Below are 68,616 nucleotides of genomic sequence, written 5' to 3'. Positions count from 1 at the left end.
CTTCATGGCTGAGTGGGGATTCGAACCCTGGTCACATGAGTCATAGTCCAACCCTCTAGCCACTACGCCACACATCCAAGGCTGATACCCTGTCATTGAGCAATGACCCTCCCCCAGTGTCTCTCACTCCAGCCAAGTCTCTCTATTTTACCTACATACAAAATAGGGTGTGCAATAGGTTGTCCTTCTCTTTCCCATTGTTATCGCAGAGTGGCGCTTAGTCCTCCTCTGCCCCACACCCAGTTGACAATCTGTAACATCAACATGCATTACAGATTGCACTCAGATGCAGAACACGAAGATACTCCAATCACTAGGACAAATAATTTTTTAAAAAATAATGAAAAAGAGGGTGTGGGGAGAAAAATCAAGTAGGCAGACACACTCACTTGATAGGAGGAGGAGGCAGTGGGTGGGTGGGGGCTGGGGGCAGAAGGGAGAGAGTCTGTATTGGTGAAATGCAGAGAAAATTGTGGCTTGGCTCCTCATTGCGTCTCCCATGATTCACAGGCTGACTCACTTAAGAACATCGCCAGTTACATAACGGATAGATTTCTTAGAGATGGAGCACCCTAATAGGTTCGTAATGAATAGAGCACAGATTGAGGGGTTTTATTATTACACCGCCGATTCTCATCGGAGACAGCACGTTCTGGAACAAAAGAAGCAGCTGAGAGAAGCACAGAAGAATCAGATGGGGTGAGCACAAGCCCTGCCAGCAAAAGATGTGAGGTTCCTTCAGAACTGGTGCTAAATGCCCACATTGGGAAGATCAGGGCCCTGGTTTATTGAAACTTGCACTGAACTTTCCTTGGCATAAATGCATCAGACTTCGGAACACAATATATCTCTCTCGGATAAATGTGTGCATCAGCTACCAACCAGCTATAGGAGCAGAGGAAGCTGCCATACTGAGTCAGACCACACTGACTGACAACAGCTTTCCAATATTTCATTTTAAAAATATATATATAATTGTCATTTATATAGGTGAAGGTAAAGGGATTCCTGACCATTAGGTCCAGTCGTGGACAACTCTGGGGTTGTGACGCTCATCTCGCTTTATTGGTCGAGGGAGCCGGCATACAGCTTCCGGGTCATGTGGCCAGCATGACAAAGCCGCTTCTGGCGAACCAGAGCAGTGCACAGAAACACGGTTTACCTTCCTGCTGGAGCGGTACCTATTTATCTACAGGTACTTGCACTTTGGGACGCGGGTGGCGCTGTGGGTAAAACCTCAGCGCCTAGGGCTTGCCGATCGCATGGTCGGTGGTTCGAATCCCCGCGGCGGGGTGAGCTCCCGCCGTTCGGTCCTAGCTCCTGCCCACCTAGCAGTTCGAAAGCACCCCTAGGTGCAAGTAGATAAATAGGTACCGCTTTCTAGCGGGAAGGTAAACAGCGTTTCCGTGTGCTGCGCTGGTGCCGGCTTGCCAGAGCAGCTTTGTCATGCTGGCCACGTGACCTGGAATTGTCTCCGGACAGTGCTGGCCCCCAGCCTCTTAAGTGAGATGGGTGCACAACCCTAGAGTCGGACACGACTACTGGCCCGTACGGGCAGGGGTACCTTTACCTTTTTTACTTGCACTTTGGCTTGCTTTTGAACTGCTAGGTGGGCAGGAGCAGGGACCAAGCAATGGGAGCTCACCCCGTCATAGGGATTCGAACCGCCGACCTTCTGATTGACAATCCCTAGGTTCTGTGGTTTAACCCACAGCGCTCCCCACGTCCCCTTTTCATTTATATACATTACAACAATTATTTAACCATAGTTTTAACATTTTCAATTTCAATTCCTTTCCCGCGCTTTCTGCAGTTCCTTACATTTATAATTGTCCATTCTTGAACGTAATCCATTCGACTTCTGAAAACATTCGAAAACCAAGACACAGCTTCCAATTGGCTGCAGGAACTTCCTGCACTCAACTGGAAGCCGTGTTGGATGTTCGGCTTCCAAAAAATGTTCAAAAACAGTTACTTCTGGCTTTCCGGTGTTTGTGAGCCAAAACATACAAGTATCAAGGCGTTTGAGAACCAAGAAACGACTGTATTTAAATTTCTAGATTTGTCTGGCAGGGCAAGAAGCCCAGAATAAAATTTAAGATACTTACTGATGCAAAGGAAAGAGGTGGATTTGCCCTGCCAGACTTTAAACCTTATTATGAGTCAGCAGCTTTCTGCTGGTTGAAAGAATGGCTACTTCTTGAAAACACAGACATTTTGGATTTAGAAGGTTTTAACAAAGTATTTGGATGGCATGCATATTTATATATATAAGGTCAAAGCACATAAAGCATTTAAAAATCATATTGTCAGGAAAGCACTGTTTAATGTCTGGATAAGATATAAGGATATATTGGAAAATAAAACCCCAAGGTGGCTGTCACCGATGGAAGCGAAAGCCTTGAAAAGGCTCAATATGGAGGCCAAATGGCCGAAATATTGGGAAATTCTGGAACAAGAAGGAGATAAATTGAAATTACAGAGTTTCGAGAAATTAAAAAACCAAGTGAGAGATTGGCTTCATTATTATCAGATAATGGAGACATATAATTTGGATAAGAAAATTGGCTTCCAGGTGGAAAAGTCAAAATTAGAAACAGAACTATTAGAACCCAAAACTAAGAATTTGTCAAGAATGTATAACTTGCTGTTGAAATGGAATACTCAGGATGAAACGGTAAAATCTACTATGATTAAATGGGCACAAGATGTTGGACATAATATTATGTTCGCTGACTGGGAACAGTTGTGGACCACCGTTATGAAATTTACTGCATGCAATTCCCTAAGGGAGAATATTATGAAAATGATATATAGGTGGTACATGACCCCAGTCAAGCTTGCAAAAATTTATCATTTGCCCGATAACAAATGTTGGAAATGTAAAGAAACTGAGGTACATTTTTTCATCTTTGGTGGACGTGCCCAAAGATTAAGGCTTTCTGGGAAATGATATATAATGAACTGAAAAAGGTATTTAAATATACCTTCCTGAAGAAACCAGAGGCCTTTCTCCTGGGCATGGTCGGCCAATTGGTGCCAAAGAAAGACAGAACATTTTTTATGTATGCAACAACGGCAGCAAGAATACTTATTGCAAAGTACTGGAAGACACAAGATCTACCCACCTTGGAAGAATGGCAGATGAAGGTGATAGACTACATGGGACTGGCAGAAATGACTGGCAGAATCCAAAACCAGGGAAGAGAGACGGTGGAAGAAGATTGGAAGAAATTTAAGGACTATCTTGGGAAATATTATAAAATTAGTGAATGTTAGATTGATGTTGGACTGAATAAGTGGTTACTAGCTGTAATGATTAAGATAATTGGGGGGAAAAGAAGAAAAAAAGGTGTAAAATTAAGTGAAAATTAAAGGTGAGGATTTGCTGAATGAATAATTGGAACTGGAATACAAAAAGGGGAGGTATGAGGAGGTCCGAGAAATAAGTTAAAAGAAAATAAGTGAATGAAATTATACGTGTTGTTAATTTTTGAATTTTTGTATTTTGTCTTTTTTGTATAATTTTTGAAAAGTTAATAAATATATATATATATTTTTAAAAAAGAAACGACTGTATTTAAAACGGCAGGTTTTTACAATAATCCTGCCAGTGTCTTGATCTGTTTACAGCTTGTTTGTAAATACTCAATAAACCACTTCCATTCCTTTCTGAAAAGTTTGTTGCCTTGATTTCTTATTATTCCGGTAAGTTTCACCAATTCTGCACACTCCATTAGTTTCTGCATCCAATCTTCTTTACAGAACTGGCATGTGCTGGTTTAAGATCCAAGCTCCCTGAAAGGCCTTGGCATACTCCCCCACCCCTAAGCATGTCCTTCTGTATAGCAGTTCTTACCTGTGCTGACATCACGCTGCAGGTCAGAGCAACTGTGGAACGTGATGAGTAACATGTCTGGAGGGGTGCTCTGTCAGTTGTGAAGCCTGAAGTGCACCTGTGGCGCAAAGTTGCAGCGTGTGCGCTTCTGCATTTCTCTCGCCCTTGGCAATCTGAAAGCTCCCAGGAAAGAGACACAATTAAGAGGCAGGTGCTATGAGCAGCTGCAAAAGGAGATTTCTGAGGTTGCCACAACCTATTTCTTGAGCGTTCATCCTGATCTGTCTGCACAAAGTTTTCAGGGCGGTTAGAGGACGGCTATTTATTGATTGGTTTGTGGGAAGGTCAGATGTTGTTGTGTCAAGCAAATGTTATACCATACTTTCCAGTGCATTTTCTCATTGCTTTCCTTCTACAAAAAAAAAAGAGTCTGGTTTTGCAGGGGAAACAAGTCTGATGTGCAATAGTTCCAAATCTACTTTAATTGTGGAAACTGAATTTGCCAGTACAGTGGTACCTTGGGTTACATACGCATCAGGTTGCATATGCTTCAGGTTACAGACTCCACTAACCCAGAAATAGTGCTTCAGGTTAAGAACTCTGCTTCAGGTTGAGAACAGAAATCGTGCTCCGGCGGCGTGACGGCAGCGGGAGGCCCCATTAGCTAAAGTGGTGCTTCAGGTTAAGAACAGTTTCAGGTTAGGAGCTGATTCAAGAATTTGGACAGGTTGCAGGTTTTAAGTTGAATAAGATGAAAACAAAGGTTCTAGAGAAAAATTTAACTATGAATGAGAGAGAGAAGTTTCAGGAGGAGACAGGACTAACATTGGTTAAAAAAGAGAAATACTTAGGGGTTAACATGACTGCTAAAAATGTGAACCTATTCAAGGATAATTATGAAAAATGTTGGACTGAAGTGAAAAAGGACTTAGAAGTATGGACAAATTTGAAGTTATCATTGTTAGGCCGAATTGCTGTGATAAAAATGAATGTGCTGCCAAGGATGTTATTTTTGTTCCAAACATTGCAAATATTGGATAAGATGGATTGTTTCAAGAAGTGGAAAGGATATTTCTAGATTTGTTTGGCAGGGCAAGAAGCCTCGAATAAAATTTAAGATATTAACGGATGCTAAAGAAAGAGGTGGATTTGCCCTGCCAGACCTTAAACTTTATTATGAATCAGCTGCTTTTTGTTGGCTGAGAGAATGGCTGCTTCTTGAAAATACTGAAGTGCTGGATTTAGAAGGTTTCAATAATATATTTGGATGACATGCATATTTGTGGTATGATAAGGTAAAAGCACATAAAGCATTTAAAAATCATATTGTTAGAAAAGCATTGTTTAATGTTTTTTTTTAAAAATTTTTTTAAAAAAACCTTTATTATATTCCGACAGTTAAAAAACATATATACATCATCAATAAAAACAAAGACAAAAAAATATAGAGAAAAAAAAAGAATATACAAAACCAAATTTAAATTCCTTGTTGCTTAGACACTCAAACCTTATACAGATCCATTACATTATTTGACTTCCCACCACCACGTCGTGAGCCATAACTCAATAATATATTCAGCAGTGTCTTCATCTAATCGTTGTTCCTACCTCGCGGTTTTTATATTATACCAACTGTGATTTTAACATTTCCTAAAATCGACTCCATGTATGAGAGAAATTTATTCCAATCCTTAATAAATTTATTATTTCTCTGTTGCCTGATCTTCTGAGTCATCATTGCTATATCCATGTATTCAATTAATTTGTTCTGCCAATCGCTGATCGTTGGGATATTAGATGTTCTCCAACTCTGTGCTAACAGTATCCTTGCGGATACTGTTGCATACTGAAAAAAGGTTTGGTCGTCTTTTTTAATTTCTTCTCCCACCATTCCTAAAAGGAATGCCTCGGGCTTTTTGGGGAATGTATACTTTAGGACCTTTTTTAGCTCATCATAGACCAACCCCCAGAACCTTTTTACTTCTTCGCAGGACCACCACATATGGAAGAAGTCTCCCTCTTTCTTCTTACACTTCCAACACGTCTTTTCCCCGGTTTTATACATTTTGGCTAATTTTGTTGGGGTGATGTACCACCTGTACATCATCTTTCCCATGTTTTCTCGAAGTCTGACGCAGGCTGAAAATTTCATGTCCTTAATCCATAGTTTTGTCCATCTTTCATATTCTAGGGGGTGTCCTAGATCTATGGCCCACTTAATCATAACTTCTTTGATTTCCTCATCCATTGTATCCCAATCTAATAGTTGGTTGTACATTTTAGTTAAGAGTTTAGACTTTCCTTCTATTATTTCTAGTTGGAACTTGGACTTATTCTTGCTCATTCCGGCATTTTTATGTTCCCTCCAGACAGCATTAATTTGGTGGTATTGTATCCACCCCGTTAATTTATCTTTTAATTCTTCGTAGGGTCTAATTTCCCATCCTTTGTCTGATCTTCTCAGGAGGTCAGCATATGTCCACCTTTTACCTTCCATGTTTAGTTTCTTAGTTACTAGGATGTCAACGGGTGACAGCCACCAAGGGGTATCTTTTTCTACTAATCTTTTACATCTATTCCACACCTCCAACAGCGCTCCTCTTATAATGTGGTTAGAAAACCCTTTGTGTACTCTCCCCTTATCCTGCCACAGGTACGCATGCCACCCAAATCTAGCATCAAAACCCTCCAAATCCAGTAGGTCAGTATTGTCCAAAACTATCCATTCCTTGGTCCAACAGAGGCACGAGGCCTCGTAGTATAGTTGCAGGTTTGGAACTGCAAACCCTCCTCTATCCCTCCTGTCAGTAAGCAGCTTATACTTAATTCTGGCCCTTTTGCCCTGCCAGATAAATCTGGATAGGGTCCTCTGCCAGTCTTTAAACATTGTTGTGCCCCTGACTACTGGGATATTTTGGAATAGGAATATCATTTTTGGAAGGATACTCATTTTGATGGCAGCCATTCTCCCCTCCCAAGAGAGTTGTAATCTACTCCAGCTGTCCAGGTCTCTTTTACACTCTCTCCAAGTTCTATTATAATTGTCTTCCACCAGGTTTATATTTTTTGGGGTGATCCAAATACCCAGGTATTTTACCTTTTTCGATACCGTTATCCCGGATTCCAACTCGATTCTATTTTTTAATTGTTCGTCTACATTTTTTATCAGCATCTTCGTTTTAGTTTTATTCAATTTAAAACCGGATAGTCTACCAAACGCTTCCATTAACTCAATCACTGTGTTTATCCCTTTTGCGGGGTCTTCTATTGAGACTACTAGGTCGTCGGCGTAAGCCTTAACTTTATACTCTTTTGTGCCTATTCTGATCCCTCTTATTTCCGATGTTTCTCATATCTTGTTTAGTATAACTTCCAAAACCAAGATGAATAACAGGGGTGATAAAGGGCACCCCTGTCTTGTACCTTTGGTAATCCTAAATGAGTTTGTCAAGTTACTATTAATAATTAATTTCGCTCTTTGATCTGAGTAAATCGACCTTATACCTTCTAGAAATGGCCCTCTTATTCCTACCTTCTCCATGCACTTTATGAGGAAGTGCCAAGATACATTATCGAAAGCCTTCTCGGCGTCTATAAAGATTAAGGCAGCGGGGATATCGATTCTGAGGTCCAAGTATTCAATTATATTAATTATATGCCTCACATTATCTTTTATCTGCCTGCCGGGCAGGAATCCGGCTTGGTCTTTATGGATCGCTCTGTTCAGGTATTTCTTTAATCTGCTCGCCATTATTCCTGCAAAGATCTTATAGTCATTATTGAGCAGTGATATTGGTCTATAGCTTTTTATATCGAGCGCATCTGAGTCTGCTTTCGGTATTACCGTGATATATGCCTCTCTCCATGAATCAGGTATTTCCCCCCCTTGTAGAATGTTATTAATTACGTTGCACAAAACCGGGGCCAGGTGTTCCTCTAAGGTTTTGTAGTATTTTTGAGACAGGCCATCCGGGCCTGGAGCCCTCCCCGGTTTCATTTTCTTAATTGTATTCCTGACCTCTTCCACCGTTATTGGTTCGTTTAAGAGTGCCTTTTCTTCTTCTGATAGTTGTTCCCCTCCACTCCTTTCCAAATACCTTCCTATCTCATTTATATCCTCATCTTCCTTCTTTTTATACAGGGTTTCATAATACTGGAGGAACTTTTCCTTTATCTCATTAGGGTCTTCTATTGTTTGGTCTTCCAATTTAATTTTATTGATCACTCTTTGTTTTTTCCTTTTCCTCAGTTGCCACGCTAGTAGCTTACCTGGTTTAATTGCCGACTCGAAATATTTCTGTTTCATCATTTTTATCCCCCATTCTATTTCTTGATTTATCAATGTTGAGTATTGAGTTTGTAATAATTTACCGAGTTGTTTGGTCTTCTCGTCTCCAGGATTTCTTATTAATTTTCTCTCTATTTCTTTTAATTGTTTAACTATTTCATCCTTCTTTGCCTCTCTCAAGTTCTTTCTATATTTATTCTGTTGGATCAGGAAGCCTCTGAGTACTGCTTTACTTGCATCCCAGACCACATCAATTTTTGTTCCTTTATTCAAGTTTTGGTCAAAGTAATCTTTCAAGGTGTTCTTTGCCTTACCGATAGTCTCATCCTGTTCTAGTAAGTAATCGTTCATTCTCCATCTATAAGGTCCTGATAACTTACACTTTATTTCCAGAAATATAGGATTGTGGTCCGAGAGTGTTCTGGGATCTATTTCACATTTCACCGATCTTGTCGAGAGCTCTCTGGAGACCCAAATCTGGTCTATTCTACTCCAGCTTTGATGAACTCCTGAAAAATGTGTAAACTGCTTTCCTGTAGGGTTTTTGAACCTCCAGATGTCAATTAAATCTAGATTTTCTTGGAGGTCATCAAAGGTTTTGGGGAGTTTCCCCTGGTTCCTTTTCCTTTTTTTTCACTTCTGTCTATCTCAGGTTCCGGGACTCCATTCAAATCACCTAATACAATTAATTTATGATTTTCCAATTCTAATAGTACTTGTTCCAATTTTCTAAAGAATTCAGTTTGGTTTGTGTTAGGAGCATAAACTGATACCACATTGATTCTTTCCCCTTGGTAAGTAATTTGGACTATTGTTATTGTTAGAAAAGCATTGTTTAATGTTTGAATAAGATATAAGAACTTGTTAGGGGGAAAAAACCAAGATGGTTGTCACCAATGGAAGCAAAGGCACAGAAAAAACTCAATATGGAGGCCAAATGGCCGAAATATTGGGAAATTCTGGAACAAGATGGAGAGAGAATAAGATTGCAGAGCTTTGAAAAATTGAAAAACAAAGTGCGAGATTGGCTCCATTACTATCAAATAATGGAGGCATATAAATTGGATAAAAAAGTTGGATTCCAGGTGGAAAAATCAAAATTGGAAACAGAATTGTTAGATCCAAAAGCTAAGAATTTGTCAAGAATGTATAACTTGCTGTTGAAATGGAACACTCAGGATGAAACGGTGAAATCAGCTATGATTAAATGAGCACAAGATGTTGGACATAATATAATGATGGCTGACTGGGAACGGTTATGGACCACAGGTATGAAATTTACGGCATGTAATGCCTTAAGAGAAAATTTAATGAAAATGATTTATAGGTGGTACATGACACCGGTTAAGCTTCAAAAAATCTACCATTTGCCCAATAATAAATGTTGGAAATGTAATGAGACTGAAGGTACATTCTTTCACCTTTGGTGGACATGCCCAAGGATTAAGACATTCTGGGAGATGATTTATAATGAAATGAAAAAGGTATTTAAATATACCTTCCTGAAGAAACCAGAGGCCTTTCTCCTGGGCATGATCGGCCAATTGATGCTAAAGAAGGATAGAACTTTTTTTATGTATGCAACAACAGCAGCAAGAATACTCATCGTGAAATATTGGAAGACACAAGATTTACCCACCAGGGAAGAATGGCAGATGAAGTTGATGGACTACATGGAATTTGCGGAAATGACTGGCAGAATCCGAGACCAGGGAGAAGAGTTGGTGGAAGAAGACTGGAAAAAGTTTAAAGACTATTTACAGAAATACTGTAAAATTAATGAATGTTAGAAAAATGTTGGAATGAAGTTATATGGCTTTAGTAGAAATGTTATAAGGAATTAAGTATAAATAGATTATTAGAGCATTAAAGGCAAAAATAAGGTTAGAGTGTGTTAAGACAATTATAGGATAGAAAATAGAGGAAGATGGAAGGGAATTGCTGAACCAATCAATAGAAGTGGAATACAAAAAGGAAGGTGTGAGGAGGTCGTGGAAATTAGTGAAAGAAGGATAAAATATTGAATCATAGCATAGCACATAGCACTGTAGAGTTGGAAGGGACCCTGAGGATCATCTAGTCCAACCCCCTGCAATGCAGGAATATGCAGCTGGTCCATACAGGGATTGAACCTGCAACCTTGGTGTTATCAGCACCATGCTCTAACCCACTGAGCTATCCAGGCTCATCAAATTGGACTGTGGACTGAATTGGACTGAAATTGGACTGTGTTTTAAATGGTTTTTGTTTTGTTTTGTTAGTTGTATGTTAATGTTTTGCAGGTTTTTTCTATTATTATTGTATTGTATTATTGTATGTTTTTTCTTTTTTGGTTTTTTTGTAGCGTCGTGTTCAATTTGTTGGAAAATTTATATATATATATATATATAGAGAGAGAACAGTTTCTGGTTAAGTACGGACCTCCGGAATGAATTAAGTACTTAACCCGAGGTACTACTGTATGTGATTCAATTCCTCCCCAATATAAGGACTTTCTGGAAGTAACCTGAGTTATATTTTACTGTCCTGGTCAAATTATTTGTTTATACCCAGCTCCAACAGTGGGGCAGCCATTGTGGTGATACTTGTTGTTGTTGTCACTGATTTTCTTCTTACTGGCCCAAACGTTCTTGAGAAGTGAGAAGTTTCAGGAGCAGGAGAGATCTTTGGATTGGGGTTATAATACTGGGGTTTATTTACAAAAATATGATTTTAGCAAAGGTGGAAGTGAACAGATTAAGACAGGGGTTCTTTTTGAACCCGGGGACATATTTGGGGAAGCATCCAGTAAATTTCTTCTGTTAGCACAAGGACTTTTGGCTGGACAACAGAATTTCTCCACCGTCTCCTCTCAGGGTCAAATTCCAGTCCAATCACATTTATATTAAGTGGCCTCAGGCATACTGATAAAGCTGACCCTCAGCTGTTTATCTCTGAAATGGGGACAATGACAATATTTGCAGGAGGAAGATACTGACTACACATTAAAATCTTGTGCATGTAACTGTGCTTGTAACCTGAATGGATATGATGCTGAATTAATAAACAAATAGCACATTTTCTCTTAAAAGGGCAAGTGCATGAGGGCATTTTTATCTTCATCTTTGAGACTTGATTTAAATCAATATGCCAAACAGCTACTTTGCCATTTGAACAACTATTTAAGTGTTAATTTCATAAATACATCACACTGATTTAGACTGACTATCAGAAAATAAAGTCTAATAACTATTCATAACTGCGGAGGATTGCAGAAGGAAGGGAACAATTAAGGCAAGAGATTGCAAAGGACGAAGGAAAGGCAGGGCGTGCATGGGAGATGTGAGGGTATGAATAATAAGCAAGACATTATTTATTAACATAAGAGAGGAATGATCTTTGGATCCAATCTAATTGTCCTTTGTTGCCACAAATGCATGGTATGCAGTATTGTCTCCCGCCAAGCTGTTTCTGTTAGCAGTGGGATCCGTTCCCTTGCGCCGGGTGCTCAATCTGATCTCCACAGCGCCTTAACTGCCTGCCAGCAGAGCCAAGATATTGGAATGTTTCTTTTGGAATCATCTGCTTTATGCAGAATTTATTCTTTCTCTGTGGGTTTCAGTTCCTGCAGGAGACCCAGATGCTTTTGGCACCAGAGGGAGTCCCGAAGGCAGCGAGGGCATATGGCTAGATTGAGGGCTTGAGCTGCCCTCCCATGTTACCTGGAGGCAAACATGTCCGCTCAAGGTAAACCTGCGGCAGAGAGCTAGAGCCACGCGACTGTGCTTCCTCGGGACTTGTGTCTCTCTCTGAGAGGTTGGATGGAAGAGAGGGAGCTGTGCGAGAGTCAGGCCAGAGTGGGTTTTCCTCAGGGTGTGAGGCTGAGGAAGGGAGCTGCTTTCCTGGGTGAGAGCTGGGAAAACCCACTTCTTTGTATGCAGACAGAAGATTCAGGCATAGTTATGATAGAGGCATATACAATTTTATGTTTGATCATGGTTACTATCATTATTGGCATTATCTTTAATGGAGTGGGCTGGGGAAAGCCAGCCAGATGGGTGGGGTATAAATAATATTTTTTTATTATAATATAATGTTCTGTTCTTTTTTCTCTTCTTTTCTTTTTCTCCTCGTTTCCTCCCCCCTCCTCTCTTTCTTGTCTTTTTGATTCTATTTCTTCTAGATGCTATTTTATTGAACAGCGGTACCTCGGGTTAAGAACCTAATTCATTCTGGAGGTCCATTCTTAACTTGAAACTGTTCTTAACCTGAGGCACCACTTTAGCTAATGGGGCCTGCCGCTACGCGATTTCTGTTCTCATCCTGAAGCAAAGTTCTTAACCCGAGGTACTATTTCTGGGTTAGCGGAGTCTGTAACCTGAAGCATCTTTAACCCAAGGTAGCACTGCATTGTGAAAACTGTAATAAAAAACGGGGGGAGGGGGGCTTCTCTCTCTCTCTCTCTCTCTCTCTCTCTCTCTCTCTCTCTCCTCAAACCTACATTTCAATGCTCAGCACTGAAACTTGAATGACAAGGGTGTGTGTCCTCAAGTGCAGGAATAGCCAATGTGGTACACTTTGTAGGCTTTTGGACTCCCAGCATTCCTGAATATTGGCCATTCCAGCTGGAACTGACATCTGGGGAGGGCCTACAATATTGGCTACCCATGCTCTAGGGCTAGGGAACTTCTTTCCTCTACAGCCGTAGCTTTATTGCGTCAGAGGGCTTCTTCTTGTTGTTCTTTGGCAATCACCCCTAGCCGAGTAAGATTGTCTTCCATAAACACGGTTTTAACAATGAGTCCGTAAGTGACTGTGGAGGCCAATTCCAGATCCACATGTCCTTCCACAGTGGGCACATTGGTTCCTGGGCGGGAGTTGATCATGGTGTGGATTTGCCAGGCGTGCCTTCCTCTTAGCACGTTTCTCCCTTGCATCCTGAGTTTGAGTGTCTTCAAAGCCCATGATACCTTTAGTAAAAGCTGTTCTCCAGCTGGAGCACTTGCAGGCCAGTGTTTCCCAGTTGTCAGTGTTTATACTACATTTTAAAAGATTTGCCTTGAGACAGTCTTTAAACCTCTTTTGTTTACCACCAGCATTATGCTTTCCATTTTTAAGTTCAGAATATAGTAGTTGCTTTGGAAGACGATCATCAGGCATCCACACAACATGACCAGTCCAACGAAGTTGATGTTGAAGAATCATTGCTTCAACACTGGTGACCTTTGCTTCTTCCAGTACACTGATATTAGTTCGCCTGTCTTCCCAAGTGATGTGTACATTTTTTCAGAGACACCGTTGATGGAATCTTTCGAGGAGTTGGAGATGGGGTTTATAAGTGGTCCATGTTTCACAAGCATACAGTAAGGTTGGTAGTACAATAGCTTTCTAAACAAGCCCCCCTGCACAATAGCACATTTTACAAAAGGTAGAGGAGCTCAACTTGAATGGCGTTCGGGATTTTGGTGTAGGGAGCAGTGCCCCCTTGTATGGTACCCTAGAGGGTGTACTGGAGGCCAGTGCCGGAGCTTTTCCAGAAGAAAGAGTTTTTACGAACAAAGGAAAATAAAAGGAAGATTGGAAGGCAAATTACTAAAGGCTTCTCCCACAAGGGAAGGGTGGAGAGAGATATTGAAAGAGAAGAGGCAAGGAGCCAAAGGCAGCTACACGGTGATGTTTCAGCATTCTTGGGAAAGGTGGGGGAATTGAGGGAAGCTGGCAAGAGACCCAGAGAAAAGGAGAATGTGATGAGATATCTCCATTTCATCTAATGATCTTTCAGCAGCATGTTGGGAGTGGAGATCCTCAGCATCAAGGTAAATCCAAATAAAACAAGGGCCCCAAGCCACAGCAAGCCTTCACCAGGGCGGTCACAAGGTGCAATTATGCAAAAGCCAAGGCTTCCAAGAACTGCTCGCTGGACCGCTCTCAAGAAGAGAGCAAAATTCAAGAGCAGAGTGGGTGCCTAGCTAAGATCTTTGAGAAGGACAAAAGGGCTATGGGCAGTGCCAGGAGTCAGCAGTACCTTTCTGTCACATGTTAGAAAAGGCACATGACAAAGATCACATGGAGAGCACTGAGCTCAGGGGTCTAATAACTGCTATTAACAAAATCAGCTCTGTATTACCCTGTTTGTGGGTAGATTTTTTCAAAGGAAAATTTGTACTTTTAAAATACACCTAAGTGGTTTTTTCGTTGTTGTAATATATTTATTGAAAGTTTAAAAATACATAACTATATGTGCACCAAACATGGTGAGACGCTAACAAAAAAGAGAAAAATAAAGAGAGAAACAGAACCCGTGAAGAAAGAAAAACAAAGGGGTGAGGGGGGGGAACCCAAAACGGTCTATTTTATAAGGTTGTTATTGTACTTCACTAGATCTTAACCTATTACAGCATTTGTAAGAATGGATTCCAAATATCATTGAATTTGTCCATGACAAGTCTGCATTTATATGCAAGTTGTTCATATGTTGCGAGTTTGTATAAGTCTTCAGTCCATTCATAGAAGGGAGCCACATTTTATTTTTCCAATTCATCAGAATCAGTCTTTTTGCTGTGGTAAGGGCACAGAGAGTCCACTCATGTTGTCCTTTCATAAGGTTCCATGGGTATATAATTCAAGAGGATATTTTGCTCTGTAAATGCAAGGTTGTTCCGTACTGTTCTGTTGATGGTTTTGGTTCCCTTATTTATGCCAAAAATCTTTCCAAATAGGACAATGGGGGGAAAAATACATTTTAGAGAAGCATTATACACCTAGCTTTACCCCAAAACCAACTAAGCAGAAAGTTTTAAAACGAGCCCAGGAAGTGATGTATCACGCGGTTACTTCCTGCGGAATTGTCCTGGCGAAAAGATGGTTCTCCCTGCCCCATTCAAGATCTGGTAAGGATGGGCAGGAGTCCTGCCCGCTCCTGAGAACAGCATGCAGTGGGAGGAAGGAGAAGGTCATTGCTTCTGGCAAGCACAAATGCTAGTGCTGACATAATGAGTGCCCTAGAGCAATGTTAAATCCTACCTCCAAAGTATGGTACGCACAGAAATGTTAATTCAGGGGTCGGCAAACTAAGGCCCACGAGCCGGATCAGGCCCAATTGCCTTCAGGATCTGGCTCACGGACTGTTTGTGGATTCTGAGGGGATTCTGTTCATTCGGGCTGCGCCATTTTTTCTGCGCCATTCCATTTCCCTCCCTCTCCCTCACACATACACTGTGGTGGCGCCTCCTCCCTCCCTCCTCCTGGCTTCTCCCTGCCCTGCCTAGAGGAGGAAGGGGGCTGGGCTGAGCTGGCTGAGCACCATTTTAAGCAGCCCCTCTCTGGAGCCAGCCCTTTCACGTCGCTCATCTCCCCCTCCCCCCCCCCGCCGCTCTGGTGCTCCTGTGAGCCAGAGAGTGGAGCAGATGAGCTCGCTCTGCCTACCCACAAGAAGAAGCAGCGGCAGCGGGGGCAGCCACAGGGAAGGTAAGCATAGCGGCTGGGGAGGAGGACTACTTGCCCCCCTCTTCTTCCAGTTCCCCTCGCCCTGGTGCTGCTTCTCTGGCCCGCCACAAGGTCTGAGGGACAGTGGACCGCAAGGCCGTCTTTAGCAGATGTGGCGCTGGGGTGCCAATACCCACACAGTGCCTCAGAATTACCATGGATAGTGTTGGAATGGCCGTAGCTGTGCACTGCCAGCCATCCGGGGGGGGGGGGCGCGCAACTCTCCCCCATGCTGCTGTGGGAGAGCGATCCCCGCAGAGGCTTGGGAGTGAAGTTGCGCCCCTGCCAAGCCTCCTTGGGAGGAGGGCAATCCCCGCAGAGGATTGGGAGGGAAGCTGCATGCCCACCAGCCTTACGGTTGATGGGGCACAGCTGCCGGGCTTGCAGGGAAAAGGGAGGCCGCCGGCAAAGCCCCCACTTGCTGGGGCGTGCCTGAGAGACCAGTGGCCTGGCACAACGCACCAATAAGCCCTATGGGAAAGACAGCTCTGGTGGACCGGCCCATGGCTAAAAAAATTTGCCGACCCCTGTGTTAATTAAGCAATTAATTAATTAACCCTGTCATATGACTTAGCACTACTCTCTGTTTTGCCAGCTAGGATATTCCTTTACTGATGCCACTGCTACCCACCAGAGGACACTTCAGTGCCCTGACAGGTACAACTTTTTCTCTGTGCAGAGGAGGGCAACCAAGATCATCAAGGGTCTGGAAACTAATAAATAATAATAATAATAATAATAATAATAATAATAATAATAATAATTTATACCCTGCCTGTCTGGCTGGGTTTCCCCAGCCACTCTGGGCGGCTCTCAACAGAATATTAAAAACACAATAAAACATCAAACATTCAAAACTTCCCTAAACAGGGCTGCCTTCAGATGTCAGGTAGTTGTTTATCTCTTTGACATCTGATGGGAGGGCGTTCCACAGGGCAGGCGCCACTACCGAGAAGGCCCTCTGCCTGGTTCCCTGCAACCTCACTTCTTACAGCGAGGGAATCACCAGAAGGCTCTCGGAGATGGACCTCAGTGTCCGGGGCTGAACAATGCGGGTGGAGATGCTTGTTCAGGTATATTGGGCCGAGACTCAACATTCAGGGAAAACTTTCTGACAGTAAGAGCTGTTTGGCAGAGGAACAGACTGCCACAAGAGGTGGTGGACTCTCCTTCCTTGGACGGTTTTAAGCAGAGGTTGGACGGCCATCTGCCATGGATGCTTTAGCTGAGATGCCTGCATTGCAGGGGGTTGGACTAGATGGCCCCTGGGTCCCTTCCAAATCTAAGATTCTATGATTCTATATTGCATCACTTCCTGGGGGCATTTAAAAACAATTTTATTTATTATTTGCAAAATCTTGTTGACTTTTTAAAAATTATTACAATATTAGAATTTTCCCAGTTAAATAGACAAATCTACATGCCCACCAACAGAACAACATGGAGCTGATTTTGTCAATACATCAAACCAGTATGGGAAGGAATCAGGCTGATCATCCATCCATTCTTCCTTGCCGTCAGTGAGCCATGGAGTGGCTCCAGTGATAGTGCTCAATAAACTCTTTAGACACCCTTTTGATGCTCCAAAACAATGTTAGGTCAAGAAGGCACCATAATAGTGAGGCGAGGCGAGGCTCTTGGAGCTGTTCAGAATGCCAGGGCAGACTGTTTTCTCCACCCACCCCCTTTGAAGGGAGGCCCCAAGGCTGACATCAGCAGTGGGCCTTGCCAGGTGTCAGTGCTGACCTTGATGTTTTTCCAAGCCAACAATGGACATACTTACTTCCCCCCTTTCCCCCTCCTTCAGTATTTTGTTCTTACAGCCCTTTCCAATTGGTTGATCATGCCAAACATTCTGCAGTGGCCGGGTTGGCCACACTCTCAGACTTGTAGCAAGCCGAGGTCAAGGTCACTACTGACGCACACAAGTGTACAGTGGAGAAGGGGGAACATAAAACGTTAGATTGTACATTGCATACTTGGGCAGCTGAATCAGGTTAGAAACGGGCCCTGAATGCAGCAAGGAGGCTATCTCTTATGGAAGCAAAGTTAAAAACAGCTCTGTAAATACCGGATTGGCTTCTATTTGCTATGGAGGATCTAGAAGTGAGAGCATCTGGGTGAAGGTAGGGGTGTTACACAGAAATAGCTAAGAGAGGTGTTAAAAAACGACAATGAAGACAACAAAAATTGGGGGCAGACCCACACCATACATTTAAAGCACATGGCCTCCTCTAAAGATTCCTGGGAACCTTAGTTTCTTTCTGCCCCCAGAGCTACAATTATCAGCACCTTTGACAAACTACAGTTCCCTGGCTTCATTTGGAGGAAGTGATGTGCTTTAAATGTGTGCTGAATATGCTTGTTGGTCACGAGCAAAGGAGTGTGTTGTGCAAGTTCCACTTTACTTGAGGGAAAAAAGAGCCAGCTATTAAACTGAGAGCTGACAGCTTTCTATCTCCTACCTTTCAGTAATGCTTTACTTCTAAAAGATAATGACTGTAATGATAGTTCTATTTCTGTGGAGAAGGAAGGCTTTTTGATGTGGGAGCGTGGGCGCAACTCCCTCCCCCCATCCTTTCCACATATATATTTGATGTATACATGATTCATTTGAAGTTGTATAATGTAATCCCTCAGAAACTGACAAAAGTCAATCATTCCAAACCTTGCAGAATCAGGCATGCTTTTATTATTAGCTTAACAATTATGGAGAGAATTGGTTTAACTTCGGCAGTCTCCACAACGTATAACGATAATAGTTCAAGGGGCCATCCATGGAAAACACAAATTTCTCTAAACGGTGCTCCATCAGCAAACAGCAAGCCCTTCCTGATGTTTCAGGATAAAAGAAAAATTAATTAATCCTGAAACCAGGTGGAAACCGCATGCAATTAAATGTAAGTCCAATAGCCAGGGTGCTGTGATCCAACAGTTTGCATTCAGATAAAGTTTCTGATGCGCACCTGAAACTCTCCTTTGAGTTTTACAGTCGTATACAGTATAGAAGAGCCCCAGCTGTGTATCAGAGCACACCTGAGGCCCTGGAGCTTCCAGCCTTTCTGAATCTGAATTAGCTATTTCACAGTGGGCAGATCAGCTGGGCAGCTTTTCAAAACCACTATTTTTCAAGGGGGGTGGGGAAGAGAATCAAAAGGTCCTTTTCATTTGTAACAGTGTTTAAAATGATAAAAACACACATAGCTCCACCAGTATTTTCCAGCAAAACAGTAATGAGTTTCTGAAATGCAGGTAGGCGTTTCAATCAAAAGTTAGTACATTCTAAGTGGAAGAAACATTTCTGTTACTTGTGTCCTAATCTCTTCTCATTGCAACTGAAAAAGAGCTATGGGAAAAGTGATATAATAAATAAGAAGGGCAAGTGGGAAAGAAATGACTTGTAAAAGAATGTAAATCGCACCGGGTTGTTCCTTTTTTCACTCTGAGCTGGTCCGATGAGATTGCAGATTAAGAAAAGGGTGTGCTATGTGGTGTATTCAAAATAAAAAAGTTCCACATTAATCTAAGCATATTATATTTTTTTCTCTTAGCCTGCCTTAGGCGGTTAAGAATATATTAACTTTTGGATTAACAACAATAAGAGTTTTTAAGGGCACAGTATAAAATGCAGTCCATATTTACATTGCTCGAAATGGAAGCAGACTTTGTTATTTACTAACAGGGTTCGGCGACAGTATCTCCAATGGCAGACAATGATAATGGGAGCTGTACTCCCAACAGCACCAGGAAAGCCAACTTGCAACCCTCTAGTTACTGTTGGACTCCAAGTCCCATCTTCCACTGTTGCCAATGGGCAGAGATAATGGGAACTGTAGTCCAACAACATCTGGAAGGCCTCAGCTTCCCTACCCCTGGCTTATGTTAATGTTGAGAAATGTGGTTATAAATTCAATGTGTAGCCACTCTGGGAAGATACGGAAGCTCCCTGGGCTTATGGACAGTGCAAATTTAAACTGATTAAGGCCTTTCATCTTCTCAGGGAACCCTGAGGATCCTAGTTCTTTGAGAAGGGACCAAGGATCTCAAACAGAAAGTTTTCTGCAACTCACCAACTGCAATTCTCTTCTTCTTCTTCTTCTTTTTTGGGGTGGAGGAAAAACCATGACAGTTAAAGTGGTATAAGGTTGATAGACATTTGTGGTGTACTGTTTCTCCCTTGTTTTTTTCATTACGATTTGTGGAAATACATGCCAATATTGCATAGATTGGTAGTTGTATGTTTACATTTTTGAAAAGAACAATAACAGGAACCATAATTTTTAATCCCACTTTAGCCACAAAGCAGGTTTTACATGAGTAGCAACCTTATAAAAAAAACCAAATACTCAAAAAAAGAAAGATAAACTTATTTTACAATATTATGTAAAAAGAGGAAAAAAAAGTGGTATATTGAAGACTACGGATGAAAGCCTATGACTTGCACATGGAAACCAAGCCCATTGAAATTGGTGGGATTTACTGTTGAGAAACATGCACTGGACTAGACGGCACTGCATGTTTACTTGGCAGCAGAGCCTATTGAACTTCATAAGACTTCATAAGACTTTCAAGTAAGGCTGATCAGAACGGGGCGAAGGAAGGTGTTGTGACATCCAGGGCGGGCATCGCTACGTACAACGCATTAGAAGTGTCATTGTCATCTGTGAAATTGATGCCTGCTTTTTAAAAGACTCACGCAACTTGGGCCCCCCAGATTTTTCTAAACTGCAAGTCCCATCACCACCACCAATTGGCCATGATGGCTGGGGATGATATGGGTTGTGGTAACACTTGAGGACCCAAGGTTGGGGAAATCTACGCTAAAGGATGCAATTACCCTTGCAGCACACAATAATCTTGAAGATCAGCTGAAGAATAGCTATTCTAATATATCCATTTAAAGCATTTTATCCTCCATAAAAGGCGTTCCAGAGCAGCTTGCGTAAGATCAATAAAGATAGTCTCTTCCTGCAAGCTGTTTCAGGCAGATTCCATAAAACCACAATGACTCATGATTTAGGTAGCAGTCCCAACCCCCCTAACTAGGAGTAAGCCCCATTGAATTCAACAGAGCTTACGGTACTTATAAACAGAAATGGATTGTACTGTTAAATCAAGTAGAGACCAATTTTAGTGACAAGTTACATGTTTTAATTAGACCCTCAGTGTTACATTTGAATTGTTAGGTGGCTCCATCTGTCAATTTTTGATTTCCAATAATGAAAATAATTTATGAAATGTCTTTATCCCCCTCCATCTGAGGATCACAGGGTAGTTTACAATAGAAAAACACAAAAATACATACCATAACAAGCATAAACAATGCTCCTCCACTACAGTTTAAAAGGCCATATGTTATTTAATTAGCCAAAGACCTGGGAGAAGAGGAAGATTTTTGCCTAGTGAGCCTCCTTGGGGAGAGCACCCCCAGTGCCGGATATACATATAAGCTAAACAAGCTATAGCTTCGAGCCCCCCTCTCTTGAGGCCCGCCCCAAAAAATTAAAGGAAAAAAACCTGGATGCACATTTCCAAAATATAAGATAAAAAACAAATAAAATAAAACCTACATACAGCAAGTGTTTTGTGGTGTGTAGGCTCCTATGATGTAAGTAATGGTAAGTAAATTACCATATAGCATATATTCAACACAAAAAACAGTGCCAATTTGTTGTTGACAAAGGACAGCTGGACATATAAAGGGCCCCATTACCTTCAGTAGCTTAGGGCCTCATCAAACCTAAATCTGGCCCTGAGCATCCAGAAAAGGGTCCAGGTCGGTTCATATGGGGAGAGGTGGTCCTTAGATTGCAGACTCTTCAATTGTCCCTATTTTTCCTGGGACAGTCCCGGATTTATAGAAGCTGCCCCTGTTTCTGATCTGATCCCAGAATGTCCCGCTTTTCCTTAGGACCTCCCTATTTTCATGGAAGAAATGTTGGCGAGTATGAGACTGTAGATCGCTTCACCAGATGTATGAAGTGTTATCCTGAGTTGCTGGTGCGTACATATATGTGCACGTGTTTGTCTGTTTTGATACATCTATGTGGTTGCGCTTGGGCAAAGAATTGTAAAGGAGCAAAAAGAAAACGAAATACCAAAAATCCACATTGTTAGCAGCGGCTATTCACAAAGCAAACAAAAACAGCATTAGACGGCACAGACCCGTCCAGGCTGAACACCCCAAATAAGCAAGCCTGGTATGACATGCCATTGCCCATTGCTCCCTTCCTGCCTTGACGAGCGCAAAGCAGAGGCGGCTTGGGCCGGGGTCCGTCCCCACGAACGTCCCCTTCTCTCTCCCCCCGCCCTCTCGCGCTCTTTCTCTACAGCTGCCCCCTCCTTCCCACCCCTTATCTCTCGGAGCCCTTCTAGTGACGCGGGAGATAACGAGACACAAGCGGTGACGCTTTGAACTTGCCTCCTCCTCCTCCTCGCCCGGGGCGGGGGAGGAAAGGTAAGCTGCGTGCGTGTGGCGGGGCAGTGGAGGGTACAGCCAGACCGAGAGAGGAAGGAAGCCGAGACGCAGCTGGCGCGCTTCACAGCCCTGCCCTCGGAACACACCCTTTGGGCGGGAATGCTGAGTGTGGAGCGGGAGAGGCGCGCGCGCGCTCAGCCTCCTGGTGCCCCGGGCGCCTTTCCAAACGTGCCAACACTGGCCCTGGGCTACTGCGCCTGGCTTGACCGCCTCAGCCCGCGGACGCTCCTGTCGTCGCCGTCGTCCCTCAATGCCCTTCTCTTCAGACGGCAGCGGCGCGCCCGCTTCCCGCTCGGCGGCGTCCTCCCTGCCTCCCTCCCTTGCTATAATAAAACCGCCGGAGGGCGTGGAGAAAGGGCGAAGGCGGCGACGCCGGCCGTGAGCCGCTCGGAGTCCCTCCCTCCGCGCCTTATTCCCCGCCCTCGTCGCCTGCGGCTGCTGCCTCCATTCACTACCGAGGAGGAGGAGCCGCCTCGACGCGTAGAGACGAGACCGCCTTGCTATGCAGCCAGCCCTGCCAGTTCCAGCCGTCGCCACCGGCAGCACCTTTTCGGCCCGCTCCTGAGATCGCGGCAGCCGGCGAGCGCGCAACTCGCCTTCACGCGCCATTCCTCGGCCACCGCTGCCGCGCGCTCCTTCTCTCTCCCTTTTCCACCAGCTGCTGCTGCTGCTGTCACCGTTTCACCAGGAACTTGACCGGGCGCAGGCGGGGTGAGTAACCGGGGTGACCCCCAGGCAGCGGTTTCTTCCCCAGCGCCTCTGCCCTTCCTTTCTCCTCCAGCCTCTATACATGCAGAGTTGGCTAGATCGCCTTGCTAGGATGCCCCTTTGAGCGGGAGAGTTGGAAGGCTCATCCGGAGAGGTGGGGAATCGGGGGGCGGGGGAAGCCCCGGGAACACGCGGGTCTGGTTCGCCCACATCTCTCTTTCTGAGCGAGATCGCGCTGCCTGCCTGCCTGGCTTTTCCGCCCGGCCCGGCCGCCTTCTCACTGAGCGAACATGTGCTCCGGACCTCAGCCACATGCTACGCGAGGAATCCATTTTGCGAGCAGCGTGGTGCATGATGCAATATTTATAGTGTAAGTCAGTGCGTAGAGGAAGTCGGAAGGGACGCCCTGCCTAGGTAGATCGAATCGGGGATCATGCGGCTGGGCTGGGGGTGTTCAAATCGCCTTTTCGTTTCTCTCTCTCTCTCTCTCTCTCCCCCCCCCCCCGCAATTCCACCATCCCCTTTCCACATTGCGATTTCCAGAGGGTGGGCAAACTCTCCCCTTCCCCAACTGCGCACCGCAGGGATATGATGGGCTGATCTAATTTGGCTTTGGGAATGAAAGGCGTCCTGCCTTAAATGGCGCTTTTTTGGGTTCACACGTGTGTGTGTGTGTTGCGGGAGGGGCGAGACATTACTACAGTGCATTTCCGTCTTTGGTCTTAAGTGTTTATGGAGGGGACTGCCTCAGGACTACAGTATTAGCATCTCTCATACTTTGGCTCGAGATATCCTTCTGATGCAATTCACCTACGGATTACGTTAGAAGTAGTGAGCCAGTTATTTACGGTAAAGAACCTTCTTGGCCTTCCTTGCCAATAATAGCAAGGGAGCAGAGAGGCAGGGCTAAATAAATCCAAGGCATAAGATGTGTAGGAACTGCTGCTCAGACTCATGTGCTGAATTCTCTGCTTTTAGGTATCTGTTCTTCCATTTTTTGTGGTGTGTAATCAGATATTCCTCCTAGGTGCTAGATTCCTTGCTGCTTTTAAAGAAACCTAAAAACTAGAACACAAGCAGTTGTAATGAAGCCCAGATAAGGCAAGACAGAATGCTTGTGTTTGCCCAGCATTTAAAGCCATAAAGTTGGTTTCAGTGACTTTCTCTTGCCTACTGCCTCTAAACTGCAGTGGAAATTTTGAATGTGATTTGGAATGCACGGATCCAGTTTGTTTGCTTAAGTTTCTAAGGGAAATTGCTGCTGTTAGGGGCAGGAAATCACATTAGGATAGTATCAAGCGATTGTTAATCACTCTTGATGTCTGATGGCTTTTTAAGCTAGCTGTTGTTGCCAGTTACTATAGTGGAAATATGCCACATTATTTATTTTTAAGAGTGAATGTACTGTACTTTCAAGAATCATAGTTGCTCCAACATAAAAGGAACAAGCCCTCAACAAATCCCTTCTAAACTCTTTGGCAGGTTTGCACTAACAGGGTGTCATTTGAAAGCCAATACTTATGCAACTTTCATTTTTGCAAAGTTACTTATGGTGCTTGGATTCAAATTCTGAAGTATTGCAAGTAACCCATAGTGCTCTACTGCCAGACCAAAAGCTGCCTAGATAATCTGATACCCGAGCTGCAACACCGCTAAACCAGTGGAAGCCAGAGGAGAACTTTGCCTCACAGTTACTTCTAAGCGGCTGGATGATACCCTTGGCTTGTGGGAATTGGGTCATAAGGGTATAAGCAGCCACGTCATCAGAATATTGCCCTTTCTAGGTCAGGATTGCATATCAGAAACCCAGTGTGACTCTTCAGGTCTTCAACAAGGGTATGTTATATTCTGCAATTTCCTTTATACTGAAAATTCTGGGGAATGACGGTACTGTGTCCGCTATGAAAAGCACATCCTCCTTTTTTGTTTGTATCTTGATATCATTGTGTATCTTTTAAGTTGTCCAGTTTTTAAAACAGACTTGTTTTCATTTACAGGAATTCTAGGTGTTGTTTTTTTAAAAAATTGACACCTTAACTTGCGTTGAGTTTGCTTTGCAATAAAAGCTCTCTGAAGTAATGTTTAAAGTTGTTCCTCTTCTTGGTTTGCTGCTAAACTTTGCATGCTTTGTTGAAGCCAGAGTCACTGGATACAAATAACAAAGCAGTGCTAGCGTTTGGAATGTTTTAGTAACAGGTATCCAAAGTTTCACATACATGCTTGGCCTGGTCAACATTCCTTCTCCTTTGGCCACAGTGAACTGGTTGGGTTGTAACATTGCCATAGCCTTGTTTTGTGAGAACAAGCCTTATGTTTATGTTCTTCCTCCTTCCTCTAGTGTGGTCACGAAGAAGAGATCAGAAGCTTTTGATTATGTTTAGATGCAATTTAGCATTGTGTCTGAACCTGACAAACTTCACAATGATTGGACACAATTACAGATTACAATTTCTAGTTAATCAGGAACGGAAATCTTAAATCTCCTTTCTTCATCTGTGTGTGATTGGGAGTAGGGGGGTTCATACAAGCCCAAAGCATGTAACAACAAACCATAGTTTGTTAAATCTGTACCATGCCCACAATATTAGCTGGTACCAAAATTTCGCAACTCCTGGAATGACCTCACCTGATGCTGAGATAATAAATAAAAGCAGTGTTAAGTGTGTGAACTGCTTCAAATTAATGAAAGCTTCCCTCCTTTTTATTACTTCTGCAATTATGATCCTTTTTATAATGATTATAAAATAATTATGGTGTAATTATATGAGAACAGCTTTGTTTCCACTTGCCTTTTGAGACATTTTGCCTGCAGATGCTTTCTTAGGAACCAATTCAAACAATGTTTTCTCACTCATTAGAATAATCTGTTCAGATGAGCAACATAGCACATGAGCTACTAGGTTGTGGGGCTCACAGGAGTATCTGAAATCTCCAGTATTCATTTCAGAATGTAAGGTGATTCATGCCTTACGATGGTCACATACAAATGGGGCTGTTCACCATAATGTCAGCTGTGTGTTTGCCTGAGGAGCAACTGGCCTCAGGTGTGTTCCGTTGCTTTGATGTTGGCATAGGTCTTCTAAAACTGCTCCAAGGAAGAAGGTGTGGGGGAACTAAAACAAGAAGATATGGTAAAATAGGAAATCTTGATGAGGCATTCTGGCAGGAAATGCGCATCAACCTATACAGTGTTGGGACATGCAATAACCCTTTCAGTCTAGTTATGTCTTTGTTTGCTGAGAATTAACAGTGACCAGGTGTACGGAGAATGCAGTTTTGGCTCTCTTCCTAATTAGCTGATTAGCCTTCTGTGAAAGTGACTCTTTCCCTACTCTGCTTACTTGTCTCATTAACTCTTCCTGCGTCAGTGCAGCCTGTTGGAACTCAGGGTCCTGTCCTGCCTTTACAGTGACCTCCCAATTCAGCCTTTAATTTTCTTTTCTTTCATGCTTTTGTTTAGGTTTGTTTTCCTTCCCATTATAGCGTTTCAGCTGTTGGAAACAAACTTGGTGATAGGTAACGGATTAAAACAGAGAGACTGCATCTCACTGCCACTTACTATTATGCCAGCATGCATAAGGATGTAGGAAGCTGATGCACACTGAGGCAGATGGTGGGTCTAGCTAGCCTGGGATTGTCTACACTAGCCTTCCCCAAAGTGGTGCCCTGCAGATGTTTCAGACTACAACTCCCATCAGCCTTAGCCAGCAGGCTAGTCTATACTGATGGGCTGCTGGGTTCCAGGCAGGTGTCTTTCCTAGCCCTATGTAGACGAACCTAGGACATTCTGCATGCAACTCATGTGCTCTAGAGTTGAACTGTGGGCCTCCCTATAAATATCTACATGTTGATGCAGAGCCAGCCCAGGGTGCTTTGCCGCTTGAGGCAACCCCCGCTCCTAGTGCCCAGCAGTGCCTCCGCCACCACGGATGTGCCCCACTGCTCTTGCGCAGTGTTAGAAACTCAGATATACAGTGGTGCCCCGCAAGACGAATGCCTCGCAAGACGGAAAACCCGCTAGACGAAAGGGTTTTCCGTTTTGGACGTGCTTCGCAAAACGAATTTCCTATGGGCTTGCTTCGCAAGACGAAAATGTCTTGTGAGTTCCTGCGGGGTTTTTTCCTTCCCCCCTTTTTCCCAAGCCGCTAAACCGCTTAACAGCTGATCCGCTAAGCCGCTTATCAGCTGATCCGCTAAACCGCTTATCAGTTGATCTTCTAAGCCGCTAATAGCGCTAAGCCGCTAATGGGCTTGCTTCGCAAGACGAAAAAACCTCAAGACGAAGAGACTCGCGGAACGGATTCTTTTCATCTTGCGAGGCACCACTGTATGAGCTAGCTGCCAATTGGCCCCTTAAACCAGGGTTACAGTTGCCAGAATGGAATGCCTCATTTTTGGGCCAGAGGGCTCGAAAGTCATATTTTTTTAATACGACTTTTGAGTTCCTGAAATTCATTCTGATTGTGCAGATAAAATATAACGGATAACATTCATTGTGTGTTGTTAGTGTGTGAAAACAGCCAAGATCCAAGGATCCCTAGGCATGCTCCTTCAGATGGGGCCGATGGCAGGCACCATCTTGAGGCCCAGGCATTTTCACTTGGTCACAAGTGGCCAACAGCCAGGTGCAAAATGCACCTGATGAATTTTGAGCACTGTTCCTGTGGGCATGGCCTGCCGCTCCCGTTCCCCCCTCCTTCTCCTTGGGTGCACCCCACTGCTACCATGGCGTGTGAGGGGGCGACAGCAAAGTTGAGTGGCGCGTTCCTTGGGTCCAGATCTGCCGCCAGAGTCAACCATGTTGCCTCGCTTTATGGCCCTGTGTTAATACCTGGTTTCAAACTGGAGACCTTTTGTGTGTTAGAAAACACACCAAGGTCAACAGATGCAAATTCATTTTTCTGTAGAACCTTGTTTTCTCTGTAACCAGTAAATCGGGAACCTTATTAGTGGGGAGCTAAAGCTAGTGGGGCTGGGAGATTCTTGCAGGAAAACAGCCACATTTGGAATGACTTAAGGAGGGTTGCATACGGCGCTGCGATGCGTAGGTAAGAGTTTGTATTTTATGCAGAGATTTAGTTTGCTTTGTGCTGGGGTGACTTACTTGAAACAGCTTGCTTCAGTCTAGGCACTTGTCTTCACTGGGAAGCATTTTGCCGCAAGCCAAAGTTTGTTTGGTGGGATCACTGCATTTGTACAAATACAGATAAGCACAGTCTTCTCCTTTCTCAAACAGTTGAACTTGCAACTGGTGACCTTTTAGGTAAAGATCCTCTCATTTTCTGCTGGGAGAAGAGCAGCATTCTTGAGAATCCTCAGTCCTTGATACCTGAGTTGTGAAAGTCCTTGCTTGGGCAATACGTGCTCCATCCCCCTTGAGTAAGTGCTGTAAAACTTGCTTTAAGAATAGTGAAAAGGCAGATCTCACATAATTTCTACCATGGATCTAAGGAAGGGGTGGAGAACCTTTTCTGGCTGGTGGGCCAGATACTTTTCTTCACCCCCTGGTGGAACCACCCACCTGTCAATCAGCTGACATCACACTTTGAAGTCCTGATTGTCAGCAGCCTCCACTCTCCTATTTTGAGCTTCTAGGCTTGGAGCCTTGAGATCTGCAGGGAATGCCCTGCTCACAGCCTCTCCCTACCCCACACCCCCAATCTTTTTCTTTGGACTTTGGAGAGTTGAATATTATCTGTAGACCAACAGTCAGTAACCTGACTGGGGGGGGGGGGGCAAAAAAACCTGGTTGTTCCTTAGGTAGTACAGTGGTGCCTCGCAAGACGAAATTAATCCGTTCCGCGAGTCTCTTCGTCTTGCGAAGCACGGCTATTAACGGCTTACCGGCTATTAATGGCTTAGCGGCTTTAAGAAAAAGGAAACAAACTTGCAAGAACTTGCAAGACGTTTCGTCTTGCGAAGGAAGCCCATAGGGAAATTTGTCTTGCGGAATGACTCAAAAAACGGAAAACTCTTTCATCTTGCGCGTTTTTCGTCTTGCCGAGGTACCACTGTACTGTCAAACAAACAGTGTCCTGGGTAAAGTAATTTTGTTTGGATAATGCACGAGGTCCAAGGAATACGAAGTTTCAAATCAAATGCAAAACAGTGTGATGCATGACTTAAGAAACCATCTTTGATTATAAATGTGTTCATGCAAGTGACTTGTAACGCAGGTAGGCATGAACACATGTGGTTATAGGATAAAAGACTTAAAATCATAGCAAGAACAAGTCAATTTATAATTTTCCAGGATGGAATAAATCAAAAAACAAACACTGGAGTTCATTGTTTTGAATTTGAAGATGTTAAAACGGAAGTAGGACATTTAGTAGAACTAATTTAAGGCTGCAGCCCTAAGAATGTAAAAAGATGCAGTTGCATCTGTTAGTTGCAAAGGCATCTAATAGAGCATCCTAAGTGGCTGATCAGATACCTTATGGGAATTCTGCATGCAGGACATGAACACAGTAGCAGTCTCATCTTTCCCAGAATCTGGTGTTCATCCTGTGCTCCATGAATGTGTCTACCCCTCCTTAAATTAAAACTGTCATAAGTTGGTGTCAGGGAACTGACATCGGAGGAAAGGGAAGTGGTAGGGCTCCCAGAGACTGGGAGAGAGTCAACAGCCAAGGCAGGGACCAGCAGGGGGAGCGCGGGGTCTCTGGAGGAGGATCTCAGTAATGCTGAGAGAGACGCAGCAGCCCAGGCAGGAAGCAGAAGGGGAGAGAAAGGGGTGAGAGACACTTCGAGCGAAAATAGCGGGGAGGTGTCAGAAGCAACTGCAGGGAGACCTATGCTTCGCCGGAAGCTGTCACGTCGTGAGTCCAGGAGACGCGTTTCCGTTAAGGAACTTCTTTGCTGGAAGCGCTTCTGCAGACAGCCACTGTCGGACTCTACAAGTGACTAGAGCAGACATGTCTGAGGAGCTCTGTCACACACAGAGGTTTGTGGGGTCGCACAAACTCTGAAGGGGCACTATTTTAAGCACAAGCAGCTAATCATCCCCTGACAGTTGGTTCTGTCACTACATCTTGTGGTAGCAAATTCCACTGTTTCACTATGCATTACTATTACAGTACTATTTTACATGTTCTGAATCTTCTGACATTCAGCTTTATTGCATGAGACAGAAAGAAAAACCTTCTTTTTCTACTTTTTCCACACTCTGCCTAATTTGTGTGTGACAGCCCCACCCATCTTGATTTTAAACCAGGGAAAGGAAGTGGATATGGTCAGCAGGTTAGATCCAAAACTGCCCCATCCCCGCAGATCACTTTGAGCTCTCTTACCTGTCAGTCAATTTATTGTAATTGGTGTACAAATAATATTCGCTAAAAACAAAATGATAAGCAAAGAACCTTCCAAAGGTTAAGTTGATCACTGTGGAATTATCCTGTGGCACTACTTCTTAAACAGCTTAGCTGTTTGCCTGTTGACTTCTGAGCACAGTTCTTGGTTGGCATCTAAAGCCCTGAAGAACCTGAGACCCAAATGAGAGAGCACCTTTTCTTGTATCAACCTGCCTCTACATTACAACCAGTCAGTGAGTCTTTCTTTATAGTCCCTGTCCTGAATAAGTTGTCTGGTGTGAGATCCTTTGGCAGGGGCTTTTCAGTGGTGGCACCATGGCTGTGGAACCTTCTCCTCACTGAGCTGATTAATGTTGATTTTTTAAAAGATTGTATATAATGTATGTGATCCCCTGGATACGATGATAGCCCAATGGATGCCCAATCGTGCAAAAATTAGGAACATTTCCTCACTACTAGGAAACATAACAAAATTAGCTAAGGGGTGTGTGTGCTGCTGGTCTGAGTATAAATGCGTCCTGTTGGCTTGGTAGTATTGGTTGTGTGGCCTATCCATTCCAGTACCTTTTAAAGAGTTCTTGCAAGTTCCTTTAAAAACATCCCTGTGGAATTTGGCTTCTTTTCCAGATGATCATTAGCCAGCCTAAATTCTTCCAATAAAACCCCTAGTCTATTAAGCGCAGCACATTCTTTATAATCGTATTGTCCAGTAGAGCCCTTCCCGTTAAGTCAGCTTGCAGGAGATGCTTGTGGGACTTGCATTCTTGGTTTCCATGGCGATATTACAGCATGACCCGATACTTTTATGCTGCCATGTCCCCCCCCCCCCAGAACTCGGGCCTAGTTCTCTCTGAGGTAGTAAACCTTCAGTAACATTTCAAATGGCAGGGAGCCTTCATGAATGAATGCTAACCTACACAATACTTTTCCTGTCCCCTATTTCTCTAGACATGCTATATTTCTATGTGCCCATAAAAAAAAACACCCAACAATTCTGGAAGAACAGTCAAATGTTTGGACCCCACCAGTGTGTCTGAAGTGATGCAGACCAGGTTTAACACTTCAGTGGGAAGTAGGCCTCGTTCTCTGCACCTTTGGGGTTTTGCCACAGTAAATGTTGGTTGTGTCGCGTTTTCTAAGTTTGCATTAAACTTCCCATCTGTTAAGTGACGAAGTTCTGCAGTTTCCATGGCAAGTGTGCTGTTTTCTTCTGGCGAGCATAATAAACTCCAGTGTCCCTCCTAACCTGGTGGTGACAGCAGGAATCTTTGCCACAGTTATGTGGCCCAGAGAGGGCCTAGGAACCCTAGAGGAACTCTGCAGGTAAGCTGTGCCCCTATCTAGCTGGGAGGAAATCTGAAGTGCTTGGGGGTACAGAGACAAAACTGCTGGGTTGGGAGACTGTAAACCGTAAATCCTCCCTCCTCCTCCCAGAAGAAGTGTTAGGAAACTGCCAAGCTCCATGTACATTGATCATGCTCTAGAAATATAAATTTATGTATTTAAAGAAGAGCGGGGGAAGCCAGAGAGAGAGAGAGAAACCTTGCATTTCCAAGGTTTTAAGAAGGAAAGTGAAAATTGCCAGGGTGTGGATACTTGTGTTTTATGTCCCTCTCTTGCACGCTCACAAATTATATACACTCATTATGTCTAGAAAGCAGGATGCATAAGACCTTTGTTGCTAGAAGATCTGAACATTCCATTTTGACTGAGAATTCTTTCCACTTTTAGCGAGCCTTCTGAATCAACCCCACAGACTGTGCCTGCCTTTTCTTTCTTTCTCTCTTAGAAAATTGCAGCCCACAAAGAAAATGAAACCACCTCCTATGCATTAAAGACAACAGCCTTATTCAGATGCACAATCGTCAGCTTATTTAGCTAAGAACGATATGCACCGTGTATCAAACGTGGCAGGGATTTTATTGAAAGTACACTTCCTTGCGATGGTGTAGATTAAAGACCACTTCCTAGAAAAGGGTAACCTGGGAGTTATACAGCCAGTTTTAACTCTGTGCTCTTGCTTGGGGTCTCTACCTTTTAGATTTTCTTTATAATCCACAGAAGTGGTACAAATTAAGAGTCTCAGATTAAATTCCGAAACCATCTGTTCCAGAATGATCCCCCAGATTTCACTATAGTTTTAGAATGTGTAGCCTGAAGACACTAATCACTAAATATTGGAGATATGAATCGGTATTCTCTGTACTTGTTTTTTTCTGAGGGCCTCTTTATATAATGCATTTTTACACATGAAATGTGAATGCGACAAACAGGTGTTTGAAAAAGTGTGTCCTCTGGGAATGTATCTTAGAGCTGGTATTGGCCGCAGGTCCCTGCTGAGTCTGCTAAACTTAAGCTTGTTTTTCTTCATACAGAATAATTGGTAACTATCTGAAAGATGATAGTTAATTTGATTAGAGTGTGGTGCTCAAAACGCTCAATCCCTGTGTGGGACAGCTGCATATTCCTGCATTGCAGGGGGTTGGACTAGATGACCCTCAGGGTCCCTTCCAAATCTATGGTTCTGTGAATATACGTTCCTAATTTTCTACTAGAATGATTAGCTACCAGTGCACATTCAATTATGTATGAGTGAGGCAGCAGTTATGAGTCACTTTTTCAATAGATGATAATATTCCTTTCTGAGTCCAGCATTTTTAAAGCTTCAGTTCTTTTTTGTATAGGATTTGGAAATGTGATTTTAATTAAGGAATATACTGCATATGATCATCTCCTTTCTGCAGGGCCTTTTGAAGCCAGGTTCTTGAGCATTTTCAGCAGATTAAAGCCACAAATCAGGTGTGGGGTAATTTTGGCCTGCCAGATCTTATGGGACTCCAACTCCCATCAGCACCACCCAGTATTACCAATAGTCAGGGAAGATGGGATTTGTAGTCTAGCAACACCAGTAGCTCCACAGCCACATCAACTCTAATGTGTATATTGTGAATGTAGTTGTTAGGTTCTGACCGTTGTGATCCTTTGTAGAACAGCATGGTGAATGTGCTTTTGCTCTTGTGAAAATTATGAAAGTTTGATTATAAGCAGTATTTCTCACTTGGTTATTGAAGAGTTCCCTCCCCCCATTCAATAATTTTAGCTATTAGGCAAGCGACGCAAGTTGCATTGCCTTTTCATTAATAGGTGTACATATATCGCAAGAGTCAGTACCCACTCTGGGTTCAATACCCACCCACTTTTTAAAAAAATAAAATGACTGACATTAGTGTCTGAAGGCGAATAAGTGTGTGGGTGATGCTGCCATGGCAGTGCTTTCTATTGACAAGCTGTTCAGTTCTGATCTTGTCACTTACTGAAATACCGTTAAAATGTAAGGTGCGTGGGTACATGTGCACAGCTCACGCACACAGACTGTCACTCAAGCCTATTTGCCAGCACTGCAGGAAAGAGGCACTCAGTGATGATGCAATTTGAGCGGTTTGTTGCAATCGCTGCAGACCTGCTGGGGAGGTCCTGTTCAAAGAAGAATGTGGTCAGAATAGTTATAAATGGTTGGCTTAAACCTGAAGGGAGGGAAGGATGAATGCTGAGCATTCTAACTGGAGAGAGGGAGAGGCAAAAGAAGAAAACAGGTATTGAATAAAACAGTAGTATCTATTGTACGTACAGTGTCATTCAGCATAGTGCAAGTACCTCAGGAAATGTGAAATACATATAAACAGAATGTTGTTCCCACAGGAAATTTACATGCTAGTGCATTTAAGCCAGCAGGACATTGCACAAATAATGTTCCTTGCTTCTGTTGGTTTCATGTAGATGTAAAAAAGGTTAAAGGTAAAAGACCCCTGGACGGTTAAGTCCAGTCAAAGGTGACTATGGGGTTGTGGCATTCACCTCGCTTTCAGGCCGAGGGAACTGGTGTTTGTCCACAGACAGCTTTCCAGGTCATGTGACCAGCATGACTAAACCGCTTCTGGCGCAACGGAACACCGCGACGAAGCCAGAGGACACGGAAATGTCGTTTACCTTCCCATTGCAGCAGTACCTTTTTATCTATTTGCACTGGCATGCTTTTGAACTGCTAGGTTGGCAGGAGCTGGAACAGAGCAATGGGAGGTCACCTCACTGTGCAGATTTGAGCTGCCGACCTTCTGATCGGCAAGCCCAAGAGGCTCAGTGGTTTAGACTACAGCGCCACCTGCATCCCCTGATGTATAGGTATATGTATATATATATGGCTGGCTGAAGCTATTCAACCCATACAGCTACATTCTGGTGATGAATATTACCAGATATTCATCTGGCTAGGCAGAACAGGCTGAGCTTGTAGCCGTGGGGGCATGTAAATGAGCCAATCAAATGTGCTTTCTGGATTCAATAAATATGCTATATTTAATCTATATCTATCTATCTATCTGGTCCACATGGTTGGAATATCTGACCCCTGCATGTGCAGGAACAGCTTGTTTTAAATAAGCAGCATTTCAAAGTAACCCACTTCTTGGAAAAACAATTGCTTTCCCATTCTTGATTGTAAGAGGGGAACATGCAGTGGGGGATTTCCTAACTAGGAAAAAAGTTAGTCACCTCTTCACTGAGGAATCTACATTAAACAAAAAAATCATTTATCTTTGTTGAAGGTTAGATTCCCTCCCCCTGCAAAAACATCTGCTGTTGCTAGAAAAGAAGATGAAAAGTTAGGATTTCTGCTTGTTTTGAATGAAGGAATAATCAACAGGCCTCGAAAGTCCTACGATGTCACTGGGACTCAGAACTGGCAGTCTAGCCTCACCCTTCCTGATCTCACAATTTGATGTCTGCATTTTAACATAACCCAAATTCTGCAAGAAGAAAAGCTTAATTAAATTAATTGAGAGAGCCAGTGTGGTGTAGTGGTTAAGAGCGGTAGTCTCATAATCTGGGGAACCAGGTTCGCATCTCTGCTCCTCCACATGCAGCTGCTGGGTGACCTTGGGCCAGTCACACTTCTCTGAAGTCTCTCAGCCCCACTCACCTCACAGAGTGTTTGTTGTGGAGGAGGAAGGGAAAGGAGAATGTTAGCCGCTTTGAGACTCCTTAGGGTAGTGATAAAGCGGGATATCAAATCCAAACTCTTCTTCCTCTTCTCTTCTAAATCCACATAGTTCCATATTAGCATTCTTCTACTAGACATGGGGAACGCCAAAAGGCTATGCAAAGCACAGAAAAACCACTCTAATCCTCTCTAGATCTTGCTCCTACTCTTCCTCTGCTTCTGAAAATTCAAACTTTTAGGTTGGAAGAGCAATTTAGACACCAGTGGGAAACCAGCAAGCAGGACGCGGGCTCCAGAACACTCTTCCCCTCCTGCAGTTTCTAGTGACTGGTACTCAGAAGCATACTGTCTCCCAATGTAATCCTTTGTCCAGGTAGCAGCTTTCTGCAGCTGGTTTGTGTGTGCACATAAGTTACAGAGCATTGCCTGACCCTAACTAAGCAAGATCATTTGTTTGAAGACAAGGACCGCAGTTCAGCACAGAGCTAGATGTGTTGGGTTGTGGGCTAAGTGCCCAGAACTTCCCAGAAGTGAGACTGGTTACTATTTGGCAAAAAAAAGCATGCTTCTCAGTGTGATGGAAAGCAAAACATCAAACGCAGTTTTGTTTGAAAGCCATAATTTTTTCTCTTTCGTCACTGAGGCTGAATCCTGACAAGGCAGAGGTCTGGTGCCTGGGTGGTACTTGGGCCTGGGAATTGAATAGGCAACTTGTTCTGGATGGGGCTACATTCCCTCTGAAAGACCAAGTAGTTTAGTTAGGGGATACTCCTTGATCCAGCTTTGTACCTGGAGGCCCAGGCGACCTCGAGGGGCATGGAGTAGCTATGGGTGTTGCTGGACAGAGATAGCCTAGCCATGGTGACTTATGCTCTGGTAACTTCATGTTTGGGTGATTGTGATGCACTTTCTGCCTGTGAAAGTAATCTGGAAATTGGAGTTTGTGCAGAATGCGGCCTGGTTCAGTCCCTGGCATCTCGGAGAGCTACTGCCAGTCAGTGTAGGCAGTACTGAGCTAAATGGACCAATGGACTGACTTCTGTGGTTGTGCATATCCTGTTTTATGCATGATGGTGTATGGACAAAGCTATTTCTGCATAATACCACTTTGAAGGAGACGCGGGTGGCGCTGTGGTCTAAACCTAGGGATTGCCGATTGGAAGGTTGGTGGTTCGAACCCCTGTGACGGGGTGAGCTCCCATTGTTCGGTCCCAGCCCTTGTCCACCTAGCAGTTTGAAAGCACGTCAAAGTTCAGGTAGATAAATAGGTACCACTCCAGCGGGAAGGTAAACAGCATTTCCGTGTGCTGCTCTGGTTCGCCAGAAGCGGCTTTGTCATGCTAGCCACATGACCTGGAAGTTGTACGCCGGCTCCCTCAGCCAATAAAGCGAGATGAGCGCCACAACCCCAGAGTCGTTTGCGACTGGACCCTAACGGTCAGGAGTCCCTTTACCACTTTGAAGGTTCAAATACAGTGGTACGTTGGGTTAAGAACTTAATTCGTTCCGGAGGTCCGTTCTTAACCTGAAACTGTTCTTAACCTGAAGCACCACTTTAGCTAATGGGGCCTCGCGCCACCGGAGCACAATTTCTGTTCTTATCCTGAATCAAAGTTCTTAACCCAAGCTACTATTTCTGGGTTAGTGGAGTCTGTAACCTGAAGCATCTGTAACCTGAAGCATCTGTAACCTGAGGTACCACTGTACTTATAAGTGATTTATTTGCATGTTCTCTCTCCTTCCCTCTCCCTACCCTTCCAGGTTTCATCAAGAAGATGGCCTACAACGGACTTGTTAGTTTTGGGCAGCAGCTGGTTCGTCGGAAAGTGGTGGACTGCACAAGTGAGGCCAGCCGGCTGTCGCGATGCCTCAACACCTTCGACTTGGTTGCCCTTGGCGTGGGCAGTACGCTTGGGGCAGGAGTCTACGTTCTTGCTGGGGCAGTGGCTCGAGAAAATGCAGGACCTGCCATTGTCATCTCTTTCCTGATTGCTGCTCTGGCTTCTGTGCTGGCTGGACTTTGCTATGGGGAATTTGGTGCCAGAGTCCCAAAGACTGGATCAGCTTATCTCTATAGCTATGTGACGGTCGGCGAGCTGCTGGCCTTCATCACGGGATGGAACCTAATTCTCTCCTATGTCATCGGTGGGTAATTTTTTGTGCCGTTGCTTCAATTATACTGTGCAAAATGCACAGCAGGATCTGTGAAAAATTGTATTTCATACCCTGTTTATAGCTGCAGTTTCCTTTTTGAGAGTTCAAAGCGCTTTGTGCAAGTTACTATGTTGTAATAGGAAATGCGCAATATATTTGGATAAGGAGGACTCTGTAACAGACTCGGGCTTGGATAGTGAGTGAAGGAGCACTCTCACTAGGAAAATAACAAGGCTGTAATCTAATCCCATTTAAGTAGGCTTTTACAGGTGTTTAGATTGGGCCACAGTTTCTTGTTGCTCCAATCTTTCTGTGGAAATCCCCCTGTTAGCTTTAGTTTCTGTTCCAGCAAAAAGGAGATTTGTGTTTGGGTTCCTCTGTTGGATTGATTTCACATAAGCAAGCTCTCGTTTTTGCCTCCTGACCAGCAATTTGAAGAGTTGGGGAGACTTAATGTGAAACGATTCCTCTTTTCCTCTTAGATAATTAGTGCTCTCAGAATCCACAAAGGGACCACCGGATAAGGGGACAGATCACATGTGAATGAACATTTATCACTATGCATACATCTGATTGATTGATTGCTTAAAATGTTGCTATGCTGTTTTTCTGAAACTCGAAGCTGCTTACAAAAAAAGAAGAAAAGTAGGATAGTAGTTAAAATCAAGCCAGAAAATACAGAAATTGCCAGTGTTTCATTTTCTGCAACATAATTAAAGCCGGGAGTGCCTTTCAGCTTTGTAAAAGCATGTAGGGATTTTGAACCCGTTTATTGCATTTGTATCCCATCTTCCCTTCCATCATCAGGTTGGAGAGCAAGTGCTGCAAAGGCCTTGCTTCTGGCAGCTGCAAGTTCTTGCCTCACCCACTTTCAGAATGCAGAGCCCAGGGCCTTGTGTCTGTGTGCTTTATTATGGAGGAAATAACTTGCGAAAGATAAAATATAACCTTGATAGAAGAGTGAGTGGAATAATAAGAGCAGGGAAGTGTTGGATGGAGTTCGCTGTGTGTGTCAGATTGAGGGTGTTGGTGGCAAAATGGGGAGTGGGGGGCTGTGAGGCAGGCAGAGAGGAAGCGAGATGAAAGGGATAATGAAATCATATGTAAAAAGAGATCAGGCAGTACGTTAGGCCCGGAAGCGAGAACTATAAGACTGTTGTCTCTAACAACTTCCTGTTCGGGAGCAATTACATACACTTTTATGTTTTAAGTGCCCACATTCTGGTCTGGGTGGGTTCTAAGGTAAATACATCTCACCCCACCTGACTTGTGTGGATGCAGTTGAGACTTCTCTGGAAGTCAGTAGGTGCTGTTTTTAAGGGAAGCCAGGACTCAGCGGAGTAGTGCAGAAACTGACTTGAGTCACCACCTATCGACCGGCTCTTGCGAGGAACCTAGGGAACGTCGCGGCAATGTGATGCGCACCAGCCTTCCCCAACTTATTGCCCTCCAGGTGATTGTCCCCAGCTAGTCTAGCCAGTGATTGGGAATGATGGGAGTTGGGAATCCCAGCATCACATCTGGAAGGCACTATGCTCGAGGAAAGTTGATGTACATAAAGAATGTAGGTTGATGAATCCTAGAAGCCTTATTCGGGCATTATGCTCTTCAGTAGGACATGCAAGGGGGGTGAGATGGTGGATGAGCATCTTCGCCATCAGGTGAGGACGGTTGTCTGCCGCAGGGAGCCTCTTGTCGTCATGGAGACTGCCTGGAGAATGCTGCGCTACTTGGAGCCTACATCTCCCTGCTGGAGATGGTTTCCTTCCAACTTGTGTAGGATGACAGGGGTGCTGGTGCTAGCAGACACGTCTCATATGTTCTGTTCACTTGTGAGTATAATGTCTGTATACAGCTCAAGTTTGAGGGGGCTGAACGCAAAGTTCTATAGGAAGTTAATTAGACTATTCATGTGTTCTTTTGAATGCATGAGGCCTTAAACGAGGTAGAAGGGAGCGGGTGTATGTCTGCTCCACCCTTGATGCTGAAGGGAGGTTGTGTGTGCATGCTTGCAAGCCCCTTCAGAGCTTGACATGGTAAGGGTTTGGGGAGGAGAGGGTGTGCCTGGTGTGTACTGGAGCATTGGGGAGTGGCTGCCAGCGCATCCTTTTGAATGAATTAATAGGGCTTTAGAATGAATAGGGTGAGTGAAAATCAAGGCCCGGTTCGTAGGAGGACATTGCATGCTTAAATGCATTTTTATATAAAAAATTTGGTGTGTAGGAAACTGGTGCATTCAGGAGGGAGCTAGGCCTTTTTCATTGATGTACTAGGGGTTTTGTGTATGTGTGTTTTAGAAGCTTGCATAGAATTTTCAAAACGGAGGCAGCAAATAAGAATGTGATTCCCTCCCCCCACCCCAATCTACAGGCCGAAATGGCACAGTCCCTATAAGGCAGTATCCCATAATTATTCTGGAAGTGTAGATTGTCTCAGTGAAGCTCTTTTGGTTTTTATTAGACCACATATTTGTACAGTTCATGCAATTTGATTAATTTATTTTGTTGAACATTGAGGAATTGGCTTTCCTTGTAGTAGTGTCCCTAGGGAACTGGGGTGTTTATTGCCTCATATTCATTTAGAGCAACTTCTTTTTTTATGCCCAGACAGCAAGATTAATTTAACATGTTGACATTGCATCACTTACCCAGGAGCACCTTCAGGGTCTTCTGCATCATTATAGCGACTGTGGTTTGAAATCCGCTCAAAGCAGGTTTTTGCTTGGCAGTTCCTGGAATGTAGCTGAACAATGTTGGCCTTTGATGATATCCAAGCTATTTAGTACAGTCTTCCAGTGGGCAGTTTTTGTTGCAAGGAGAAGGCATTTAGTTTTGTGTGTGTTAAGGTGGGAGGATAGATATTAATGTTTTGCTTGTATTTCTTTAAATACTTGCTGAAGCACAGCATGAATTCATTCTAAGGATAGAATTTGTTTAAGGAGAGAAATAGGAGTGGTGTTGTAGGGAAGGGTGTGGAGGGAATGTATCTTGAACTTCAAAAGCTCCCTATTTATTTACATCTCCTTGGTTTTCATGCACATCATTTTAAGGAATTTCCTTGCTTTTGTAGGTGTTTATAAATGTTGCAAAACACAACTCTTGTTGATCAGAGACTGGGCCCTCGCCATAACTTCCTCCTTTCAGGCAGTTCCTCAAAGCTTTGTTTAGTAGCTTAAGAACTGGATATAAGTGCATTCTACGAGTGGTCAGCGAATAGTCACAAACAGTATACTGAAGGGTGAAATGCGTTCATTTTTAGCACTGTGCATAATCTATCTTAGTCCCAGCCCATAGCGTTCATGTGGTCATCTGGGTTATAGAACTGAGCAACCTGACAGCTTCTTGAATCACTTCCTCCAAAATGGTGCCACCTAGATATTGTAAACTGCTTTGAGGTCCCATGCGCCCCAATCAAGCAGTATTAAATTTTTATGATAGAATTGTAGAGTTGGAAGGGATACCAAGGGTCATCTAGTTCAATCCCCTGCAATGCAGGAATAAAATAAAGAATTGTTGGACAACCCTATTCCCATCAGCCCCAGCAAGCATTGCCAATGGTCAGGGATGGTGGGAATAGAAGCCCACAGGTAGACCAGAGTGCATTAGCCCAGTGGGAGTAACTGAGGCTCACATGGCTATAGCAGTTGCCTGAAGTCAGTAATTTTGGCCACAGTAAAGGTGGGACAGCCCCGGTTTGAGAAGAAGTGGTCAGTCTTGCCTTGCTTCCTTGTGCAACCAGCTTTTCTTGCTTTCCTCTCTCCGGTACTAAATTCCTGGATCCTGACTTCTTTCTAATGCTCCAGCCTATGTAAAACAATGTGCAGTTGTGTTGCGATGAAAGGCAAACTTTCCCCCATGAGCTTTGCAGCCTGGCTGTTGTTTCTATCTGGTCTGCCCACACTCTGTCCCTGTTAACTTTTGAAATGGGGAGGCCATATTGAAGAGATGAATTCGTGGTGTGGAATCTGCTGCCCCTACTACCCTTTCTCACCACGCTTCTATGGACCACACCTCTTGAGCTTTCTGAGTAGCCCCTGGCCCCTGTATACTATGCTGCTCTTGAGAAGAATATTTCTTGGCCAAGGTTAGATGGGCTCGTGGTAAGATGCCTTAGCTATCTTGCTTTCCCCCGGTGCTGTAAACATGTTAATGGAGTATACTGTTTGTTACAGAATTGGAATAATAATAATTATTTATTATTTATACCCTCTGGTTGGCTCCCAACAGAATATTAAAAACACGATAAATCATCAAACATTAAAAACTTCCCTAAACAGGGCTGCCTTCAGATGTCTTCTAAAAGTCAGATAGCTGTTTATTTCCTTAACATCTGATGAGAGGGTGTTCCACAGGGTGGGTGCCACTACCGAGAAGGCCCTCTGCCTAGTTCCCTGCAACCTCACTTCTTGCAGTGAGGGAAGGCCCTCAGCGCCAGTCCTCAGTGTCCAGGCTGAATATTGGGGGTGGAGACAGAACAGAGTACAAGGTTCTGTTCAATAGATTCCAAAGCAGAGGATAGAGAATTGAATTAAGTTAATGAGGGCTAAGCATGTGGACCTCATCCGCTAGAAGTCCTTGAATGGATTTGCCAATAAATCAACCACTATATATGTCTAACCATGAGTATTTGCATTGCCAGTAAAGGTAATTTTGATGGAAAGAGACTTCCCCCATTGCTTATTGTATATTAATAGAAGCAAGTGTATGTGGCAGCCTTGAGGGATGGGCATAGGAATGGGACACACATGGTGGGGCTGTGAGAAAGTAAAGACCTTCTGGGGGTATATTCACGAGGAATTAAAGAAGATGTTTACAATTTCGATAGAAAAGAAGCCAGAGGCGTATTTATTAGGCATTTTAGGCAAAGACATACTACAGGATAAGAAAAGATTATTCTTATATGCCACAGCCATAGCCAGACTATTACTTGCTAGGAACTGGAAAGGGGATACTATCCCCACAAAGGAAGATTGGATAAATAAACTATGAATTTATAGGATTAGCCAAACTAGCGGCAGCCATAAGAAATCAGTCTAATCAGAATCTAAGGAAGGAATGGCAATGTTTTGAAGATTATATGAAGAAACACTGTTCTAAAGAAAACATATTGATATGCTTAGAACAAGTATGTAAAGAGGAACTAAATCAAGGTAAACTTATTAATAGAAATAAAATAGTCAACATAAGGACACAATGTAAATAAGAGTATGCAGTAAAGAACGTCGAGTTGTGGTGGAGGAAAGCCACATGGGTGCAAAATATAGTTGTTTATTAGTATGCATGAGTTCGGGTTTGGTAAAATATGGTTTATGAATTGTAACTATGTCTTTCATTTTCTTTCTGTTTGTGAATAATAATAATAATAATAATAATAATAATAATAATAATAATGTGTATCGGGGGGGGTAGTTGCCAACAATCTCCAATCCCCGACCCTAATGCCTTGGATTATCATCTTGAAGAATCCATGTGAGGATTGACAACAGTCCCTGTGTAGTTTTGGCATATAAATCACAGCACTAGAAGTTCCTGCCCCAAATCTTCCACTGTTAATTTCTTTGATTTACAGTTGCACTGCATAGCCAACTGTGGGTTTTTTGTGTTTACAAATTACCCTGAAATAAATGGATGTAATGTGGTATTAAATAAGCAACTAAGCAATTCCCAATTTTTATTCTCTGACAGGGACATCAAGTGTGGCCCGAGCATGGAGCGCAACGTTTGACGAACTCATAGGCAAGCATATTGGAATGTTCTTCCAACAGTACATGTCCATGAATGCTCCTGGTATTCTAGCAAAATATCCAGACGTCTTTTCTGTTTTCATTATCCTGATCTTAACAGGTAAGACAGAGAGAGAAAGCTGGTTTGGGAAGTTTTTCTGGACTAAGAATTTGTTGTCCTTCTGCATTCTCTTTGTTGGCAATCCCAGGAAGAGCAAACCCCTAGCCTTGTTTTCAAAGCTCTTTGTTTGCCTCAAGTGTCAGGTTGACCTATTGGAAAGCTAGCAGAGTTAGGACTGCAGCAGCCACCTTCCCTTGGAAATTGCTTTGATAAAAGAAGGGCGCTGTAGGCGCTTTAGTGGAAATGGGTGTCAGACAGCAACAGTGCTTATTACCGTAGAGGAGGAGGCAAGCTGGAAGTCTTCAAATGCTGCAGAAGAACTTGGATTTGTTAACTTCAACAGTCTGCCAATTCCTTTAGAGCTCCAGCCAGGAAGATGTGGGGAAAGAAGACAGGGCTGCCATCATGCTGGTGGATGGCTGTTTATCTTACAAGAGTCAAAACATTGAAACGCTGTATGGACTTTATTTATTTAGTGAGCGCAGAATTTATTCTTTTAAAAAAGGAGAAACCACCCAGCCTTGAAGACGCATGCAAAATAAGCTGGATATGAAACTGCACAAGCTAATTTTCTCCCTGGTATATTTTGGCATTTGTCGAACAGCGGCCCAGTTGAACTTGTGAATGGATTGCTATTGTGGAAAATAAAAGCCTCCAAAGTCTGTTTTTTTATGCCTGGAGCTTCTTGTGTAGGCCCTCTAGTTTGTGGCCATATGCAGCGTTCCCCAACCTAGTGCCCTCCAAGTGTTGCTTGACTGCAGTTATAACCATCCCTGACCACTAGTTATGCTGGCTGCGGCTGATGGAATTTTATCTTAAAAAATGTGGAGGGCGGGAAAAGCCTCTGTGGAGGAGTTACAGCAGTAGCTTCCAGGCAGTAGCATTGCTGCCATTTTCCTGGAGGGACGTGGCCAGGACTGAAGAGATGCCCTGGAGGAGACAATTTGATGCGCCTGCTGGTGCACCCAAGCAGCCCCTGTCTGGCCACTGCCTTGCCCCATCCTCCCTTGTTAAGTGGCAAAAGCACCACTGGCTTGGAGACACTTGCTGTGGCTCCATCCACTGGTTGAGCCACTCCTGTACCAGGTTAGAGAAAGCTGCCTTGGAGTTGCAATGTTGCCTTCAATAGCATACCACAATGAGTGAAGAAGTCAATTGATTTGTCCATTCAGAGTACTGTCTATGAATGGGCAAACTGGTTGACTTCTTCAATTGAATTGGCCCTAAAAGGAAGACCAAACTAACCCAACATTTCTCTAAAGTCCCATATTTAATTGTTAAAAACTCTGTAGATTGTTTCTGTTTCTCGAACCTCTCAGGAGATTTTTATTGATTTGTTTGTAACGATTTATAAACTGCTTAATATTTTCACAGTATTTAAGTGGTGTACTGTTCTTTTAAAGAAACAATAATGCAGCCTAAAACCATTAAAACGGGGATTAGGGGATTCAGACATACAGATCAGGTTCTGATTGTGCAGGTCACGGAAAGCCTGGGCAAAAAAACCAAGGGTGGAATTCGTATGCCCATCTCCTCTGTAATTTCTGTGGGGAAGGATGGCTATTGCAAATGAGGAGGAAGAGATGAGAAGAACCGAAGCAAACAGGAGTAAGAGGGAGCATGTGAGCTCAGCATGTTTATGACTTCAAGACTGTATTTGCTTGTAATGTCTGAATCGAGCCTTGGGGCAACTCACTGTGCTAAAAAGAATGTAACGGGTTAGCAGCATGGCAAATTGTGCACCCATGAAAGCGCTGATCTTTCCAGAGACAAAATACCTTTGCTGTTGATAGCTTGTCTAATTATCCACTGTACATTTTCTAGGACTTCTAACTTTTGGTGTGAAAGAATCTGCCATGGTTAACAAAGTGTTCACCTGTATCAATGTCCTTGTCTTGGGCTTTGTGATAGTGTCGGGGTTTGTGAAGGGCTCGATTAAACACTGGCAGATCCCAGAAAACATCTCGGATCCTTCACACAAGTAGGTTCAATTTTATTTTAACATGCAGTAAGACATGTTTGTAGGCTTATTTGCTAGAGTCCTTCAGAAATCAAATCTGTGAGTCTGCCTCGATATTTCCAGTAGCAGAGGACTCCTCCTTTTACCATCTCCTATGAAACACTGTGAGGGTTCTTCTCAACCGTGCTAGGGCACACAGAGTGCCTTTTGTCTTCCCTGGCTCAGGACACCGGCCACTGCCCTGTTTCCTAGGATCAGAGCTTCTCGGTAGAGTTTGACTGCCAGGAGCAGGGTCTATCTGTGATGCTGCTTTTATATAGCACTGCTCTTCATGTGTGTTCATTGGCCCATATTTTAAATGTTTGGATATACTGCTGCGATTGTTGTTTTTCGTTCTACTGTTACATATCTTCTGTACATCTTCTGAGGCCCTTCTTCGTGTGCCTCCTCCTTGAGAGGTCCGGAGGGTGGCAACACGAAAACGGGCCTTTTCTGCAGTGGCTCCCCCTGTCTGTGGAATGCTCTCCCTAGAGAAGTTCGACTGGCGCCTTCAATATACACCTTTAGGCGCCAAGCAAAAATGTTCCTTTTTAACCAGGCCTTTGGTTGATTTGATTGACACCCTATGCTCTTTAAAAATGTTTTTTGGGGGGAGTTATTGGGTGGCTGTTTTTATTTTGGTTATGGATGTTGTGGTTTTATATTTTGATTTTATTCTGTAAACCACCCTGAGATCTGCAGGTATAGGGTGGTATATAAATTCTATTATTATTATTATTATTATTATTATTATTTATATTTCCGGAGGCAGTCCACAAATCCTTCTATAAATAAATATCTTGAGAGGTTGGTGATGTAATGCCACCTTCCTTTCACGCCTGCTACTTTCACTTTCCTCTACTTTCATCTTTTAGGGAAACATTTCCTTTGCTTAGGAATAGTGGTGACAGCCGTATAGAGATGCCTTGCAATTTCATTCTGGGCTGTGCAGTAGAGTCCTTCTAAATACATCTGTTGGGCATTCATCACCCAGCCTAACTGGATTTAGGAATTGTTGCTAGATTTACGTAACAATGCCTCTTGGCTATGCTTGAGTTAATTAAGCATGTCTGTGACATTTGGAAACAGAATATAGGCCTTTTAAATTGGATGAGACATGGAGCTTTTGAAAAGAAATGGGTCCATCCAGGAGACAGAACGTTTCTCCATATGGATTTCGCGCAAGGGCTAGCCTCTGTAAGTGATTGGTTCAGAACCGTGGTTGAACCAGAATGGGATGGCAGAGTGAGAAAAGGTGTTGCTCCACTCGCCATTGACTTTGGCCCTGCCCACAGCCAGCATGTGGCTATGACAAGTCATTGCTGGGGAAATTATGGGGGAAAGTTTCTCTGTCCCTGTCAAGTGACTGAGGGTGGAATACAATTAAGTGGCCATTGCTTAATTGGAGTTGGCACTTTCAACCAACTTGCTAGTCTTTAAGGAGCCACAATTCCGTTTTTGCAGGGCAGAATTGTTCAACACAAACAGTTTGCGTATAGATTGTTCTATGCAGCACAGAGCCAAAGCACTCTGCTATTGAACGCACAAAGAAAAATAGTAAAACATTGAGCCTACTTGGAACAAAAGGAACTAGGAACAAACGCTCTGGCAACTGCATATGATTATTTTGGGCGTCGTAGTGAAGGCCTTGCCAGGCTAAAATTATTGAGGACACATTCAGTACAGAATTAGGGTCCAAGCCAGCTTTCCCCAACCTGCTGCCCTACAACTCCCATCAGCCCCAGCTGTGCTGGCTGGGGCTGTTCTAGCCCTAAACATATGGAGGGCACCAGGTGGGGGGAAGGCTGGTCTAAGTGAAGAACTTCTGAGGTGTCCTTTTGATTTTCTTGCACTGCACTTTGTGAATTTAAGCTCTGCATCCTTTGGCCAAAACCTCTGAAGAAGCAATCAGATGTTTCAAATCTTCTCTGTGACTTACAAAGTTTTGCTAGATTTAACAAGAGGAAATCAAAAATTCTTTTTGAAAAAAAGCTTCTGAATGGTTTCAAAAACATTTCGCAAATAAGCCTAAATGTTTTGTGGTTGCTGTTGTTGATAATAATAATAATAATAATAATAATAATAAATTAATCTCCATATAATAACAAAATGTGTTACTCAACCCTATCTGTGCCTACTTGGAAGTAAGTCCCACTAATTTTAATATAATTTCCTGTGTCCACTAGGAGTATTATAGCCTTTGTGTGCTGTGGTTTGTGATGATCTCAGATCTACAGGTTTTGTGCTTTTAGCAGGGTACAGAGCCCCCAAAATTTCTCTACCAATCTACAGTTCTCAAGATTCATTAAGGGACGCCACGACAGTTAAGCTGTGCTGGATTGGACCCAAAAGCATGTCCCGATCTAGTATCCCTTTTCCTATAGTGGCCAGTCAGACACCTGTGGGAAGCCCAGATCACGACATGAGGGCAGTAATCCTCACCTGCAACTAAAATTGGTGTAAAACCAGCATACATCTCTACTATAGATGGACCATTGATGTGTCAACTGCATGTCTTGTTGGAGGCAATTCTCTTCCTCTTGAAATCATCAGTGTGTTGCAAACTGTCCTTTGAATCTACTAATCTTGTTGAGAGGAATAACCTACATCTCTTGTTGCCTGTTTTTAGTGAAACCATTCCAGAACATGGTGTTGGTGGGTTTATGCCCTATGGATTATCTGGAGTTCTTTCGGGGGCAGCAACATGCTTTTATGCATTTGTGGGATTTGACTGCATTGCCACCACAGGTAAGGACCCAGGACTCACAGTGAATAAACACTGTACTTCATTATGAATTCTGCCCACAGTTCGGCCTTCTTTGTATGTGGCTGATCATGAGATCACAAAGATTGGGGAATGGGGGCCAAAGGAAAACGTGGCAGTTCTTCCCTCCTTAGCAAAGTTGCGTGTGGACACCTATAAGCCGTGGCAGTCCTGCAAAGAGGAATGAAAGTAATAGCTGAAGAACCTCTAGTTGATAGATTGTCTTCTAACTAATTGCTTTTGTTTACCAAATGTACTTTCTGTACAAGGGAGCCCTTTTAAAGATCAGAAGGTGATAACTTAACAAAGAACAGTCACTTCTTGTTCACTCACTCAGTGTTTGGGGAAAGGGATTTTTCAAAAAAATGTTTACATTAAATTTGTGAAACTAATTGCTTTTGTTTACCAAATGTACTTTCTGTACAAGGGAGCCCTTTTAAAGATCAGAAGGTGATAACTTAACAAAGAACAGTCACTTCTTGTTCACCCACTCAGTGTTTGGGGAAAGGGATTTTTCAAAAAAATGTTTACATTAAATTTGTGAAACAAGCAAAACAGGTTTTTGATTCTGTTCTCCAAATTGGCTGCCTTTCTGTGGTCGTGGCTTTAAACACTCCAGCCATGCTTGCACACAACAATAAGCAATATTGCACAACAATAAGCAATATACTTTTTGGTGCACACATGGAATCTCTTTCCATAAAGCTAGCAACCTGGCTGGTTTTCATGGCTAAGTATCTCTTGAGTACAATTTCAGTTAATTTAATTGTACTGAGCTGTAGCCAATTTCAGAGTAGACCATTTAAACAGATGGATATGTCTAATATTGGTCCATTGATTTCAGCAGGTCTTCTGCGTCAAACTACTGGGTAAAGCTCACTGATTATATCATGCAGCTGCCATGGAGAGTTGATAAGTTAAGGGCTAAATGACCAAAAATGCCTAAAATATTTGAAGTTTGACCTTTTCTTACACCCCAAGGCTCTAGTCTGTCTCCCTGTCACTCTTCCTCTTCCTTCCTTCCTTCTAGTCAAGGTCAACTTTTGTTTCAGTTCTGCCAACTTCCTTGTGCAGTTTAGGCCACTGGGACTTGGTTCACACATCACATTAAACTATAGTTGAAATAAATTGTGGCTTAATGTGAATGAGCAGAGTTCTTGGATACCATTTGTGGTTTTATGGTAGAGGAGCAAACCACAAGTCCAGGAATGGACAACATGACAAGCCAGGCTATGGCTTGTTCCTCAGCAGCAAGCCAGGAACAGAAGAAGAGTGAAGTGTTGGGTGATTTTGACAGCATACACCAGTTCAGTGTCTCCACTGTGTTCTTTATCATAAGAATGCAGTAAAAGTGAACTACTCACACACTGCAAGATTCAACAGGCGCTCAATGCAGAGTCCTTTTCTGGGAGGAGATTTAGCCTTACAAGTCTATAATGTTAGGTGGATTTAAAACTAGCAAAGTCCTGTAGATCCACACCAGATTTTAAGGGTCAGACTGTGGGTTCAGCAGAATCAAATGGCAAAGTGTAACCTTCATGCTGTATGTGATCTCATGTTTGCGTGAACGCCTCCTTGTGACACAAACTTCCTGCATTCCCTGTGTCTGGTCTTTTGTAATGGAGATGATCAGAACTTACTAAGTTGTGCATGATTAACTTGACCTCTGATGAGTTTATCTCCAGGTGCAGAATTATAGCCAATTATGCTTTTTTGAGCTGTATTCTAGATGCCTATGAAGCGTTAATCTCTTAATCTGATCATAACCCCTCTTTTGCAATATGTAAAAACCCACTTGCTTCTATATTTAGATATCATGCAATATGGTTGTCATTTTTTAAAAAGGCAGTTCCATCAACTGAATTAAATGCACATATTGCAAAATGTCAGTACGATTCACTTTTTTAGGTACTGGAAGGAAATAAGGCTTCTATTTAATTGCTTAATAGGTTACATGCATATCCGAAGAAGAGTTCATTAAATTTCTTTCTTATCAAATTAGTTTGGGGAAGAAAGGATTCAGTACATCTGTGTGACAGGTGCAATAGCAGTCACCTCAAGGAGTTCCAGACTGCAGTCATTATTATTTGTTTCAGCCTTGCTTGATTATCGTTGTGCAGTGCCATCCTGTACACGTCTAGTCAGGAGTAATCCCCATAGAATTCAGTACGACACTCCCAAGTACATGTGCATAGCATAGCATTCATAGTAGACCATGCCAGCCAATCAGATGAATTTTGCACAGTCTGAGATAAGGGTTAAGAGCTTCCTTTGAGAGAGGACTCTGCATTTTATTCTCACTTTCTTTCTCCGGTTTTATTTTTGTTTAGATTAGCTTCCTTTATCTTATTGTATTATAAAGCTGTAACAAAACCTTATTTTTTAATAAAATGCACAGTAGATTTTTGCTGTTGACCATCGTATGACCCACAGATGAATGAGTTCACTGAAACGCTTTTTTAGATGATTGTGTTCCCTTAGAATGGGGGTGGGGGGTGGGCAGAAGGTAAATTTGGATTTGCCGATATATCTCTTGGCAATTTACTGAAGATTGCCAAGGATTTCCAACTCTCTGTTGTTTCACAATAGCAAGTGAAAATGGATGGGGGTAGTGTGGAAAGCTGGTCTTCAGAATCTGTACTAATCATTTCTCTCTCAGCCTCCATGAACCCCACTTGCAAAATAGGAGCATAAATTAGTTGCCATTGGCCATGTCTTCATGCTGATCTACTGCACCTCAGTAGATTTGTATTGCCTTAGTTAATTGCCTTAATTATTAGAGACACAATTTTGCAACTATTCCTCTTCTCCCTCTGCCCCCCAACATCACCACCCTTGTTTTGCACCCGGCACCAGCTGCTTATGGTAAAAAACAGCAGCACCCAAAGTAGATCCCACAAGGCTAAATTTGCCTATCTGCACCTTCAAAGATCTTAGGTTCCATTAAAAAATAAAAAATGTTTAGCTCTCATAGTTGATAAATATCAACAAAAGTTGTAGAGTGGAGAAAATGTCTTGGAAAATATATTTTTTTCATATTGAATTTCTTATAGATGATGTATTTTGTTACTGTAAAACAGTTTGGGACACCTTGATAGGTAAAGCAATACAATGTAGTATATATACACAACTATAATAAAGCTAAAAATTTGACTGCAAAATAATATTTTAAAGCACAAGAGAGGAAATGGCATCTTAACAAGTAAACAGCCCCTTCAAAAACTCCCTGCAATTGAAGCTTCTTGGCACCCCTTGAATTGAGGGAGAATATAGGTTCAGCTCCCCCCCCCCCCAATTATTTCATCAGGTTGCAAGGGGGAGATAACGGCTAAAAGAAAGGATTGATTCCATTCATTGTTTCTGTAATAACATTTTCAGTCTTTGTGGCTGTTTTCTTTTCGTAGGTGAGGAAGTGAAAAATCCCCAGAAAGCAATTCCAATAGGAATCGTTGCATCGCTTCTGATTTGCTTTGTTGCATACTTCGGTGTGTCGGCTGCTCTTACCCTCATGATGCCTTACTACATGTTAGATAAAAACAGCCCCCTGCCTGTTGCTTTTAAGTATGTGGGATGGGATGGTGCAAACTATGCAGTGGCTGTTGGTTCACTCTGTGCCTTATCCACAAGGTAAGATGCTGGGGCTTCCTTTGCTACTTGCTCACTGGGGTTTGTGCTCACCTGTCCTGTTATTCTAAGACGTAAATGCCCAGAATACAAAGACCCTTTGAGATTGCTTGTGTTCGCCTTGGTCTCATTTCACAGTATCATAGATGCAGATTGTGGGGAGGGAGGGGAGAGAGAGAGGCTTTTTAAAAATCCCTTCCATGATAGGTGAAGGATTGTAGCTCAGTGATACAGGAGTGCTTCCTTTGCCTGCAAGATACTCTGTCCCTGTAATCTCCCAGCAGTGCTGGGGAAGAACCCTGTCTGAAAACCTTTGAGATCTTCTGGTGGCCAGCATGGATGAATGTTCTTCCACCTTGACTCCCCAGATGTTGCTGAACTACAGTTCTCATCATCCCTGGCCATTGGCTAAGATTAAATATATGGGTGACCCAAGGCTGAGGAACATTGGCATAGACAATTCTGAGCTAGAGGGTCACTGGTGTGACTCAGTCTAAGGGCAGTGACCTAACACCAGCCTTGTTATGGAGTCAAAAATGAACCATTTCTTTGTAGGAGCTTATATGGCTCAGCTGATATGGCTGGCTAACTGGGTTTAGAATAAGTTGGGATACCTGATGCGTCTAAAGCTGTTTTTGTGCATCCTGTGGCCCTTGGGAATGGGAAGGAAGGAGAAACACCTAGATCTCGCAACTGCAAGATGGCAAAACTTTTCCTTTGTCTTCCATTGCTCGATAAATTACAAATCCCTTCTTTAGGTGCTGGTGTTAGTTTCCTAAAGAAAGTAATTTTCCTTAAAGTAGAGATAAAGATACTCTTGCTAGATTGTTTTTGCAGTGACGGTTTGCCTCGTGAATGCAAGATGAGCTTAGCTTATGCCCTTGTCTCTTTCTAGTCTCCTTGGGTCCATGTTTCCAATGCCAAGAGTTATTTACGCTATGGCAGAAGATGGACTACTGTTCAAATTCTTGGCTCGTGTTAATGAGAAGACAAAGACTCCGATGATGGCTACAATAACCTCAGGAGCTATTGCAGGTGAGACCCCAAGATCTGTGAAGAAAGGACTGAGTAGCTAATCCTGTTTTAAAATGAGCAAATTGAGCTAACACCCTAGTCCTCAGCACATTCTCATTAGTTCCTCAAATAAAGCACTTAAGTGTTATGCAAGGAGAATGCTTTGTACTGCCTTGTACTTTCTAGAGTTTAGTGTTGCGATTGCATCTCATCTTGGAATTGCTTCAGGCAGTTCCTTTGTCTGTTGCACCATGCAAAGAATTGGACCAGGATTAAAACATACCCACATGTACTCTTACTGTTTTTTGCTGTTTCCTCTGCCAAGCAGAGCTTCTGTTTAATAAGCAGCCTTCAACAGACTGCTGCTGTTTGTGAAAACAGGACGAGCAAATCTCTTCCGGGGTTTAAATGCTCTTTTTTTGAATGCTGGCCTTGGTATTCATATTTATTTGTGTGGAAAATCAGGCTTCTAAAAGTCACAGGGTGCTTCCACAGATACAAAATGCCCCCTGCTTTAGGAGCAGGGTCTTAGGGCAAGAAGAAGAGCTCTTGTGGTCATCTCCACTGCCTTCTCTCACGTCTTTATTTAACACTTCTTTAGATGCAGTTGAAGGCACTGGACTCCTGTCTTTCTCTTGGGTTGCTTGGAATGAAAGTATGAATAAGGAGTGAACTGTCATGGCTAATTAGTCTTATATATGAAATGGATTTACCCCACTGCATTATCTGTCTCTTCTTTGTCTCCTACCAGCTGTCATGGCCTTTCTATTGGACCTGAAGGATCTTGTAGACCTTATGTCCATTGGGACACTTCTTGCTTACTCCTTGGTGGCTGCCTGCGTGTTGGTGCTAAGGTACAGCACAATGTTTCTGTGTTACGGTGCAGAGAAGATGGTTCTCGAGTGTTCCAGATGTTATTTATTTAAAAATTCCAAAATGGGGACAATAGTGTGTGTGTTTTTTAGGCCAACCAAAACATCATAATACAGTGTGAAAGCTTCAGAGCTGTCCTGAACTCTTCATCAGACTAGTTCAGGGATGTGTCACCTTTTTGTGTCTCCCCCACCCTGCAGTGCCACATTCACCCTTGGCCCAATCCTACAGCTTGTAGGTGTGACCAGTGGGCCGTGCTCTTTCCTGCTGGGGATACTGAGCAATATTCTAGACAGCCACTGGCTTAGAAGATTTAAGTGGTATTTGGCAACCCTCTCCTTCAGAGTCATTGTTTCCAATGCCCGCGAATCAGTTTGGGAAGAAAACGTATTAAGTGAGACTCTCTTATACAGTGGTACCTTGGGTTAAGCACTTAATTCATTCTGGAGGTCTGTTCTTAACCTGAAACTGTTCTTAACCTGAAGCACCACTTTAGCTAATGGGGCCTCCTGCTGCAGCAACGCCGCCGGAGCACGATTTCTGTTCTCATCCTGAAGCAAAGTTCTTAACCCGAGGGACTATTTCTGGGTTAGCAGAGTCTGTAACCTGAAGCGTACGTAACCTGAAGTGTATGTAACCCGAGGCACCACTGTAGTTACAGGTGATAGGATGGTGCTTAATGTGTTCCAATTATTATTTTTTTCTTAGGTACCAACCGGAGCAGCCGAACATGGCGTACCAGATGGCTAGTACAAATGATGAGGCAGACAACAACGAGTCCGTGAGCACCAGTGAATCTCAGACTGCGTTTCTGCCTGAAAAGGGAGAGAAGTTTTCCTTAAAAGCTGTTTTCCGCCCCCAAAATACTGATCCTTCCAAACTCTCTGGGTCCGTAGTAAATGTCTCCTCCTGCATCATAGGTAAGAGTTGGTTTCATGTGTGCAATTGTTAATTTCTTCTGGTCTGGCCTTTCTCTGGACATGTGACATTGATAATGTGGTTAGTTCTCTATAACACATGCAGCTGCAGCTTCGTTTTGTAAGGTTGACTTGCAAAACTCCCATAAAACGTAGCATATGGGTTTGTTTAAATATCGGGAGCCGCCACTTTTTTAGATTCTTTGCCAAGACCTAATTTTCCGTTAGAATTTTCTGGTGCCCTCCAGATCTAATTGTACAACAACTGACCACTGACCATGCTGGCTGATGGGAGTTGAGGCTGGTGAAGTATTCTGGTCCAACAGGACACCAGCTTTGGGGGTGGTTAAGAGAGTCTGCATACTTACGGCCTGTGAACTCTAGTTGCAGCCATCTAATTTTGTACACCCCAGTCTATATCAGAAGAATAATCCCCTGGGCTTGGAAGAGCATCAGAATATGGTTTTGAATGAGCAGCCAGAAATGAACTGGCATCCGTGTTGGCTGCGCATATAGAAGCCTGTAGGCTACATAGTGCCATGATAGAGCATCTGATTTACATGCAAAAGGTCCCGGGTTCAGTCTCCTACATCTCTACATAGAGCTGCCTGGAGAGCTGCTGCCAGTCTGAGCAGAGAACCCTGAGCAGCTGGACTATTGATCTGACTTGGAATGAGTCAGCTCCCTGTGTTCCTTTTGTTGGATTGGGACATAAGATCGTACTGGTGGAGAGCAGAGTCGGAAATGGATTTGACCCGTCCACCAACTTGCAACATCTATTGCTGAAACATATAGGAACAGGGGCAGACTTGCACCAGAATTTTTGTGCATTTACAGATTTGGGATCAAAACTACAGAACCTTGCAACGTGCCGCTTCATTTGCTATGGATTTTACCATTCTTGGCTTGATTTTAAAATTACTGTTGCTTTTGTATTCAGTCTTTCCTTCCCACCACCAAATCAGCGTGGCAAACATTTTTTCCATGTGTCTTGTTGCCAGGTGTTCTTATCGTCACCTTCTGTAGCTGGACTGTCCTTGGCAAAGATGCTCTGAGGAACGGGACCCCGTGGGCTATTGCTCTGCTTGTGGCCGTTTTCCTCCTCTGCTTCTTCTTCACAGTGGTTATCTGGAGACAACCTGAAAGTAAAACCAAGCTTTCGTTTAAGGCAAGTGGTCTGCAAGGAATGGGCTGGGGTGGTTGTGGGTGGGGGAAGCAGTCAGAGTCTCTGTTGGCTCCATGCATGGAAAGAGAGATTAATGGAGGTTAACCTGCTTTTTCTAGAAGGGCAGGAATTAGCAAGGCATGGGCAGGGGGAGAGGAGGCACAGAGCAAACTTTCCCACGCAGATTGGCTATGTGCACCTCCAGCTTGACCTTCAGCACTCCCGATATTCCTTTCTTTTGCTTCTCATCTGGCAATCTGTCTATTTATGTTTAATAGCGGCCAGGCAGAGGGTATGCAAGGCTGCATTTCTTTTTTTGGCAATCTCAGCGTAATCTCCAAAAGCACCAGCTCCACACTTTGAGATGCAGCCCCTGGAAAGGAGCTCTTGTTCTCTCTTCTCACTGAGCTGCAAAAAAGGGGGGAAAGCCACACCAAACTTGTATTTCAGCCTTCTTACTTTCTACAGGCTTTTAACCCTGAAAAGATGGTGGTGGGGATTTTTAAGTACCCTTTGCTTTTTCTCTCTCTCTCTAAAAAAAGAGAGTACCCCAAATACCCCTCCCCCAACTAAGTACTAGTTTTAAAATTTATACATGGCTTTTCCATTTTTATTTTTTAAAGCAAAGGTCCCAGGTGATGTGAAATAAAATGGTAAAGCCAAATGCTCCAACAGCATCTGGAAGGCAAAATTAAACTAACAGCAAAGATGAATTCCATTTCCAGAGGAACTTCCTGGATGATGCTATTGCTCTTGTAAATTGCTAATGAATTTTTTACAGGGCCAATTTTAGGTACCAGCTGAAAGCAAATGATATTCTCATATGCCCCTCCATTGGCAATGTGATATAGCAGGCTCAGTCGTCACAAACGGATTGTGCAACCACACATCAATAACATGGTGTTGGGAACTGGCTTGTCCCAAAATGCCATCCAGAGGCACAACAACCTGGTTTCTGTTCTTTTTCCAGGTCCCCTTTCTTCCCATCCTTCCAATCTTGAGCATCTTTGTGAATGTTTATCTCATGATGCAGCTGGATGTTGGCACGTGGATACGATTTGCTATCTGGATGGTGATAGGTGAGTTTGCAACTGGGTTTCTGACCATGCAGAATGATGGAATTCTAAATATATATATATATATATATATATATTCTAAACAGAAGGAAGTTGTGAACAGTGCTGCAACAAGATTTCATTGTTTCCTTAAACAGACTCCAAATGCCCCCTTCCCACTACTATAGGGCCAGTCCTTCCAGAAGTCTTGTAGCACCATTCAGACACCAGTTTCTGCCTTCATCTATTTCCCACCCTCTGTGGTTCTGCCTACTGCAAGTTGCTGCACCCTGCCGGGTGACAGGGCTGGGCTTGGTTCTGACCTTATATGTGGCATAACCAGATGGTGGTATTGCTGATTGGAAGACATCAGGCTTTTTCAGTGGGAGAGATTAAACAGGCGTGATGCTTTGGCTTGTGTGCTGTCGGATGACTTCATGCTCTCTCCAACGCTGTGCCACTTTACCTCTCTCCCTCCCTCCAGGTCTGCTTATTTATTTTACCTACGGCATGTGGCACAGTGTGGAGGCGTCTTACTCGGCACCGATGGATACAGAACGAAGTACGGACAACAACGTGGACAGTTGCAAATGATTGGCAGCCTGGTTCCGCTAAAGGACACCTGAGAGCATCCTCTACAGGGAAAGGTGCTTTCCTCTCTGGGACCCTGAAGTATTTTGTTCTGTGGAGTATCAGGTGGGCGTCCGTGTCCCACTGCTGCCCCTTGCAGCTTGCTTTTACCTTGGTAGTACAGTTATAAGGGATCACAAGGAAAAAGCCAGACCTCTGGCACACTTCCAACAACACTGTTATCTGATGCTGGCAGCTCCCCCTCCCTTGTCATAAGTATATTGAAAGATAACAGCTTATCAGTGTGCCAGTTCACTTCCAATGCTGCTATGAGACCAAGCCTTACAGAGGCCCTGCAAAGTAATTCCCCAGGTACTGTCCTTGGATTCTTGTGAAGCAGACTTCGTACCGTCTCCAAAGTCACCTGTGTTGGACCACAAAAACCAAGGGGCCTTGCCTAAATGAAAACAACACCCCAACCCGCCCCAACCGCCTGTGTGTTAGCAAAACACCCTGCCCCTTGCAGGACTGATCTGATTGAGAAAAGGACTTGGTGGTGTTATTTAATCATTGTACTTGACTTATTTTATGCAGGCAACTCCTGCTCTTTGAAATGCAACGTTGCAACAGTCTTCTGTAGGGTAGTGGCTTGCAGGCTGAATTCTATCTGTTGTGACACAAAATACTTCGTTTAGGCAGCTAACAGACCCTGCTGCTTTTACGAGAAAAGCTTCTAGCTCATGGTATAATTCTGTGTAGAAAAGTGGTTGCTTGTTTGTCCCCAGGGTATATAAATCTGCAAAATTAGGAGTTACTGGCCAGAGTTTAGTGCTTTCCCTTTCTCACCTTGCTCCTCTTCATCGCAAGTTTGTGAGGTGGGCCTCCAGTGTCCCTTGAAGCTGAGAGAAAGCAATGTATGCAGCCTTGAATTAATCCATTTCGGAGATGGGATTTGAACCCTGGCCTGCTAGGTCCAGCTCCCAACACTGTTACATTTTTAAATAACTTATTTTTGTGGGGAGGGAGCTTCTGCCAAACTTGGTTCTTCTGGTGCAGGGTAAGAAACAGCATTAGTTCATGGAAGATTTTGGACAAATGTGTCGTCTTTGAAGTTAAAACTATTGTGGCTTTTCACCTGTCCTGCGAGGGCTGGCTTTTCTCTAGAGAAGAGGGAGAAGCATGCAACACTCGGAAGCAAAAGGGAGTGTGCAGTAATAATTTACTCTGCTCAATAGACAAGTTCTTGCTCATGCAGCTGTATGGCAGTTTACCTGCTGAGTGCTGCTTTTGTGCAATGAACTCTTTGAGATGCCACCTTAGCCAGGCTGAACTCCAAATAGGATTTTGCGCTGTTTCCAAAGAGTGTTGGCACAGGCATGCAGCTTGAGCGATGCCTCCTAATAATTAGCAGAAGCTTCTTGTGCTTCTAAAGCCATCTGTCAGCCTTCCTGTTGAGTGCGGGTGTGGAACTGAAGAAGGTTGGCTTTTTTGTACCTATGCATAGACGACCCCTTGGTAACCTGGGGCCAGCTGGCTGGGACAGAAGGGAGTTGTTGTCCAAAACCTCTGGAAGGCCAGAGGGTTGCCAAAGGATGGCATAGACAGAGAGCCACCTCTTTGTAAAAAGAAAAGGAAGAAAAAGTGGGTTTCCAAAAGAAACATCAAGTTCATGCAGATCCTTGCTGTAGAAAAAATCCATTGTAAATATTGTAGCTTATTATTATTATTTTATTTTATTTTATTTTATTAATATTATTATTTTTTCATTGCTGTTCTCTTGGAAACCTGATTTTATTTTTTATTTGATATTTATGTTTAGCCGCTTCATATATTTGCCATTGAGGCAAATTGTGTGAACTTAGAAGAAGGGGAAATCTTTATTTTTCGGGAGGGTTGATCCTATTTTTATGTGAGGGATTTCTGAGGGGGGAAATGTTCCTTTGGGGGTGCCCCCCAGGTTCTGCTGTTTTGGTTTGGCACTTCTTCATTGCTATCGCTTCACCCTGCAACATCCCTTGAGGTCATAGGTACAGAAGGCCTGTGCTGTTGGGAGTTGCAGTATCTGGAGGGCAGCAGCTTGGGGAAGGCTGTTGGGGGGGCAGTATGAGGGTGACCTGTATTACGGCACATGGAAGACTTGATTAGCTGGTAAACAAAAGGCCACAAGTGGCCCTTGAGGTGAGCACGACTGATTCCTGGGCAGTGTACAAAAGATTCCTCTCCTGTGAAAGGGTTTCTCCTTCTCTCATTATACTAGAATTCACGGACATGCGATCAAGCGGGACGTTGTAAGATCCAGGACAGACCAAAGACAGTACTTCTTCACACAGCACGTCTTTGAAACCATTAATTTCACTCCCATAAGATTAGAGATGGGAAGGCCTGGAAAAAACCCGGAAAAATTGGGGGGAAACCCAGGGTTTTTCCCCAAAGCCATTTTTCTGGGGGGGGGGGGAGAATGGCTTTGGGGTGAAAATGGGGGGAAACCTGGTGTGTGTGTGTGTGTGTGTGTGTGTGTGTGTCCCCCTCATTTTTCTGGTTTCCCCAAGCCTTCCCATCTCTAATCTTATGGGAGTGATACAGCAACAGCCACTGACTTGGATTGTTGTAGAAGAGAATTAGGCAAATTCACGGAGGATGTGGTTGATAGTAGCAGCTAGCCATGGTGGCTCTGCCCTGCCTCTGCTCTCAGAGAGAGCTGGGAATCACAGATGGGCAAAGGGCTGTTGTACTTGAGTCCTATTTGTAGGCTTCCCATAGGCATCTGGTTATTTTTTAAAATTAAATTTCTATACCACCCTTCATCTGAAGATCACAGGGCAGCTTGCAATATTACAGTCAAGAGATTTCATGTGTCCAGTATTCTCGAGAGGCCATTTGCCGATGGTAGCTTAGCCCTCCCTAAGGTTCCCTGTGCCTTTCTGGTTTTTATAGCAGCGATTGGCCATGGTGAGTACAGAACAGGCAGCCTGCTAGCCTGATCCAACAGGAACCATTTTGCGGTTCCTCTTAGCCCTTCCGCATGTCTGACGGGCGGAAGCCTTCGTGTGTAGAGCTCTGCCTGCCTGTTCCCATAGATCCTGGAATTCCGCACAAACAGCCGTCCACTCTGGTCCAGGGTCTGCAAAAGCCTATGTGTCTGCAGTTCCCTCACCTCAGCATCTGCATTAATTCTTTCAGATTTGTTCCAATGGATCGGTCAATTTCTTCTCTGTGCCTTTTTAAAAGGCTCATTCTTCTACCAAATGCTGTCTTGGAACTTCCAGCTTATCTAATTAGGAAGTTCACAGTCCCGTGTTACAGAGCTTGTGGCTTAGTTGCGGCCTGAGCCCAGATCCCCAGTTATCAGTTGCTCCCCAGTTGTCTGTTGCGTACTCCCACATAGAAATCGCTTCTATATAGGCTTTGCCCGTGTGGAATTCCGTGTCCTCGGTTCATCTGTCGTCACCTTTGCCAACCTAGCACCTAGCACAACTTACATTGGCTGCAGTTGGAGGGTGCCAGATTGCCGAAGACTGTTCTGTAGCCCTTGGATTGATTTGTAAAATGTGCCCTAATGTGAAGCTGCCCTTGAAGAAGGCTCTGAAACTGTTCTCAAGGCCCTGCCAGTTATCAGGCTAACAGTCTGACTTTGCTGGAAGTTAGGTTTCTAGTTCAAATCAAGGTTCTGGTCATCATCTCTAAAGACCTATGTGACAGGGACCCCAACTTAACTTTAGGAGGCGTCTTCTCCCTAACAAATTTCCCTTGCTGCATATTCCACATGAGTTGGATATGAAGTTAGTACCTGTGGCAGGTACTGGGTCCTTAATTCTGGGAGGTGGCTTCCTGTGTTCTGAGCGCCAAAGCCTAGACATTGATAACAGTTCTAATGCAGCAAGTTTTAAGCAGTAAACTTTTATGATCTAGTGTAGCTGTAGTTTTGTCATTCGGTAGCTTATTTTAGAACTGATTTTATGTATTTATTTCTCCGAACAGGAGGGGAAAACAGGGTAAACATCTCACAAAAGGAGCATTAAGTTTTGTACTGTATATCAGCAAATCGTGTGCGTGTCTAACATGGGATTCATTCAAATCCCCCACCCCAGGGAAATGATTAGAGGTCGGAATCCTGACCATGCTTAAAGGAGCGCTGAGTGTATGTGTGATGTCATATGCTACTTCCTTTAAAAAAATAAAATTCAATTTTCTAGGCTAGTGGCTCTCCTCCTCCTCTGCTTGCTTCAGTTCAGGTGGCGGGATGCTGTTGGACTCCAACTCCCATCAACCCCAGCCAGTGGTTAGGGGTGATGGGAATTGTGTACCTCCAGGTGTTGCAGGACTACAGATCCCCCACCCTTGTTCTCAGTAGTGTTGAAACTGGAACCAGATGGGCTGCACTTGCATAAATATTGGCACTAGGTGAGCTTATACTTGGTCCCTCTTCCTATGGCGTGTAACAGCTCAGAGAGGAGATGTAGTGCCTGGACAATTCCACCTATTCCTGTTGGACAATTTTGCTAGTACCAACAGGGGTCGCTAAATCTCTCTGCTGTGCTTACCCCTGTACTGTTGCCACTGCCAGGCCCTTGCATGGTTGAAGATGGGGGGTGCTCAGGACGTGGAATGTAAACTTCTGCTTATTGGTGTAGGATTTTGCCACTTGGGGTGGGGATGGAAGACTAGATAGGCTGTGTTGCCCTCACCCCTGAAGCCTAAATGTAAATACATGCAAAGCTTGAGTTTGGTGAAAACCTGATTGCTGCTGCTGCTGTAGGCTTGCTATTGTAAAGAACAGGCCAGCATTTACTGGAGCTCGTCTTTGTAAATAAGTGGGAAACTTTTTATTTTTATTATGTTTAAATAAGAAGGTGGTTTTGTATAGCTGCTGGGACAATTTGTTGTATATAAAGCCGTATTCTGAAGCATTGCCTTCTGTGTTACGCTCAAAAGAAAAAGACCGAACAGGTATCTTACTTTGTATGAGGTCTTTCACTTCCTTGCAGGAGGTTGGGCAAAATGACCATCATGGTCCCTTCCAACTCTACAGTTCTATATGGTTCTGTAACAGAGGAGCCGGTCCAAAGTAGCCTCTTGAATCAATGGAAGCCACCACCACTTCCTTCAGGAATTGTCTCATTTTCACTGTCTCCATTAGATTATTTTTCTCCCTGAAGGGCACAAGCCCAGTATGGAAGGGGATGTGTGTGCAAACCCTTAAGTCAGCAAGGGTGAATATGCCTAATGTGTACCCTGACCTGATGCATGTTTCACTTGGAAGATGGTTTTAAGTGAGTTCAGCAGGACTTCCTTCTAGTTGGGTGTGCATAGAATTTGAAACCATGGGCTAGGATCACACCCAACCCATGGCACAGGAACACAGATGGGGATTTGGTTAAAATCACCCATATAGAAGGAACTTTGGAAGAGCACGGCACTACATTTAGACCTGTGGCTTCATTCCAGCTGTAAAAGTTCACATGGTGGATCATAGAGACCAAAGATCCAACAAAAGTAATGAAAGTTGGTTTTCCAGTTAATTGTTCACCTTTTGCCCACAAAGTTGCTCATTATTAGAGAGAGAAAATAACCAGTATTAGAAAAACATAGACACTGGGTAGATTCATGTTACAATGCTTTACATACAATCACTAATTGCCCATTTTTCTGATCTTTTGCAGCTTCAATCATTTACGGAGTGGGCAATCTTTTTCTCTCTCTCTCTCCCAACCATTATATACACTAGTGGCCAAAATTGTGGAAACCTTTAGGAAAAAGTGTATTTCTGAGGTTTGATGACGCGTAACACCACTTTATTTTGGATTAATACCATAAAATTATATATCAGTGGAAAGATAGTTTAATGAAGAATGTAATGCAACAAGGTTTGTTCAATTATCTTTATTCTATCAAAAGTTATAGCCAAATAACCAGAAAAAGGAAGCACAACTTGCTTAGGTTGATATGCAGTCACTTTCCTTCATTTGAATGTAGCCAGTGAGCAGGAGTGTTTAGACAGCCAATCAGGTGTTATGAGTCATCAAACCTCGGAAATACACTTTTCCCAAAAGGTTCCCACAATTTTGGCCACTAGTGTATATAATGGTTGGGAGAGAGAGAGAAATTGCCCCTTCCATAAATGATTGAAGCGGCAAAGGATCAGAAAAACGGGCAATTAATTATTGTATGTAAAGCATGGTAACATGAATCTACTCAATGTCTATGTTTTTTCTAATATTGCTCATTATTAGGGAGAGAAAATAACCAACTTTGTGGGCAAAAGATGAACAATTAACTGGAAAACCAACGTTCATTACTTTTGTTGGATCTTTGGTCTCCATGTTCCTCTCATTCACAGCTTGATGTTCCTTGGGCTACAGTTGACATTGTAGTCCTATCACCTGTTCAGTGTTGATTTGCCCTGCAGTCTCGTATCATTTCAGTGTTACATTGAAATTAAGAGGTGGTGACCTATGGTGAAGTGTTCTCAAGTACTTCAGCTTATGGGCTATGAGATGTGATGTCCAATCAAACCTAACATTTGTATAGCAGAGGCTCACAGTTTATAGATCTGGAACATTAGGGGTTCATGTTACTAGATAAGTAAAATTGACACCGAGGAAGGGAGTTAAAAATTCTAGAAATTATTGTCGTTTGCAAGGTCTAATCCAGAGACTAGTGTGTTTCATTGTGTTGTCTGCTGATAGTAATATGTGGCAGTAACCCTTGCATAGTGGCCTTTTATAGCTGGGGTTGCACATTTCAATCTGTGCTGCAAGATGGAGGGAGGAAATGCATTCTTACCCAGATTATGCAATGCTCACCAAGATTGCATTGGCAATATCAGATGTGGGTGCGCACCCAAATTCTATTCCAATCCACATCTGTTGCATACTGAATTCCTAATACAGCACAGGGAACTGTGCATGCATTCCGCCAGGGTATCCATGCATATAACACCCCATTGCATTTGTATAGATTGCACAAGAGAGCATGAGAAGGCTGACAATTTCTGTTTGAACATTTTACAAATTAACCTTAGTGTAACCTTGACCAGGCTTCACAAGTTCTGGTGATAGCAAAGTGAATATTTTATGCTTTTTGAATGTAACCCAATTGCATGTTCATGAGTTTCCGTTGAAGCCAATGGTGTTCATGTGCATATCATTTGTACACACTTGAAGTTGCTGCATTTTGAACTGTCCTGTAAAAGTATTACTTCTGTCTTTTAAGTGCAGAGGGTGCCGGAATACCCACAGGTTAGCGTTTATGTGCTGATGTATCAAGTGTGAGGACTGGGATGTATGTGTTATAGGCACATACTGCCCCCCCATGGGACTTCGGCATCATCATTTAGCTGTTTGTCCATATAACCTTGTTTTGACAACTTCATGAATCCATCTCAAGATGCATCCATTGCAAAGGTTGTCTGGCATTTGTTACATGTGTACATCTTTAACAGGTGCTTTCATGTGCTAGTCCTTGGTATGTTGTACTTCCAAAGCAAAGGCCAAATGTTGCAGGAACAATGCCTGTTGGTAACAATCCATATATTTCCTCAGGGTTTATTTCCTCCTGCTCTTGGCACAAGTCCCAATAAAAAATGTTATGCTGAGATGATGAAACTCTTATTAGACAGTGGCCTGCTTTTCACAGAGCGTTAAGCCATGGTTTGTTTAGTTTAACTATGGTTTGAGCCCACCCCTGCCAACTAATTAGGGTTTGGTCTCAACAAATAAGAATATGAAACCATGGGTGGTATTCAACTAGGTTTTACTTAGAGTAGGTCTATGGAAATTAAAGTACCTATGTAAGTCATGTTCATTAATTTAAGTGGTTGTACTCCAAGTAAAATTAAGTTTACCACTATATGGTTTGAAGCTGGCTTATATTTCCCTTAGATCTGAACCCAGAGTCCTTGCCTAATCCTTCCTTCTTTCCTATAGAAAGAGGTAGAAAGCAAGAACAGTTGAAAAACGCAAACTTGCATAAGGTGAAACAAGCCATGGTTACTACCTGCTGGTCTGTGAGACTGATACTGGTATCTTCAGCAAACCATGTTTAAAGCAAACCCTGAGTTACCATTATGAATGCAGCCACTGAGGAATCTTACACAAATTGCATGTGGTCATGTCTGTGTTTCCCAAATGATGGAAGGGTTGTAACGTGTGTGCCTGGTGACAAAGTGGAGGATTTCCTGTCTTTACGTTGTGCCTTTCAATGTACGTCTGGTCTCAGGAGCACAAAGAATGGGTGTGACACCATTTTCAATTGTACATTACAAATCTAATGGAACGTGGGGTTTCTTCAGGAATACATCTCTTAATAACCAAGAAGCCATGAAAGAATCTGTGCATATTTTTATTGAGTAATATATAAATATATACTTTTTGGTTGGCTGTTCTATTTTTCTAATGATTTCCTCAGAATTTCTTACTGTTGTGATACAATTATTCGACCCCTGATGCTGACTGTAATCCCCGTTGGGTTTTTTTCTGCTCCTGTTTCAGTGGAGTTTCTGGTTCAGTTCTTGTTTAGATTTTGGCTCTGCTCTCTCCTCTCCTCCCCTCCTAAATATAAAACTTTGTTTTTTAAATACGAAACGTTTATCTAGAGCACGACCTCTGCTTCCCAGAGACGTTTCTGCCAGGTGGCACTGTAAATAATGTCTCCCTCTTGATGTTGTTTTTGACTTTGGAGATCAGTTTGTTAATATGTGATACAGCATTAAACGTTTCCCAGAAATGCAAATAAATTATGTTAGTTTCACCCTTCCTCTTCCAATGTATTTCTGTTCATTCCAGCAGACCAGTTGCATGTAATTGCTCTTCGGTGGAAAGAATCAAGCTTGTGGAAATGCACCTTTTGCTTTTCAGCATAGTGTTTCATGACAACATGAACAGCGCAACCTCATGCATAGTGGCCCAGCAATAATGCTGTGTGAGTTCAGCAGGACTTTCTAAGGCTGCAGTAAGTATTCTCTTTTAGCAGTCTGATCTAACCAGTGTTCTCGTTCTCTCTCACACCCACACTCACACACCCTGCCTAACAGTATTCTCTTGCGCTAAATTGAAATGGATGCTTTTGAGCTTCCCATAGCCACTGTGAGAACAGGATTATGGATTAGATGGGCCAGTGGTCTGATCCAGCAGGCTTTTCTTATGATTCACTCATGAGCCCTCAGCAGGGTACTAGATGTTACCATAATTGCGTCCAAAGAGATAGCCCTGTGTCTTAATTTCTCAGTGCCTAGCAGCCTTCTCTACTGGGACGTTCCTCAGATATTTCCACCTCCCATGAGACTTAACTCTGCATGCCAGTGCCCAGAGGGGAGAAAAGGCTAGCCTAGTGCAAATGGTCTCCTCTTCTGCTATCACTCTTGCCTTCAACGGCAGCAGGTCAACCATGATAGTAAGGGGGGGGGCAGGAAAATGTGAAATGCAATAGTTTGCAGCACAGAAAAGTTGCACTACACAGGGGAAAGGAAGGAAATTGGCAATTGTTAGGATTGCTCCATTACTTGTTGTGCAGGCACATACAGGTTTGTAATAAAATGATCTGTTCATAGGGAGTTGGCACAATGACAGTTTATGGGACACGGTTTACATGCACAGTTTGATCAAGGCCTTTAAATTTGATCAATTACCTCTAAATTTAAATAGCAAGTACTGAGCAAAATTTGTAAGGTTGAGAGAACAAAGATCCTGAGTGATTCCTTTATACACAAGTCTTCAGTTGTTTGCTTTACTTTTGTAAAACAACACCCATCTCTTGCTAAATCCTGTTACCTATAAACCCGTAAAGAAGCATCGTAGCACACCAAAGACTAAGGAGCATGTATTTATTATCATGAATATATTACATTCACCTGTACACTGTAACTCAAATAATACAAACTTTTTTTCCTGTAATTCAAATAGCCACGTAATTAATTCAGACCACAAACTCCTGCTGTGTTAGGGAGGGGATGGTCTTTTAACATCCACCATGTGTCCATGGGACACAAATGCAATCAGTACACAGACTTAAAATACCTGATTTTGGTTATTCATATTTATTCCAAAGAAGATCTTTACTGTTCATGTACCTGCTGATTTACTGGGGAGAAGAAATGTGATGTGTGCAAATGAGAGTTCTGAAAAATGTTTCAGAAGTCGCAAAAGGGGGGAGTCTTAATCAATCTCTTACTTCTCCTGTTGGCTTCTCTAGCGAGTGGTTTTGTTGGTCCTTTGAGATTCCTAAGGTAGCAGGGGCCTGTGAATGCATTTCCCAGGAAGACTTTGGAGGGCTTCTGGGAAAGACATGTATTTGGACAGGGAGGCACAATTTACTCATTGTATCACACCTCTTCGGCATGTTGTCCAAAACCCAGAGTTGCATGGCATCCCCAAACACAACATGGGGGCTAGGAGGAGGCTGAGGAGGCGGATGCATCACTGGTCTTCGGACAAGACATGAAAGTGAATTGAGAAGAAGTGTGAGAGCCTCATGTGTCCACAACCAAAGCCCAAGGGATTCCTAGATGATCAACTCCTTTCAACGATACTACTTTGGTCAGTTTTTTCTTGACTGTCATATTCCTCTGATGCTTTAGAAAGCAAGGATGCCTTTGAATGCACAGTCCTATTTGAGATGCTGCTGTCTCTAACAAAATACAGGGCGGCTTTGGGTATGCCACAGAGGAGAAGTCACACATCTGCCCTGTTCTGGTAAGAGCCAATTGTGGGCTGCATCCATAGCTGGGCATGCAATCTCACTATAAAGTAGGAAAGATGCTAATTTTCTCACTCTGCACAGTCAGTGGGAAGCACAAACAGAAGCAGTGCAAGCTGCTCTTGATTCCTCTCCTGCTTTATGTGTACAGTCCAAAGCTGCTCTGTTGGATGCATGCGTGCCCTGCATGGAAAGGAATTGGTATTCTACAGAATGGTGCCATGTTATGATAGTAGTGTGGGCTGTGTTCCTGGACTTTCCTAGGGCTGGCATCTCAGCAGCTGAATCCTCCTTGAACCTGCATGGAATAATAGGTAGCAGCAGGACAGATTGAGATGGAATTTCCCATCTTTTCCATAAGGGAATTTTGGCACAAGTTGCCCAAACAATGTCTTGCCGTCACCACAGTTAGTCAAGTGGGTAGATGGGAGGAAAGGACAATTTCCCTGAGTGAGCTGACCTAATTTTTTTGGCCTTGACTGCAAGTAAATAGGTAAAACAGGATTCACACCTGAAATTCGGACAATTAGAAAAATGCCGTCCACATTTTTCTTGTTTCCCTAGAATGCAAGTTGCACTTGGTAGCCACAGTTTGCTTGTCGGCTGCTACTAAGGCAGGGTGTTAACCCATGTTATTATTCCTTACCAGGCCATCAGTTATAGCGCTGCTACAATTTCTAGTTGCTTTCTTCGTGATACTTAGCCAGCTTTGCCCCATCACCTGAGTGCTTTGTGTAATTGTCTAGTACGTAAGTGTGAACGTGGTTATCCACAATTAGATTTGCAGTCATTAAGTTCTACTTTTGGGGGGATGAATTTTATGGCTTCACATGCAAAAAGCAGCTGGCCTTCAAGGAGAGA

At 43.3% G+C, this 68,616-nt stretch overlaps 1 protein-coding gene across 2 annotated transcripts; it reads left to right on the top strand.

Moving 5' to 3' along the window:
* Positions 1-22,593: 22,593 nt before the first annotated feature.
* On the top strand, positions 22,594-59,499 carry SLC7A1 (solute carrier family 7 member 1). Of its 2 annotated transcripts, XM_082220290.1 has the most exons (12): positions 22,594-22,779; positions 36,847-37,230; positions 42,924-43,082; positions 44,907-45,063; positions 47,711-47,829; positions 51,250-51,472; positions 52,365-52,504; positions 53,235-53,337; positions 54,065-54,276; positions 55,275-55,441; positions 56,409-56,517; positions 56,978-59,499. In XM_082220290.1, the coding sequence occupies exons 2-12, from the start codon at positions 36,861-36,863 to the stop codon at positions 57,085-57,087; spliced, it is 1,869 nt and encodes a 622-aa protein (XP_082076416.1). In that variant the 5' UTR covers positions 22,594-22,779; positions 36,847-36,860; the 3' UTR covers positions 57,088-59,499. The 2 variants fall into 2 exon arrangements, with proteins under 2 accessions (XP_082076416.1, XP_082076415.1); XM_082220289.1 differs by lacking the exons at positions 22,594-22,779; positions 56,409-56,517; positions 56,978-59,499 and adding an exon at positions 23,030-23,146 and having other exon boundaries at positions 55,275-55,558.
* Positions 59,500-68,616: the final 9,117 nt, after the last annotated feature.

Source organism: Podarcis vaucheri (assembly GCF_965113315.1).
Source record: "Podarcis vaucheri genome assembly, chromosome: 4".
Lineage (NCBI taxonomy): Eukaryota > Metazoa > Chordata > Lepidosauria > Squamata > Lacertidae > Podarcis > Podarcis vaucheri.
This window is presented reverse-complemented; position numbering and strand designations above follow the sequence as displayed.

Excerpts from the sequence above, each read along its gene's own strand:
- SLC7A1 (XM_082220290.1), top strand. The coding sequence starts at position 36,861 with ATGGCCTACAACGGACTTGTTAGTTTTGGGCAGCAGCTGGTTCGTCGG. Across the intron at positions 51,473-52,364 it reads CTCTGTGCCTTATCCACAAG|TCTCCTTGGGTCCATGTTTC; the intron begins GTAAGATGCTGG and ends GTCTCTTTCTAG. Across the intron at positions 56,518-56,977 it reads TGCTATCTGGATGGTGATAG|GTCTGCTTATTTATTTTACC; the intron begins GTGAGTTTGCAA and ends CCCTCCCTCCAG.